At 35.2% G+C, this 60948-nt stretch overlaps 1 protein-coding gene across 1 annotated transcript; it reads left to right on the forward strand.

Moving 5' to 3' along the window:
* The first annotated feature begins 48731 nt into the window (after positions 1 to 48731).
* LOC105032002 (S-adenosylmethionine decarboxylase proenzyme) lies at positions 48732 to 60511 on the forward strand. Its single transcript, XM_010906317.4, has 3 exons — positions 48732 to 48869; positions 57842 to 57988; positions 58953 to 60511. Exon 3 carries the CDS (start codon positions 59096 to 59098, stop codon positions 60164 to 60166), a length of 1071 nt encoding a protein of 356 aa, XP_010904619.1. The 5' UTR covers positions 48732 to 48869; positions 57842 to 57988; positions 58953 to 59095; the 3' UTR covers positions 60167 to 60511.
* Positions 60512 to 60948: the final 437 nt, after the last annotated feature.

The raw sequence follows: 60948 nt of genomic DNA on the forward strand, positions 1-60948 counted from the left end.
CCTCATCTAACTAAAATGAAATTTTACATGGCTATAATCAACCTCTGCATGTCAATGGACAGCTACTATAAGATACTCACGGGAATTGGATCGTGTAAGTTACATACAATCATCAAAACAAAATTTTATTACTGCGATAGCTAGCTGATTTCCCAGCTCGGCTTGGTCAGCATGCTACATGGCGTAAAATGTTGGCAACCTACCTTCTTGTCGAAAAGTCAATCCCGTAATGTGGTCAACATTATTCATGGGTCAAGAGCAATCCTAACACTGTATTTAATTGGTCGTGGAGCTCCATCCATGGTACGAATTAACAAGGACTGGGTTCCCCAAGAAACAATTCAAGTCCAAGGCCTGAGTGCACTCAAGTTAGGAAGCCATAAATAGGAGGAAATACCAAGGGAATTAACATTATACGACATTTCCCAAAACGTCAACCGTGCATTACTTTAAGGTTGCATTTGGTAGCTGACAATCTATCCAAATTATTGATAATTTAATATGATAATCTGAATTACTATATTTAGTATATTTTTTGAATGGTAATTTAGATTATCTTGGCAATTCAGATTGCCTCATACGAGGTAATCTGGATTGCCTTGGAAAAGGATGACTATCTAGATTATCATTTCTTTAGCAACATTATTGTTAGGATTTAACGTCTCGAGATTCAGCCTACATTGAGCCCACAACAAGGTTCGCGGCAAAAAATGGAGTCCAACAAGACCAAGATCATCCGAAACGGAGCTCGGATGAAGGAGATACAAGCTTTGAAATTGGCACGAGATCCGAGGCAGCGAGGACCGCCGACGGTAGCGGCGCGGCCGTAGGCGGTGGCGTGCGGGACGTGCTACCCAGGCGGGCGGGCGGCCCAGTCGGGCCCGTGGCCCAGGCGGGCGCGCGGCCCAGCCGGGCGCACGGCCCCGGCGGGAGCGCGGCCCAGCCCATGCGCGGGCCCGCGCGCAGGTGCGGGCCGGCCCAAGCCCAGGCACCCTGTCTGGGCCCTGTTCTCTGGTCCACCGTGGATCGGGTGGTCCACGGGTGAGCCTGTGGACCGCGTGGGCGTTTCCCATGCGTTTCTCGCAGTCCACGGCACTATTCCGTAGATCGAAGCGCGATCGGAGGGCCCAGAGAGAGGCAGTGGTCCGATTTTTTGTAGAGCGCCGCACGAAACCCGAAGAGAAGAGAGAGAGAGGCAGAAGCACTGAGAGAGAAGGAGCAGGAGGCTCCTGGACAGCGATCGTCAGGCACTTCAGGGGTTCAGAGGGTCTTCCAAGAGAGAGAGAGCTTTTGTGAGGGGAACTTCTAGTGAGAGAGAATTGGGTGTACAAGGGTTGAGGGTGAGGTCTCCTCTTGTAAAATTTTTTTTTCTTAGTGAAGTTTGCATGCCCCGTGGAGGCGAGCCCTTTTGTGGTTGATCCATGTATTTTGATTGTTTTATTTTGTTTCTTCTTTCTTCCTGCTGCATCGCGTGGTACTGAAAAGGTCTTGGAAAGTGGTATCCAGGCCAGACATCCACCCAACAAGTGGTATCAGAGCAAGGCGGTACAAGGACGGAGATTGCAATGGTGGTGAGCAAGATTGAAAATGGAGAAGACAGGAACAATCAAAATGAAGATCAACAAGTTCAATGGTAAAAGCAACTTTTCCTTGTGGCAGGCAAGGGTGAAGGATGTGCTCATCCAACAGGGGTTGATCGATGCTCTCTTGTGCGATGAGAAGCCGACCACCATAGAGGTGCGGGATTAGAAATGGCTACAGATGCAGGCGGTAAGTACCATCCGCATGTACCTGACGGATGAGGTGGTGATCCATGTGCTGAGCGAGACTTTTCCGATGGTGCTGTGGTCAAAGCTCGAGGAGTTGTATATGGCGAAGTCTCTCACCAACACACTTTTTCTCTGGAGACAGTTTTACCAACTGCGGATGACTGAGGGACAGAGCATGCAGGAGCATTTGAGCCACTTCCAGAAGATCCTCACCAACCTCCTCAGCGTTGGCGAGAACGTTGAGGAGAAGACCAGGACACTGATTTTGTTGGCGTCACTTCCCCCTTCATACGAGTCCTTGGTGACTACTCTTCTAGTGGGGAAGAGCACTATCAAGATGGACGAGGTCACCGCGACGATACTCCAGAACGAGGTTCTCAGGAGGGAGAACCCAGCTTCGAGCTCAGGTGGCGGTAGCTTAGCTTTGGTAGCTTCTGGAGGAGCAGGAGGCGGTAGACAGAGTGACAGGAGATCGCAACGAGGGTGGTCCAAGTTCAAGAGAGACTTGAGAAAAATCAGGTGTTACCGATATGAAGAGTTGGGGCATCTAGCCAGAGATTGCTCTCAAGTCAAAAATCGGATGGTGGCTGCTGTAGCGATGGCCGGCAGCAATTCAGATGGAGATGTCCTAAAGATATCTGACATGTATCTACTTCTTCCCAGCAGTGGATATTAGATTCTGCATGCCCCTATCATGTATGTTGTAGAGAGGAGTAGTTTGACTCCCTAGAGAACTGTGAGGGCACTGTATATCTGCTGGATGGATCGAGCTATGTGATCAGGGGTATTGGGACGGTCAGCTGGAGGACACATGATGGTGCAATGAGGAGATTGGATGAGGTCCGATACATACCCGATTTCAGACGAAATCTTATCTCACTTAGCAGACTGGATTCGAGATGCTACAGGACGGTAGCTGGTGGAGGAATCCTGAGGGTGCTACGCGGCAATAGGATTGTGCTGGAGGAGAAGAAGGGGAGTAGAGGATATTATTACCTGACGGGGAGCCTAGTGCGAGGTGGAGCTTCGGGAGCCAGGTGGAGCCCAGAGTGAGGTGGAGCTCTAGGAGACGGATCGGGCACGAGACAGGAGACTCGGGAGGATGAGAGGCGACGTCGCAAGGTAAGATTTCTATTGCCGCAGGATGATGCCCCGAGCAGGTCTCAGGTCAGGAGAAGCACAGCATACGATGGAGATGGGATCGAGCAGCTTGGCTCGACTCCCATGTTTGCCCATCCATGATCAGCAGGCGATTGTCCCAGGACATGGGGACGAGGAGATCCAGAAGCTCTCGAAGTTTGGAGGAGGTCGAATATCCAGTCAAGGTGGAGATTGTTAGGATTTGATACCTTGAGATTCAGCCAACATTAAGCCCACAGCAAGGTTTACGGTAAAAAATAGAGTCCAACGAGACTAAGATCACCCGAAACGGAGCTCGGATGAAGGAGATACAAGCTTTTGAAGTCAGCACGAGATCCGAGGCGGCGGAGGACCGCCGGCGGCGGGCGGCAGCGGCAGCAGCACGGCCACAAGCGGCGGCATGCGGGATGCACTACCCAGGCGGGCGGGCGGCCCAGGCGGGCGGCGGCCCAGCCGGGCGTGCGGCCCAAGCGAGCACGCGGCCCAGCCCGTGCGCGGGCCCGCGCGCAGGCGTGGCCCAAGCCCGCGCGTGCGGGCGCGGGCCGGCCCAGGCCCAGGCGCCCTGCCTGGGCCCTGTTTTCTGGTCCACCGTGGATCGGGTGGTCCACGGGTGGGCCTGTGGACCGCATGGGCATTTCTCACGCGTTTCTCACGGTCCATGGCACTATTCCATGGATCGGAGCGCGATTGGTGGGCCCAGAGAGAGGCAGTCGTCTGGTTTTTTGCAGAGCGTCGCACGAAACTCGAAGAGAAGAGAGAAAGAGGTGGAAGCACTGAGAGAGAAGGAGCAGGAGGCTCCTGGACAGCGGTCGTCAGGCACTTCAGGGGTTCAGGGGGTCTTCCAAGAGAGAGAGAGCTTTTGTGAGGAAAACTTCTAGTGAGAGAGAATTGGGTGTACAAGGGTTGAGGGTGAGGTCTCCTCTTATAAAATTTCTTTTTCTTAGTGAAGTTTGCATGCCCCATGGAGGTGAGCCCTTTTGTGGCTGATCCACGTATTTTGATTGTTTTGTTTTGTTTCTTCTTTTTTTCTGCTGCATCGCGTGGTACTGAAAAGGTCTTGAAAGATGGTGTCCAGGCCAGACATCCATCCGACAGTTGTAATAAAAATTTTGGACAAAATTATTCTTCAAAACAATCATATAAAACCCATTGCCCAACCCTCTCCCTCCCCCCACCCCCCTCCGCAAGCGCCCCTAGCCCGTAGCTCCTTCATCTCCCTTTGCCTGTCGGTGACTCTTCCACCCTTGTCCCCCACCAACCCCTCGTGGCCTCTCCACATCCGTTCCCATAACCCCCATGGCTCCACACGTGCCTGCCCTCTCCCCACCCCCTCCAGTACATGCGGTTCCCCATATGCCTCGGTCCGCCACTTCTCCGTGCTACCACCACACTCACATTGCTCCCATCACAACAAGAAATAGGACTTTTGCTGATGCAAATTCCCCACACCCCTCGATCCACCACTTCTCTGTACTACCACCACACCCACATTGCTCCCGTCACTACAAAAAATAAAACTTTTGCCGACACAAAATTTACCTACGTAAAATTGTGTAGATGAAGAGGACAATTAACTACACAAAAAAGTAAACATCGGTAAAACTAGAATAATTAGCTACACTACTAAAATACGTCGTAAAAACTAATTATCGATGTACAACTAGCATCGAAAACTAACCTAATTACCTATGCAAATATGAAGCATAAGAAAATAAAATTATTGCCTACGCAATATTTATGTCAGCAAATATTTATCTAAAATAAAAAATTAAATAAAAAATCTTTTTCGACGTAAATTTTGCATAGGCAATAAGACTAATTACCTATGCTTTCTTTATGGATAGGTAATTAAGCTAATTGCTGATGCTAATTTTTCTTCGATAAATATTTTATAAAATTAAAAAATTTAATAAAAAGTAAAATCATTTTTTGACATAAAATTAGCATAAATAATTAACCTACTTACCTATGCTTGAACGAAACGTAGGCAATTAGAAACTATTGCCTATGCAAAATTCGCATCAATAAATATTATTTTAAAATAAAAAATTAATTAAAAAAAATTATCGATGCATATTTAGCATTGACAATTAACCTAATTACCTACGCTAGATAAAAATGTAGACAATTAGACATTATTGCCTACGTAAAATTAGCATCGGCAAATATTTTTCTAAAATAGAGAAATTAATTAAAAAAATAGTTGCCGATGCATAATTAGCATCGGTAATTAGCCTAATTGTCTGCTCTTCTAGATTACATAGATGATTATGTTAATTTTCGACGTAAATTTTATGTCAAAAAATATTTTTATTTTAATTAATTTTTTTATTCTAAAAAAATATTTTCTGACACAAAATTAGCATCAACAATTATATAATTACCTATGCAATCAGGGAGTATAGGCAATTAGCCTTATTTCCTATGCAAAATTAGCTTAGGAAATAATGTATAATTTTCTATGCTTATCTCTTTCGTAGCTAATTAGGTAACTGCCGATGGTAACTTTACGTCAATAAATATTTTTCTTTTAAATTAATTTTTGTATTTTAAAAAAATATTTATCGATGCTAATTTTGAGTAGGCAATAAAGTCTAATTGTCTACATTTTATTTTTGCATAGAAAATAAGGTTAATTTCCTTATTTTTGATGTAAAATTAGCATTAGCAAATATTTTTTTTAATTATTTTTTTATTTTGGGATAATATTTATCGATGCTAAATTCGCATCGATAATTGGCCTTATTACCTATGCAAATTTAAAGCGTTGGCAATTAGGCTTATTGCCTATGCAAAATAAACATCAACAAATATTTTTTCAAAATAAAAAAAAAATTAATAAAAAAATATTTGCTGATGTAAATTTAGCATAGACAATAACGCTAATTGCCTATACTTATCACATACATAGCTAATTATTTTTTAATTAATTCTTTTATAAATAATTTATTAGTATAATTTTAAATTTTAAAGTCTATCTTCACTATTCATTATCTAAATAATTATCACTAGAGTATCGTCATAAAAGACTACCTCGATCTGGTAGTCCTAGCTATATCGATCAATAAAATTTGATTTTGACGATCATGAACGACCGCACGATAATTTGATAGATAGAGAATACTGATAGATTCAAAAATTTACAATGATAATATCAGTGATATTTATAGCATACTATCAAAATTTTACTTCAATCGAATATCATTATCATGGTTAATTTAGCACGGGATGATTTCGATCATTAAATAAAAAATAAGTGATCAAAAGGCGAAACGGCATCCGATTAAGGTGATTTTTTCGATAAATGATCTTTGCTACTACTTTCATTATTTGTACGATGATAATCATAAAATTCAAACTGCACTTATATGAACAATTCAAAACTATATGTCTCTTGATACTTATTCTTAAAGTCCTTAAGTAATTATACTTATACTTTTGTAAGATCTACTTAACGTATATAGTTTATACATACAGTTTGGATTTTATGATCAGTACCATACAAAAGATGAAAGTAGTAGCAAAGATCATTTATCTAAAAAATTATCTTAATCAAATATCGTTTGACTTTTTGATCACTCTTTTTTTATTTAACGGTCGAAATAATTTCATGATAAATTAACCATGATAATGATGTCTGATTGAATTAAAATTTTGATAGTATGCTAGAAATATCACCAAGATCATCATTGCAAGTTTTTAAATTCATCAGTGGTCTCTATCTATCAAATCATCATGCGATCATTCATGACCGTCGAAATAGAATGTTATTGATCGACATAGCTAGGGCTATCGGATCGAGGCGATCTTTTGTGATGATACTCTAATAATAATTATTTAGATAATGAATGATAAAAATAGGCTTTAAACTCTAAAATTATATCGACTATTTAGATATCGATAAATTATTTATGAAAAATAAAAAAATTAAATAAAAAAAATATTTGTCGATGTATAGTCTGCATAGGAAATAAGAATAATTGCCTACACTTAAAACTTATGTAGATAATTAGTATAATTTCCTATGCTAAAATAGCATCCATAAAAATTTTTATTTTTTAATTAATCTTTTATTTTTGTAAAATATTTGCTGATGCTAATGTAGCATAGGTAAATATTGTATTTGCCGATGATATATTTTGTGTAGGTAATTATCATTATTTTCGATGTAAAATTTGCATCGGCAAATAGTTGCAAATATAAAATTCGGTGAACCCATTTCCCTCCATGAGTTTTTATCTCCTGCCCCCGCCCTCCTATTTCCACCAAACCATCTCCTTATCATGTTGAGATTTGATGCTTTCAGATTTGATCCATATTGAGCCTATAGCGAGGTTCAAGATGATGAACGGAGTCCAACGAGCCTAAGAACAGTCCAAATAGAGTCCAGACGATGAAGATACGCACAAAAAAAGATTGGAGAAAGTGGCATGGTGCATGAGGTGGCAGTGGGCCGACGGCAGTCGGCAGTGGTGCTGCCGGGCCCGACGGAGATGCGCGTGCAAGTAGGCGTGCGTGGCCCAGTGCACGGGCGAGCCGAGCGTAGGTGCATGTGTGGGCCGGCCCAACGCGCATGGGCACCCAGGCCCAACACCCTATGCGGTCTACCATGGACCGCGAGGTGCTGGGTGGTCCATGGGGCCGCATGGACTAAACATGCGGTCTAGGGGAGTTTTTGCACGATCCGACAGTTCAGATCGTAGTCGATCATGATCGGACGGCTAAAACTCAATTCGAACGTGATCAGGCATGATCAAAGGCTATTTTGCACAATCGAATGATTCTGGTGCAAGTCTGTCACGATCGGATGGCCACAGATGGTTCTAGATTTGATTGGGACTCTATATTCCTACTGAAATAGTATCTTTATGATTCTAAAGCATATATAGCTCCGATTGATGAGCCATTTGTTGCGTTAGAGAGCTGGTGACATCTTAGAGGTGCAAAAAGGCTTCAAGAAAAGTTTCAGAGAGCTTTTGTGAAGATTTTGGGCCTTCTTATTGAGAGACTCTTATACAAGGGTTGAGTGATAAGTTTCTCTTATATTGATTTTATTTTATTCTCTCAAAGTGAAGCTTGCATGCCTTATGGAGGTAGGCTTAAGGCTGATCCACATATTTGTATTGTATTTCTTATTTTGTTTCTTCTTTCTTCCTACTGCACTGTGTGATATCGGATCCTGCACAACATGCCGAACCCACTCTCATGTCCCTATTTCCCTCTCCCTCTCCCTCTCCCTCGGCCGTCACCGCTCTTGCTGTCAGTCGTCATTGCCATCGGTCATCATCGCCATCATCGGGCATGCTGTCGCCGCCACTACCGTCGACTTCAAAGGTAAACACTTTTTTTTTTATGGCTCTAGGGGAAGGGAGGAGTGGGTGGGGGGGTGTGGTGGGGGCAGGGGTTTGGGGCCAGGGGGGAGGGGACGGCTGTCGAGGCCGGTGGTGGAGGACTCGAGGGGGTTGTGTTCCCACAGATGACCATCGGGGCCCGAGGGGGAGGGGAGGGGGGGCTAGTCACGCAGAGGCTGGGGGTGGACCGTCGGAGCTCGAGGAGGGAAAGGATGGCCACCGGGACCTGGGGAAGGGGAGGGCGGCTAGTCGCACAGAGATCGGGAGTCGACTGCTGGGGCCCAAGGGGAGGGGACGGCCATCGGGGCCTAGGGGGAGGGGAGGAGGGGGCTAGTCGAGCGGAGGTCGAGGGTGGACCGTCGGGGCTCGGGGGGAGAGGACGGCTGTCGAGGCTAGGGGCGGATGACGGGGGGTATGTGTTCCCGCGGATGGCCACTGGGGTCGAGGGGGAAGGGAGGGGGGCTAGCTGGGCAAAGGCCGGGGGCGGACCGTCGGGGCCCGATGGGGGAAGGGACGACCATCGGGGCCAGGGGTGGACGGTTAGGGGTGGAGCGATCAGGTTTGGGGGGGTTGTCGCGTGCGGGGGAAGGAGGAGCGAAAAAATAAAAAAAATTTATTTTTAAAAATTATTTTTTAAAAATTAATAATTGATTAATAAAAATAATAATAAATAATAATAATAAGTATTAAAAATAATAATGATAAAGCTGTTAAAATAAAATATTTAAAAATAAATTATTTTTTATAATAAAAATAATTAAGTTTTTAAAATAATGATAAAATATTATTTTTAAAAAAATAATTTTGAAAAATGTGATGGGGGACTGACAGAGGGTGGAGTGTCGGAGCCCGGGGGGTTAGTCGCATGGAGGTCGGGGGTGGACCACCAGGGCTCGGGGTGAGGGGACGGTCATTGAGGTCAGAGGTGGAGGACCAATTGACACTGGTATCAGCCCACGACCAATTAGACGTGTCATTTCTCGACTGATACCCTCAAAAAGCAGTAGTAGAGCTGTCTTGAAAATACTCCATATCACTGCCTCGTTGAATGCTTGCATTATTAGCATTCACCAATGGGCTCGCTTTGGTAGTAGAAGGCCCCACCTGCAAAGTCCCACGGCCCCTCCTAAAACATCTAGCTTGATTCAAGTTATTGGTTTCATGGCCTAGATTATTGGTTGTACAACTTCATCATGAAAGAGATCAGTGAGAGGGAGAGGGGAGGGTGAGTTATATAGAAGAAGCAAACATACTGGTATATCTATGGTTGTCACGAACCCTCGTATTCATGCCATAACTTTTTTTCCACAATGTCTGCTTCTTTGGATTTTGGGTTTCAACCCAAAATTTGAACCCGATTTGCTTTATTAGTGTTGTCCAGCTATGCAACCCAAGAGGGGGGGGTGAATTGGGTTTTTGAAAATTTAAAATTAATCTAGAACCACAAGGATTAAGTAATAAAAGGCAAGTTAGTTGAAGTGAGTGATTTAAGCAAAGTGAAGATATTAGATGCAAGAGTGCAAGAAGGAAAAAAAAATAAGATAGAGAACAAGTAAGCACACCACAAACAACCAAGATTTATAGTGATTCGGTGCCAACCTTACACCTACATCTACTCCCCAAGCTCCTACTTGAAAATTCAAATCCACTAAACCGTATTCAACAAGAATACAACATCGGTACCTCCGACTCTAGCTATCCCAAGCTAGAACACTTGTTTCTCAGATACAAACCAACTCAATACAATCTGATTCAGGATTCGGATCAATCTTTCCATATTTTGAAATCCTTCTAAAACTAAAGATCAACTCAAAAATAGAGTATAATAGTTAATCACACGAAAATACAAATGTAGCTCCTTTAATGAGTAAATAAAGCTTTAAATACACTTTACACAACAATGAAGAAGCTTTTCTGATTCTCCTCAAGATTTTTGAAGACTTGAATGAGCTCTTGAGGGGTTGGTGAACTTGAAATGAAAGCTTCTTTAACTTCAAGAAGACTCTTTGCTTAGGGCTAAAATGAATGCTTGAAAAACCTTCTTTATTCTCTCCTTTAAGTGCCTTTTATAGATTCAAATGATGGTGGAGAGTGATCTAGGTAGTTTTAGAGCCGTTGAAGATCATTAAATGAGCATTAAATGCATCAAAACAAGCTGAAAAACTAATCGTTATGGAGTTTTTCTGTCGCAGGGGTCGACTCATAGGGTCGACTCATACACATGAGTCAACTCATGGGATCGACTTTTGTGGCATAGAATAGAAAATAATTATTCTATAATTTTGACGTGCACAGCAACAGAGATCGACTCATAAGGTCGACTCATGCACAAGGGTCAACTCATGAGATCGACTCAATTGGATGTGCCAGTCAAAAAATAGCATGCCGTTCATCCCCATTTGACATGAGTTGACTCATGGGGTCGATTCAATTTTATAAATATTATTTTTTTTTAAAATATATATCCAAAAATTATGAAATTTTCTCAAATAGTTCACAAATCTTCTGTTCTTACTCTTGAGACTTTTGAATTAGGACTTGATGAAATTACGATTTTGCTCCTGAAAAATAATAAATCTTTTTCCAAGCCAAAATCATTAGTAATCTCCTCAAATGCTTTGCAATCATCAAAATCAATTCAAGGAGCAACAATTAGGTTATGTTTAATCCCTATTGTTTCATGCACATTACTTTTACTTTTACTTATTATAATTTAATATTTTTGTTTATTTAGTCTCTGTATTTTATTGTGATTATGATTTAATGTTTTAACTAGGATTAGCCGAATTCTCCAGTAAATTTTTAATGCATATGAACTATTGCTATTAATGAATTTATATTTTATAATTATTTGTTAATTTAATTGATTAATTAGGTGTTTATTTTTATAAAGTTTGTATTGCATAAAATCATAGGTCTAAAATCTGGATCAGGATCCGATCCAGATCCAGGTCACTATCCGATCGTGATTTAATGCATGCATTGATATAACCTTAGACTCTCGTTCAAGAGTCGATCCTAGAATCCCCAAAACAAACTCCGTAAATGGCTCTTGAATGCCTTGATTTGGGCAGTTCAGAAATACATCAATTTTTTATTATTATCATGATGTTCTTTATTCTATTATGGAAAATTCCATCATAGTTATCTCGTTTGTTCTTCAGGTACATATTAGATATGGTTAAATATGATCCATCTATATCATGTACCTAGAGAACTGTAGGGAGATGCTGTCGGATTTTTTTTGGATATAAAACAAAAAATAAAGCTATGGCAACAATAAAAGTGATACATTTGTGAAAGAGATAGGACCACACCTATTAGAAAGGAGTTGGTGGAGTTAGTATTCATTAATCTTATTATTGTTATTAGAAATGGATAGGATCATACATTTTTAAAATCTTTTTTACAGCACATACTTTAATAATGTATATTTCTTGTAGATAGATAAAAAATATTGATAAATATTGGATGAATGCTCGCTCTATCATTTTATCTGAATACAGACAAGATGTTAGAAATTTTATAAGATTTGCACGAGAAAGAGTTGATGATTTTAATAGAATCAAATATCCTTATCGAAGATATCACAACAATTACTTCCAGCCTACAGATACAGCATTGGAGCACTTATTAAATTGGGGTATGAATCTAAAATATACTATTTGAGATTTGCATGGAGAATGTAGACCTACTAACATAAGAGACCAACATATGGATCAATAGCCTGAATCAATTGGCATCAATGAGATGTTAGATGATTTATATGAAGAGGCACATTTCGAAAACTCTCCTGACAGTATAATAATTAAATGATAAACATTTTGAAAAACTCACGAGAGATACCAAGGAGCCATTATATCCAAATTATAAGAAGTTCTCGAAGCTTGAGTATTTGATAAAGCTTCTCTATGATAAAATCATATTTGGTTGGAGTCAAAAGTTCTTTGACTTTATATTGAACTTAATCAAGAAGGCATTACCAGATGGTGAAAAACTTTCAACATCATATTCAAAGGCAAAAAAATATATGCATGAACTTGGACTGGATTATACACCGATACATGCATGTAAGAATGATTGTGTATTATTTTATAAAGAGCATCAACACTTGAATTGTTGCCCAGAATATGGTGAGTCAAGGTATACTGAAGATACTACAACAAAATAAGATATTAGCGACGAAAAAAATTCATCGCTAATAATCGATTTTCATCGCTAATAGTTATTAGCGATATAATTTTCGTCACTAATATTTAGTCACAAATAATGCTGTCGTTGATAATTTTTTATGATGAAAATTTTTTTTTATCGTAAATAATCAATATTATCGATGAAAAATTTTCAACATTAAAAATTATTTTTTTCGAAAACTATTTATGATAAAAAATTTTAGTCATAAAAAAAAGATAATTTATGATGAAATTAATTATTTGTGATAAATTTTATTCATCACTATTAATTTAATTAAAAAATTTTATAAAAATTAAATTTAAAAAAGTATTAGTGACGTAAATTTTTCATCATAAATATCATAATTTTTGACATAATTTTTTATCACTAATAAATATTAAATTAATAACGATGAAAATATTTTTATCGTTATTAATTTAATTAAAAAATTTTATGAAAATTAAATTTAGTAAAATATTAGCGATATAAATTTTTCATCATAAATATTATTATTTATGATAAAAATATTTTCATCGCTATTAATTTAATTAAATTTTTTTATGAAATCAAATTTAAAAAAATATTAGCGATGTAAATTTTATGTCGTAAATATTTCAATTTTTGACATAAATTTTCATCGATAATAAATTTTTAATTATTTATAATAAAAATATTTTCATCATTATTAATTTAATATAAAATTTTCATATTTTTAAATTTATTAAAAAAATTTATTTACAATCAATTTTTCATCACTAATATGTTTTTTTATGATCAATATTTTATCAGAAATAATTTTATTGCTAATAATTTAGAGATTTTTTTAAAAAATAATTTATAAATATATATATTTAATTTATATTTTTTATATTTTTTATAAATTAAAAATAAAAATAAAAAATTTATATAATAAATTTATAAGTAAATTTTATTATTTTATTATATTAAATTAAAATTATAAGAGGTCTAAAATAAAAATAAAAAGTAACATAAATAGGCCATCAAGTATCAGCATCTGTAGAAGAAGAACGGACTAGGAAAGGGAAGTGCTCGGATGAGCTCGAACCAATCTACTACTGCCTCATCAACGGTATCATCTGCTCCATCTACGCCATTCGCTACATCATCTGAATCTGAAGCTACTGGTACTCATCGATACGTGTAGTCAACTCATCAGCTCGCTGCTCAGCCTGTCTCTGCACCTATATCAGCCAAGCATGCAAGCAGCATGGATGTTAGCTCTGGACGAGCATGAGGATGAGGGAGCAGTAATCCCATGCCCTAGACTCCTAACATAACAGGATCTCATACCAAGTACTTGATTACAAATCTCGTCATCTGTGAGTGTGTTCAAGCCCTCAGGGGTAGGCTGATATACATATATACATATATATGTATATATATATATATGCATGTATATATATACACATACATATGTGTATATATATATATGTATGTATACATATATGTATATAAGTATACATATATATATATATGTATGTATACATATATATATGTATGTATACATATATATATATGTATGTATGTATATATATATATATATATATATATGTATATATATATATATGTATGTATGTATGTATATATATATATATATATATATATATATATATATATATATGTATGTATGTATATATATACACATATCTATGTATATATATATGTATATATATACATATATGTGTGTGTGTATGTGTGTATATATATGTATATATCCATATATATATACATACATACATATGTGTATATATCTATATATACACACACATACATACATGTGTGTGTGTGGTGTGTGTGTGTGTGTATGTATGTGTATGTATGTATATATATATATATGTATGTATGTATGCATGTATGTATATGTATGTATGTATGTATGTATGTATGTATGTATGTATGTATGTATATATATGTATGTATGTATACATATATATATATCTATATATATATATACATATATATATATATATCTGTGTGTGTGTGTGTGTACACACACACATGTATGCATGTGTGTATATATAGATATGTACACATATGTATGTATGTATGTATATATAGATACACACACACACATATATATACACACACACACATATATATGTGTGTGTGTGTGTGTGTTGTTAATGAAAAGAACATACAACAGAATTTACACAGGGTATACAATAACTTATCCAATTAATTATATATGACCAATATCATTGGTCAAAATGCATGCATAAGACAAATTATTTGAAAACTAAAAATTTTTATAAGTTAACTCAACAAATTAATATGTAATTTGTGTTGAATTTTTGAATTTTTACTCAAATTCAATGAGATTGAATTTGATCATATATACCCAAAGCAAATCAATTTATTTAACAACACGGTGTGGTGGGTTTACAATAATTTAGTTACAAAAAATCATTTGTAAGATACAAATTATTTTCTTGACAGAGAATATTGCTATCTTAACAACTAATGGACTAATTATTTTTTAATCCATTAGTGTTGATTTTATTTACTAGTCCAAAAGTTTATGATTTCTAACTATATTATTAACAATAACTTCATTTAAGTACAAATATATCAATGCCAAAATAACTTCTTTTATAATCTATTTTTTTCTAACATTAATAATAACACAGAATACACCATATAAAAGCAATATTAATCAATATATAAATTACCGGGCTTACCTGCTTCCATAATGGAGAGAGGCCTTTAAAAACATGTTAGAGAATGGATAAACCAAATATCTAACTGATACACAAAAATCTCTACTGCCCAATGGAACTGGCAACCATAATATATCCTTCCAACTTTGTCTTAGGTGAAGCAATGAAAATAAAAGTTGTAATTTTATTTCTTCTATAGAATATTTTCAATAACCCTAAAAAAGAATAGGATAACAAATGAAAACAGAAAATAATATGATCCAATCATTTAAATTTTATATTTCAATATCCATCAATATCTTATGTTTTGCTTAATTTTTGAATATCAATTGGCATACATTATTTCTAGGATTATAAGTTTATTGAAATGTTTATCAAACATCTAGTAGATCCTCATTTATAATGAAAAATTTATTGCAAGATTTATCTAGTATTAATTTGACAAGTCTATGCATGTGGTAGTAATGATTTATTTCATACTTGTTTTACTTATTATATAGAATTCACAGAAATCTCATGTATGCTTATTTTCTACATAGTGTTATATATTAGATTGCGGACAAAATAACTTGTAACTGTTTTTGAGTCAGACCACATGATTCTCATTAATTGTTTGATGGTGGACTCAATCAAATTTTTGATCTAAATGTGCTTCCTACAAGGGTAATGTGATATGGATGATTGAATCATTTATCCTTAAAAGCACAAATCTTGATTATTCTTTTAGCTTTTATATTACTGACCAACATTTTGTCAGGAAGATATAATTTATCAAAATGGTGGCAAGACATCTCACTTTTATTTATAAATTGTTAGAATTGAAAAGAAAAATTTTATCATTGTATTTCATTCACCAGAATGGCATTTATATACAAGTGTACAAGATCTAAGAAATCAGAATCTCATGATTTCAATATAAGAAATAAATAGAATCAGGATCCCCTGATTTTAGTGCACATGATACATATTGTAGAATCTCTCCAATACTCCCTAATATGGTATATTTGCTAAAAATCTTTCTTGATATTCTCTAATATTTTCTAATATTATCTAATATTGTATATTGGCTAGAAATCACTTTGATATTTTCTGATATTTCATGATATTTTCTAACATCTATTGTAAATCTTTCATGATATTTTCTGATATTCTCTAATACGCCCCATCAAGTTAGCATATGAAGATCATGAATGTCTAGCTTGCTTTTGAGAAAAGAAAACTAATCATTTGCCAATGATTTGGTAAATATCGGCAATTTGGTAATTGGTAGATATAGAAAAAAGGCGTATTTAACCTGGTTGTAGCTTCTCACGAATGACATGATGATCAATTTTTGTATGTTTTATTTATTCATGAAAAACTAGATTAGCAACAATATAAGGAGCAGCTTTGCTATTACAAAATAAGAAGTAGGCAACAATTGAGAGATACCAAGATTATGTAGGAGGAAATGTAGCCATATAATCTCACATATAGTCACGGCCATAGCTTAATACTCGGGCTTCAACTAATATATAAGAAACAGTAGATTGCTTCTTGCTCCTCCATGATATAGGAATCAAGCCAAGAAAAATACAAAAATTCATAGTGGAACAACGGGTCCAGGACCACTCATCCAATCAGAATCACAATAAGTATTGACCTTTAGATCACTCATAGATAAAAGAAAAATACCTTGGCCTGGCAACTTTTTCAAGTAACGAAGAAGATGGTGAGCTGCATCCATGTGAGGTTTATATATGAGGTTGATGCATGAATTGGCTCAAGATATTAGTAGAAAATATAATGGCATACTATATAATAGTGAGATAAATAAATCATCCCACAAGACGACGATAAGAAGAAGGATCGAGAAGAAGTTCACCATCGATGTTGGTAAGTTTTGAGATTTTGCTCCGTTGGATAATTTGCTATTGTAACTCCTATAAAGCTATAATCTTAGAGAAGATCTAGCACATATTTGTGTTGATCGAGATAAATGCTATGCTTGGATCAGACCACCTCAATTCTAAGAAAATATTTGAGATTACCAAGATCCTTAATCCGAAAGCACTGGTAAAGGAAAGCTTTGATATGTAGGATGGCATGGCTATCATTGCCAATAATGATAGTATCATCAACATACATAAGAGCGAAGATAGATAAATTCCCATGGTGAAGATAGATTAATAGATGATCGACTTGGGATTGAATAAAATTTGCATCTAAAAGAGTAGAGGTGAATTCAGCAAACCAATTTTGAGAAGCTTGTTTAAGACCATAAAGAAACTTGTGAAGATGACAAACAAGATTCTCTCCCCATCAAGGATATCCAGGAGGAAGAGAAAAAAAGTATTTTGAACATTCGGCTAATGAAGTGACCAATTCTTATAAATAGCTGCTATAGCAAGTAAGACTCGCACTATGACTATCTGAGAAATCGGAGTGAAAGTCTCATGGTCTATCTTCTATCTGAGTATAGCCCTTGGCCACTAAGTAGGTTTTGTATCATTCAATATTTTCATTAGAATTATGCTTGATGTTGAAGATCCATGTACATCTAATGAATTTCTTATAAGGAGATAAAGGAACCAAGGACAATGTACTATTATCTTCCAAAGCCTGGATCTTTGTATCCATTGCTTGTCTCCACTTAAAAAATCTTATAGCTTGGGAAAAGCTTTTAGGTTCAATAGTTGAAGTTAAGGAGCTAAAAAAGGAATTATAAGATGAAGAAAAACAATCATAGGATAAAAATTTTGCAAGTAGAAATGAAGTACCTATCATGGAAGAAGTAGATTGAACCTAAACATGAGAACAGCGATAATCTAGTAAATAAGTAAGAGGTTGATGAACTCTTTGTGAATGGCACAAAGGTGATACAACTGGATTCAATGGTAAAGATGTGTTGATTCTACTATAGAGGTCAATGATAGACAATAACTTTTCTCCGAACATAGCTTATAATTTTCATCGTACTATATTCTCAAAAGAGCAATTCTTCTCAAAATCTCAAAAGGTGCTGAGTTGAAATCCCATTCTAAGGATTCTTGTGGTTCCAAAAAATCTAACTATAGAAGAATTAGGAACGAAGAGCTCTCTCTCTTTTTCAGTCCAACTCTTTGGTCTTAAGAATACTGGTTTTAAGAATAAGTGATTATCCTTCTCTGATCCTTATTGCCCAATTAGAAAACCCCAATTTATTGCTTCCTCTCCACTAATAAGGCCCACTCTTTCAACTAATTCCAAAAAAGTGGGATTCTGTGCAATAAGTTTTTGATATTCAACAACTCCAGTTAAAGAATAATCACAGAAATTCAAATATTTATCTATCCAGCCATGAGGTAGATCAGCAGCTACTCCTCCGATATGAAAATAATTATGCATCATTTGCATACCTGTGGTGGCTTCGAATAGGTCATATAATAATTTTCTCTCTAAAAATATAAAAAAAAGATGTCTGTGCATCAATATCTGCCATAAAAAGTCCAACCCGTAACAAATGAGAAGCTATACACTCAGCTCTAGAATAATTACTCTGATATAATTGGCTCTCTGAGGTATTTGAATATTTTTCAATTGTTCTGGTGCATTTACCATTATTGTCCCAAATAAATTGGCTTATTCGATAAAAGCCTTCTTCTTTGAAAGATCTATCTCATATCTGATACTGCATGGTTCCACTCTACAAGAACTCTGAATCATTCTCTTGAAACTCTTCTACTTTATGATAAATGATCCACTTGCTCCGAAATGACCTACCCTAATAGGAAAATCCTAATTCAGTGGGCCTTTCGATACAATCAAATAGATTTCCACAAGAACACCATATTCTAGGAGCCCAAACTATGTGATTGAATAAATCCTGATTGAAAAGTAAATACATCTAGAGCTTGAGATATGTTAATAAATAAACAAGACCTTGATCAAAAATAGATAAAGGAAGAACTATGGTAGATCTGACAATAGAAGTAGATTGTATCCTAAAGAAAAAAATAGATTCAAAAAAAGTGACATCTCACCTTACTTAAATTTTTTAGAATGAAAATAAAAAATTTTGTCACCCTTTTGAGTGAAAGGATATCCAACAAAAATACCAAGTGAGGCAAGAGAATCAAAATTATATTGGATATTTGGATTATGCCCATAGTATAAACAACCAAAAATTTCAAAATGGTGACTGAAAGGAACATTTTTAAGTAATAATTCATAAGGAGTTTTACCTTGAAATACTTTATATGTGTTCGATTAATAAGATAGGTAGTAGTCAGAATGCAATTACTCTAAAATTTTAATAAAAGACAAATTTGCTTGAAAACAAAGTGCACGAGCAATATTTAGGAGATATTGGTGTTTCCATTCGACTACTCCATTCTATTGAGGAGTTAAAATATAACTATGTTGATGGATCACACCAAATGAGTTTAAAAAATTGATGATATCATGATTAAAAAATTTAAGACCATTATCACTATGAATTTTATGAATGGTGGTGTTGAATTATGTTTTGACCATTATAAAACAATTTTAATATGGACAAAAATTTTAGATTTATGTTTTATAAGATAAACCCAAGTACTATATAAAAATCATCAATAATAGTTAAGAAATAGCATGCACCACTAATCGATGGAGTATTATAAGGTCTCCAAACATCCATATGAATTAATTCAAAAGAAAAGGTTGATAAAATAGAACTTGAAGAAAATGGTAATCAATGTTGTTTAGCTAATGGGCACAAGGTGTTGGAGTTTTAGGTGATTAGTATGCAGATTTTTCATCTCATGAATATGCGCAGTGGAAAGGTAAGATTAAAATTTTTTAATCTAATCATGCTTGGATCTAATCCTACAATTACCTAGGGATCTTTTAAACATGCTATGAAATAAATATTTTAGATTTGAAAATAAAATCAGGAAAGCAAGAATGATTACCTTAATCGCTTTTCTTTCTTCTTACTCGGATCAGATCCAGTGGATGCCCAGGATTTCTATCAGAGCCATGCAAGCGCTCGACCTCTACTGGTATCCATATGAAGACAACCTGATCAAAGAATCGATGCCACCAGAGTACTAGTACCTTGCAGGCCTCGCTTCTTTACTTGGATCTGGCCCTTTCTACTAGAATTAGTTGAAAGAAAAAACCTGTTGCACGAACCCTTTACACTGATTAGCAAAAACCTTTCTAGAACATCAAGAAGAGAAAGAAGAACTCTTCTTCTTCTCTTCCCTCTCTTTAATCTCTCTTTCTCTAAAATCTGATCTAGAGAAAGTGGGGCATGGAGATCGAATAAGAAGGAAAGGGCGTTGAGATATGACTTGCAGCAAGAAGGAATTAGCGCAAGCCTTTAAAGCCTTCATGCCTAATGCCCTTTTATTGATTTTTGTTGCATAAAAACCAAGTTCCATGCCATAACAAACTCTTATCCTAATAAGATCCGATCCATAACTGATTTAAATTTGAATTAGAATCAAACTTTATTAAGAAAGAGTACTAAATAACCAAGGGGAGGCACCAACTTGTGCCTCCTCTTCTTTCACGCACATGCAAAAAAGAGGGGCAGCATTTATTGCACCCCCACACCTCTTGATCAGCCAAATAAGAGAGAGAAGCTCAGAAAACTTGGGCTTTGATGGTCTATTTTAATTGGATTCAATTTGAATCCAATTCGAGCTCGATTCAAATCTAATTCAAAAAGGCTGTCAATCTTGATCTAATCAGGATTGAAATCCAAGTCCTACTTGGATAATTAAACCTAATTAATATTAAATTAATTCAAACCTATTGCACAGGTATGGCTACCCAAGAGGGAGGCTAAATTATGTATTTCAAAAATTAAATGACTAATGTGCAGACTTGAATGATTTAAACTAAGTGATGTGCACACAATAAACAATATAATCTTGAATGTAAAAAATAATGAAAAGATAAAAGATGTAAAGAATAATAGTAGTAAGCACAAGCACAAACAGATAAATTTTATAGTGGTTCATTGTCAAATTCAGCACCTACATCCACTTTCCAGATAAACTACTTGAAAATTCAACTATAATTCACAACTAGAATTACAGTCCAATTGTTTTTTGGGTTTACAATCAAATCCAGTTGATTTTTTCTGACTCACCAACCAAAACTGTATAAGATTATTTTTTGGACTCTTAATTAATCCAGTTGATTTTTTCTGGATCACCAACCAAAACCTGACAAGTGATTGTTTTTCTCCATGGTAAAAATCAACCCTGATTGGTTTTCAAATAGGCTCACTAATCAAAACTTTTTTATCCAACTCAAGGCTTGGACCAACCTAAGTTTCTTCCCAAAGAAACTTGAAATAAATAAGCCCAAAAATGAATGCAAAAGATTAAGTTAAGAAAAATAAAACTCTTTGAAGAATCGAAAGAAGTCCGAATGATGATAATTGATCACTTGACTTCTTCTTGAATGCTTGAGTGATAGTGAGGCTCCTTGATTCTTAACTTGATTACTTCCTCACTTTAATTCACTCTTGTTCTCACTTGCTCGAGGATGATTTATAATGGAAGGATAAAGGATAACTCTAAAAATAACTCTTTTTCTTCTCTTTTCAGCTCACTCCTTTGACTTTCTCAACGGATACTCAATAAACTCTCCAAAAGCTCTTTTAACTCTTTCCCAAGGGTTTTCTTTTATATCCTTGAAGTTTTCCACCACTTTAAGTCACATGAAAAGATTTCATTTAGTGCTCTAGCTGTTAGAAGATATAAAATAGCCATTGAGAGTCATTATGGGTAAAAAGTTGAAGTTTTAAAAAACTAGCTGTTACAATCACTAGATCGACTCAATTTTTTTCGGAGTTGGCTCAGTCCTTCACTAGGTCGACTCAATAAAAATTAGATTGGCTTTTATTGGGTTGGCTCACTGAACACTGTCTGAAATTTTAGCTTTCCATATTTTGCTATCTTTTGAGATAGGATTGACTCAGACTTCCACTGAGTCAACTCTTCTGGCGTACCAAGTGTGCCATGGGTTCTTAGACAGTTTTTCTTCTCCAATTTGATTTTTAGGCTAGACTTTCCTTCTTAACTTGATTTAATCCTAATTAAAATTTTTTACAAGGTGTCTCTAGTCTAGAGTTTCTTTACTAAGATCTTGAGTGATGGTTCTTTTGTCTAAACCTTAGAAAATCTTAAATCTTTTATCCAGAGTGAGCACTAAGAACAATAAATCTATACATCCTCATAAACATAGTTAGACTTTATAACTTATACTCAAAACTCTTTGTCATCATCAAAATCAATCTTTGGATCAACAATCTCTTCCTTTTTTTATGATAATAAAACTTTTGAGTATATGCAAAATAATATATAATGAGTTTCTAAAAAATTACATATTTATAAAGTATGAAACCACTAAATAATAAAAACATACTTCATTCTAATTAAGCTCGAGCATATACTCAATAATAACTCTCCCCCTATTTGAGAGCATCAAAAAAGATAACTCAAAAGGAGGTGATCAATAAAATTAACAAAGTAAATTTTTCTTTAACAATCCAAAAACATTATGCTCCCTCTTAATATCATAATCAATTGAGTTCAATTTTTATTCAAAATTTACTCTCCCTTATTATATGCCAAATTTTTAGTTTCATTCCTTGCTTACTCTTGATACAACTAAATTAATTCTTGTCTTTATTGAATTTTGTATCTCATATCCAAATTGATATCACATTATGAAAAATATTACATCATGACAAGATTTCGATGTAATTTGATATGTCAAATTCATTTTCTCTGTTTATCAAATTTTCTCCCCCTTATTGTCATTATAAGTATGTACTATAATTCAAGATACTAATTGAATTTGAAAATATTTTTTCAAAAAATTCAGCTTATCAAACACAAATATATCATTGTTTCAAATTGTTCTTAAACTCTAATCATGAGAGTTCATAAATCAATTTTATTCAATATATCTTCAATCATAATCAATCATAATACTCAAACATCATCAAAATCAATTAGATAAAATATTAAATCATTTAACATGCAATTGGCTAATACTCAAATCATGCATCAATATTTTAGTATACCTTCTCATTGAATGATAGGAGTAATTATCAATTTATCGAGACCAACTTGTCTCCAAGAGTTTTAACTCCTCCATCTTCCATTTTATGCCTTGAGCATTCATAATTAAGATACCATTCTCTTTTGGATTAAAGGGATGTCAAGCACACCTACACTCACAAAGATCAAGTGTATTTTGGTACCCAAGCTAGATCCCTTGAGGTTAGTATCAATGGTTCCTTTTGGAACCCAAATTTGCTTGATCTTTTTATTCTTATATGTATTAGCCCAACAATCAAATGATTTATGTCCAGCTTTATTGCATTTAAAGCATGTAATAAATTTCTTATCAAAATGATATTTATCAATTAAAATTTTTAAAGACTTTAGTTTTGCAAAGGAGTTATAGTAGCTTTAGATGTCATATTTTGTTTATCCATTGACATATGCAAATTTTGTAAACTAATGAAGAATTTATCTACAATTGATTTCAGTTCATTTACTTTATTTTTCAAAGTTTTATTCTTTTCGAGCAAATCTTTTTGTTTAACTAGTAATTCATTCTTTTCATCCACTATGGATTTTAATCTATCTATTTCCTTTTTTAGACTTTCATTTTGTTTAATTAAGTCATCTTATTTAATTTGTAATTCTTTCTTATCTTCTTCTAATCTATCTTTATCTTTACTCAAATTTTGATTTTCTTTCTTAAGCTCTTTGTTCCTTTTAGATAGCTTTTTAAAATCATTAAATACTTCAGAGAATGCATTATGTAATTCATCAAAAGTAAAATCATTAGATTGAATTAAGCTTACCTCTTTATGTGAGCCATCAAGTATAGGTTTGTCTCTTCTTCACTTGAGGATGACTCTTCTTCAGAATTTGAGCTCTCACTACTACTCCAATTAGCCAATATAACTTTTCTTCTTAATTTCTTTGGGCTCTTTTTCAGTGGGGATAGTCCATTCGATATCTTCTGAATTGAATCTTTTCCTTTTCTTTGATTTTTTTCCTTCTTTTCCTCTTCTTAGTTCAAAACTTTTCTTCTTTCTCATGAATCTTATGAACCTTCTTGCAATCACCATCATTTCTTCATTATCTTCCAAATCCTCAGTAGAATCACTTGAATTTTCTTCAAAGGCCGATAACTTGAGTGCAAAGGTTCTCTTTTTATCTCTTCCTCCTCCATGCTTTGGTTCATATTAAGCTCATGTGTGATGAGCAATCTGATAAACCCTTCCAAAGCAAGCTTACTGAGGTCCTTGGCTTCTTGGATTGTTGTAACTTTTGCTTTTCAAGCCTTTGATAAGGATCTAAGAATTTTATATACAAGATCACTATTAGAATAGTCTTTTCCAAGACTCTTTAACTCATTTATAATTTCAATAAATCTTGTAAACATATCACTTATTGTCTCATGAGGTTCCACTTTAAACAACTCATATTTATGAACCAACATATTTATTTTAGATTCTTTGACTTGACTTATCCCCTCATGGGTCACTTCAAGTCTATCTCAATTTTTTTTGCAAATAAATATATTGATATTCTATTGAATTCATTATAATCTAATATACATTATAAAATATTTATAGCTTTAGTATTTAATTGAGCTAGCTTCTTATCTGGCTCATTCCAATCTTTTTCATATTTAGGCACACACATATTATTGACAATCATTGTGGGTGTGTGAGTACCATTGAGTATAACACTCCACATGTTGTAGTCTTGTGCTTGAATAAAAATTCTCATCTTAGCTTTTCAATAAGTATAATTTGTACCATTGAAAAAAGAAGGTCTAGTGGTTGAGTGTCCTTCACCCAACAAAGAACCAAATGGGTCAGCCATGAGATCTTTAACTCTAAAATTTTAAATCAAAAAATCAAAGTACTTACTCTGATACCAATTATTGTCCAAGTATGGCTACCTAAGAGAGGGGTGAATTGGGTATTTTAAAAATTAAATGACTAATGTGCAGATTTAAATGATTTAAACTAAGTGATGTGCACATAATAAATAATATAATCTTGAATGTAAAGAGCAATGGAAAGATAAAAGATGTAAAGAATAACAGCAGTAAGCACAAGCATAAATATATAAATTTTATAGTGGTTCAGTGCCAAACTCAATACCTACGTCCACTCTTCAGGTAAACCACTTAAGAATTCAACTATAATTCACAACTAGAATTATAGTCCGATTGTTTTTCGGACTCACAATCAAATCCAGTTGATTTTTTTAGCTCACTAACCAAAATCATATAAGATTATTTTTTGAGCTCACAATTAATCCAATTGGTTTTTTTTGGATCACCAACCAAAACCTCACAAGTGATTGTTTTTCTTCGTACTAACAATCAACCCTGATTGGTTTTTGAATAGGCTCACCAATCAAAACCTTTTTGTCCAACTCAAGGCTTGGACCAATCCAAGTTTCTTTCCAAAAAACTTGAAATACAATAAGCCCAAAAATGAATACAAAAGATTAAGTTAAAAAAATAAAACTCTTTGAAGAATTGGAAGAAGTCCGAATGATGATAGTTGATCGCTTGACTTCCTTTTGAATGCTTGAGTGATAGTGAGGCTCTTTGATTATTGACTTGATCACTTTCTCACTTCAATTCACTCTTGCTCTCACTAGCTCGAGGATGATTTATAATAAAAGATAAAAGGATAACTTTGAAAACAACTCCTTTTCTCTTTTTAACTCACTCCTTTGGCTTTTTTAATGGATACTCAATAAACTCTCCAAAAGCTCTCTTAACTCTTTCCCAAAGGTTCCTTTTTATATCCTTGAAGTTTTCCACCACTTTAAGTCATTTGGAAAGGTTGCATTTAGTGTTCTAGCCATTGAAAGACATAAAATAGCCATTGGGAGTCATTGTGGGCAAAAGGCTAAGTTCTAAAAAACTAGCCGTTACAGTCACTGGATCGACTCAATTTTTTTCTGAGTCGGCTTAGTCCTTCACTAAATTGACTTAATAAAAATTGGGTCAGCTCATTGAATACTATCTAAAATTTTAGCATTCTATCTTTTGCTATCTTTTGAGACTGGGTCGACTCAGCTGGCGTACCAAGTGTGTCATGGATTCTTAGATAGCCTTTCTTCTCCAATTTGATTTCTAGACTAGACTTGCCTTCTTAACTTGATTTAATTCTCATTAAAATTTTTTGCAAGATATGTCTAGTTTAGAGTTTCTTCACTAAATCTTGAGTGGTGGTTCTTTTATCTAAAAATTAAAAAATTTTGAATCTTTTATCTTGAGTGAGTACTAAAAATAATAAATCTATACATCTTCATAAACATAGTTAGATTAAATAACTTATACTCAAAACTCTTTATCATTATCAAAATTAATCTAAGTCTAATTAAATTAAATCTTATTTAAATTAATTATGACTTGATCCATAATTTAATCAGGTCCAATTGAATTGCAACACATGCAATTAAGTCTCTCATGCTAACAATTAGCAGTTATTAAATTTGTGACTCTTGCAAATTAATTCAAATCATCAATCCAATTGATAATTTGATTATGATCCAAGCCATTAATCAGGTCAAGCTCATTTTATGTGTGACCCTATAGGTTCTATTCTATTTGATAGTGAAATATATCGTGATCTACATCATAGTATCATCAAAACTCCTTTCGACAGGCTGGAACGATTCCAACTCAACCCAATGAGAATCGTTGATCCGAAAATAATCCTAGTAAGTTCTCACAATCCACCAGTGATGTCTAGCAGCATGTAGTAGTAACTCAGCAGAATAAAAAAAAAATTGAATCCTTAGGTGTAGTTACCGTGTGATCAAGTTCTTCTATCAAGAGTCCCAACAGGATGTAGGTCATGTAACCTCGTCAAACCCTAAGCATATGTCATATAGCAGACTTAATCAGCTTGAGTCCAATTGTGAACCTCATGGAAACTTCTTTCCATTATCACGCTACTATGGCCACAGACTTAAGGACTCAACCTCTTAAGTCGTATAGGACTACTCATCAACTACTAAGACCGATAGATCTCCTATAAGTGCACACCCTACTTCTACTGTAAATCTACTGCAGCCAACAAACATCGTAAGGCTCCGAATGGCTAGGGACCATATTTATATGTTGTCAAACTATAACAATCCCATTGTGAGTAGTCGAGGCACCATAGGTCAAAGAACTAATCATACAACTACAGCATCGAGATAGTCACTGACGAATGAGTAGATATCCAAGTGACTTCTCATTCTTGATCTTACTTAGTATAGTTGTTTTCTAACAACCATCTATACTTTCACTACAATATTCTCATATTATAGACTCGAGACTCATCTATTTAAAAGAGAAGCGATCCATACATCGATCTTAATAGATCGATCACCATCCCTGTGATGATCTAACAATCAAAAGTAATTTAGGAGTTAACTTATAATGATGCATATCTCAAATAATCAATTCTTAAGAATATGTGTCATTATCTATTAACTCCTTGGATGATTCACAGATACATTACACATGAATAGATAAAAAAAATATCTATTTTATTAATTTCAATAAATCAAGTATAAAAATATGTCCTAAAAAATATAATGTATCAGCCAACAATTGACTTTCAGGTCATATATCTAACAATCTCCCACTTGACCTAAAGCCAATTAGCCATATACCTAAGATCCATCTTCTCAAGATGGGTTTCAGTCTTCTACTGGCTCAACTACTTCGTCAGTGGGCCTGCCATATTGTCTACGGAGTCTACTCTTTACATCTCGATATACTTCTTCTTGAGATGGTCGCGTATAATGTAAAACTACCGCTCGATGTGCTTAGACTTCTGATGATACTTGGACTCCTTAATGGGGGCTATAGCACTATTGATATTGTAGTACAGGAGGATGGTATCTGATGGCATTACTTCGAGCTCTGTAATAAATTTTTTATACCAAAAGACTTCCTTTGCAGCTTTTGAGGCAGCGATATACTCAGCTTCCATAGTAGAATTAGCAATGATGGACTGCTTGGAACTCTTTTAGCTAGTTAAACCATCATTGCACAGAAATACACACCCTGATGTAGATCTTCTATCATTAGGATCAAACATAAAGTCTAAATCAGTATAACACTTAATCCATAACTCAGGATTTTTTCCAAAGATCAAGAATAAATTCTTAATACTTCTTAAATACTTAAAGATGTTCTTTACTGTGGTCCAATGCTCTTCATCTGAATTTAACTGATACTTGCTTATGACACTCACAGCAAGGGTTATATTAGGTTGAGTATACAATATGGCATACATGAGGCTCCCTATTGCTGAAGCATAAAGAATCTTACTCATTCGATGAATCTCCTCAGGTGTGCTAGGACATATCTTTTTGGAGAGACTAATGCCATGTCAAAGGGGTAGTAGTCTCTTTTTAGAGTTCTCTATGCTGAACCTCTTCAGCACTTCCTCTATGTACATCTTCTGTGAAAGGCCAAGCATCCTATTCAGTCTATCTCTATAGACCTTAATTCCTAGAAGATAAGATGCTTCCCCTAGGTCTTTCATAAAAAATTTCTTAGACAACCAACTCTTGACTGAGATCAGCATGGGAATATCATTCCTAACAAGAAGGATGTCATCCACGTATAATAGAGAAATGTGACAGCCCTCCCACTGACCTTCTCGTAGACACAAGGATACTCCTCATTTCTGATGAAATCAAATGATTTGCTCGCATTGTTAAAATGAGTGTTCCAACTTCGAGAAGCTTGCTTTAATCTATAAATAAATTTATGCAGCTTGAAGACTTTGTAATCTCCATCACTGAAAGTGAATCCAAAGACTGCTCCATATAGATATCTTCCTCAAGATATCTATTAAGGAACGTCATTTTTACATCCATCTGCCAAATCTCATAATCATGATATACTGCAATGGCAAGCAGTGTGCGGATAGATTTCAGCATGACTACAGGAGAAAAGGTATCCTAATAGTCAATGCTTTTGTGTTGACTATAATCCTTTACCACAAATCTAGCTTTATAAGTCTCTACCTTACCATCTGTACCTATCTTTTTTTTGTAGATTCATTTACACCCAATGAGTACAATACCTTTAGATGGATCTACTAAGATCTAGATCTGGTTCGAATGTATTAAGTCAATTTCTGATTTCATAGCATTCAACCATTTCTTAAAGTCGATGTCTGACATCGCTTCATCATAGATCTTAGGATCAATCATTTGATCTTTATCTTCCATGAGAAATACTTTCTCTACATCGTCTGCAAGCATACCCAAGTATCTTTCAAGAGGATGGAAGATCCTACTAGATCTACGAGGTGGTAGAACCACTACATCTACTGATTCAATGGGTTCAACCTGATCTATAGCTGGCTGCTCTTCAAAGACTTTCTCTTCGAACTCAATTAGTCTCCCACTACCTCCGTCATAGATAATTTTTTTTTCAAAAACATGGCATGCTGGCTCACAATCACATTGTGATCTTTTAGGAAGTAAAAGTAAATCCTATTGATTCTTTAGGATACCCAATAAAGCGAGCTTTCATAGATCTAGGCTCTAACTTGTTCACCATTAGTCTTTTAACATAGGCAAGACATCCCCAAATCATGAGATGGCCAAAATTTGATTTCTTACCTTACCATATCTCATATAGTATAGTAGGAACAGATTTAGAGGATATTCTATTTAAAATATAGATGGAGGTTAGTAGGACATGTCCCTAAAGAAACATAGGTAGGTCAGTAAAGCTCATCATGAACCAGATCATATCCAATAGGATCCTATTTCTCTTTTTCGATATCCTGTTGAGCTGAAGCATACCAGGAGGAGTCCACTGTGAGACTATACTGGTGTCCTTGAGATATTTCAAAAATTTTTCACTAAGGTATTCCTCTTCTCAATCTGATCGAAGAACCTTAAGAGATTTTTCTGTTTGTTTTTTCTACTTCATGTCTCAATTCTTTAAAGTTTTTAAAGGCTTTAGACTTATATCTTATAAGAAACACATACCCATATCGTAAGTAATCATTGGTAAAGGTAATGAAGTACTGATAACCATCCCTGGTCTGTACATCAAATGGTCCACATACGTCAGTATGTATCAGGACAAGTAATTCAGTGATCCTTTTTCTACTTCTTCGTAGGCTTTTTCTTCTTCCAACCACACTTTCTCTTGGAGGAAGATCCTTGCTCCATAGCGAGAATAGTATTGGTCCTTGAACTCTTCAAGATCCCCTCATTGCTCACCAGCATATTCATCACCTTAGGTAAAGTACAGTTCAATTTGTTCATATTGTAGTTCATAATAAATGAAGCAAATGAACTAGTATGGGACTAGAGGATCAAATCCATGCAGTATGGCTCTGCTCACTATGCAACTCTTGTAGGTGAGTAATCATAGCCCTAGTAGTAGCCATATCCTCATGTTGGCTCTGCAACTCATTTAACATCGAAGCCAACATGTAACACTTGATCTTGTTGTCATCCTCCATCCATTTTTTCTGTGCTGCCATCTGACGGGCACTTGGATGATCAGATAGAACGAGGGGGTCCTAATTGAGCACATAACCCAACTTCTTCGAACTTAAGACAATCTTAAGGTTTTTGAACCAGTCCTTGTACTTAAGGCCAATTAGTCAATTGGACTCTAGAATGCGGGCTAATGGGTTGGAGGCTGACATGGTTAACTGTGAGAGTAGAAGATTCAAGTTAGACAATTATACTCAATTTTAAAATTTATTTTGGAAATTTTAAGAAACAAATTAAACTCTCACTATTCTCACAGATCTCTCACACTGCTCCATGACTAAGGTTCCTAGTAGATACTATGGTTCCATCGATATGCATGCTCTTATCGTGTCCGATTATTGGACCACTCTATAATAATGAGTGGACAACTATTATCTTATGCCTCTCAAGCATGATGCAGCAATTGATCTCTAAGTTATGAAGCTTTAATGTGACCATTTATTGGCCCAATCTTTAGTTAAGTCTGACCAACTTTCAATACATAGATAAAGCCGTCATTGGATCCCTCTCCGTGCCCGTTTATTGAGCCCAACCCCATTAATACCTAGCAACATCACATGCTAATAGGGTGGCTGCATCTTTCTGATGCAATCGAACCACTGTAACCAGCCAAAAAAAATTAACACCAGTTGGACACCCGCATGCCTACAACAGTGGAAGACCTTAGGCTTAATATTTAGTAGAGATATTTGGGTTCAGATCTCATCTAAGTCAGCATAATCTGATGTCTGACTGATCAGATTTAGATCAGCACAATCGTATGTCTGACTAATCTAGTCGGTGTGGGTGAATATGAATGACTAAGCAATCTTGTTCAAGACTTAATCGATCAAGTTGGTCTGATAAGTGAGATCGATGGAAGGATCCATCGATGCCTGCCTGAGATACTATCGAAATAGATAGGTAAGCATGCTTTCAATTAAAAACTATCAGTCAAGACTTACCTTAGACACCAATTGGTTAATTAGAATTAAATAGGTCAACCTAGCTACTCAGGCTTGATCCATTGAGCTAAATTTAGTCTTGAGTCAATCAATTCACATCAAAATGTAAATCGATGTGACCAACTATAACTAAATTTGATATTGAGTCCCTTTGACCTAATCCTATCCAACCATTGATTAGGTTTGATCAGCTACCTAAAATTGATAATGTGTTCTAATCTGATCTAATCAATGATCCTTATTATAGTTCAATCACTAGACCTCATTGTTCAACCCATATCTTCATGAAAATTTAAAATTCAAATTCTAAAAATAATTTTTAGATTAGGTTTAAGTGCATGAATTAATGGCTTATGATCTCGAAATATTTTTAGATCTAAACCTAATGTTATACATCATATATATGATTGTTTTAGATCTAAAATCTATAAAATATATATCACATATATAATTTTTAGAGCTAAAACTAACATGGCACATAACTCATACATGAAAAATTAGATCTAAAAAGATGATTAAAACTTTTTGAAAATACTTTTCAACAATCATTCAACATCTTAATTTTAGATCTAATATTTTAGTTAACTTATTTTGAAAATAGTTTCCAAAACCACTGAACTTTTTATGGTTCTTCCTTTTGATTCATATAGGCACCCCTTCCACCATAGTCCTCTATAGTAGGATAGCCTTTACCATGGATCTCGAAGAGTACTAGGCTACTAGGTCATTAATCTACACTAACATATCACATATGCATATAAATTTCAGATCTATGTATCATATACATGAAATCAGATTTCAGATCTAATTTAAATCAAAATAAATAATCTAAATCTAAAACTAACTTTTAGATCTAAAAAGAAATCAAATTTGAATTTATTTCATACATGTTAAAAAGCCATGGCTCTCATACCCCTGTTGGAGTTCTAGGTGATTAGCATGCAGATTTTTCATCACATGAATATGCACAATGGAAAGGTAAGATTAAAATTTTTTAGTCTAATCATGCTTGGATCTAATCCTACAATCACCTAGGAATCTTTTAAACATGCTATGAAATAAATATTTTAGATCTAAAAATAAAATCAGGAAAGAAAGAATAATTACCTTAATCACTTTTCTTTCTTCTTACTCGGATCGGATCCGACGGATGCATGGGATTTCTGTCAGAGCCGCATAAGCACCCAGCCTTTACTGGTATCCATACAGAGACAATCTGATCAAAGCATCGATACCACCAGAGTACTAGCACCTTGCAAGCCTCACTCCTTTGCTTTGATCGGTCCTTTCTACTAGAACTAGTTGAAAGAAAAAGCTTGTTGCACGAACCCTTTGCGCTGATTAGTAGGAACATTTCTAAAACACCAAGAAGAGAAGAAAAATCCTTCTTCTTCTCTTCCTCTCTCTCTAATCTCTCTTTCTCTCAGATTTGATCTAGAGGAAGTGGGGTGTGGAGATGGAATAAGGAGGAAAGGGCATTGAGATATGACTTGTGGTAAGTAGGAATTAGTGCACACCTTTAAAGCCTTCACGCCTAATGCCCTTTTATTGATTTTTGTTACACAAAAACCAAGTTCCATGCCATAACTAACTCCTATCCTGATAGGGTCTAATCCATAACTGATTTAAATTTGAATTAAGATCAAACTTTATCAAGAAAGAGTCCTAACTAACCAAGGGGAGGCACCAACTTGCGCCTTCTTTTCTTTCACGCGCATGCAAAAGTGAGGGACGGCATTTCTTGCACCCCCACACCCCTTGGTCAGCCAAATAAGAGAGAGAAGCCTAGTAAACCTGAGCTTAGGAGGTTGATTTTAATTAGATTTAATTTAGATTCAATTCGAATCTAATTCAAGTCTGATTCAAATCAATTCTAAAAGGCTGTCAACCCTGATCTAATCAGGATTGAAATCCAAATCTTATTGGATAATTAAATCTAATTAGCCTTAGTTTAATTCAAGACCAATAAAATTAAAATTGATTCAAATTAATTAGAACTTGATCCAAAATTTAATCAAGCCCAATTGAATTGCAACACTTGTGATTAAGTCCCTCATGCTAATAATTAGCAGTTACTAAATTTGTAACTCTTACAAATTAATTCAAATCATCAATTCAATTGATAATTTGATTATGATCCAAGCCATTGATCAGGTCAAGCTTCTTTTGTATATGATCTTACAGGTTCTATTCTGTCTGATAGTGAGACATACTGTGATCTCCATCATAGTATCATCAAAACTCCTTTCGATAGGATGGAACGATTCCTACTCAACCCAACAAGGATCATTGATCCAGAAACAATCCTAATGAGATCTCATAATCTACCAGTGATGCCTAGTAGCATGTAGTAGTAACTTAGTAGAATAAAAGAATCTGAATCCCTAAGTATAGTTACCATATGATCAAGTTCTTTTATCGAGAGTCCCGACAGGATATAGGTCATGAAACCTCACCAAACCCTAAGCATCTGTCATATGTCAGACTTAATTAGCTTGAGTCCAATCATGAACCTCATGAAAAATTTTTTCTATTATCATGCTACTGTGGCTACAGACTTAAAAACTCAGCCTCTTAGATCGCACAGGATTACTCCTTAACTACTAAAGTCGATAGATCCTCTACAAATATACACCCTACTCCTACAGTGAACCTACTGCAACCAACGAACACCGCAAGGCTCCGAATGGCTAGGGATCATGTTTATGTATTGTCAAACTATAGTAATCTCACTGTGAGCAGTCGAGGTACCGCAGGTCAAAGAACTACTCATACAATTACAGCATCGAGATAGTCGCTGACGAGTGAGTAGACATTCAAGTGACTTCTCATTCTTGACACACTCAATACCATTATTCTCTAACAACCATCTACACTCTCACTCCAATATCTCCATACCATAAACTTGAGACTCGTCTATCCGAAAGAAAAGTATTCTATACATCGATCTTAATGGATTGATCACGTCCCCATGATGATCCAATGATCGGAAGCAATTCAGAAGTTAACCTATAATGATACATATCTCAAATTCTCAACTCTTGAGAATATATTTCATTGTTCATTAACTCCTTGAATAATTCACAAACACATTACACATGAATGGATAAAAAAATATCTATTTTATTAATTTCAATAAATCAAATATAAAAATATATCTTGAAAAATATAATGTGTCAGCCAGCAATTGACTTTTTAGGTCATACATCTAATAATCTCCCACTTGACCTAAAATCAATTGGCCATATAGCTAAGACCCATTTCCTCAAGGTGGGCTTCAATCTTCTACTAGCTTAATTGCTTCATCAGTGGGTCTATCATGTTGTCCGTGAAGTCTACTCTTCGCACCTTAATATATTTTTTCTCAAGATTTTCATGTATAATATGAAACCATTGCTCGATATGCTTAGATTTCTGATAAGACCTGAACTCTTTAACGAGAGCTATGGCTCCGTTGTTATCATAGTACAGAAGGATGGCATCACTCTAAGCTCTGCAATAAACTTTTTATACCAGAAGGCTTCCTTTGCAGCTTTCGAGACAGTGATATACTTAACTTTCATAGTAGAATTAGCAATGATGGGCTGCTTGAAACTCTTCCAGCTAGTCGAACCATCATTGCACAGAAACACACATTCTGATGTAGATCTTCTATCATCAGGATCAGATATAAAGTCTGAATTAGTATAACCCATAATCCATAACACAGGATTTTCTCCAAAGACCAAGAACAAATCCTTAATCCTTCTCAAGTACTTAAGGATGTTCTTCACAGTAGTCCCATATTCTTCATCTAGATTTGACTGATACTTGCTCGTGACACTTACACTAAGGGCTATAACAAGTCGTGTACACAACATGACATATATGAGGCTCCCTATTATTAAAGCGTAAGGGATCTTGCTCATCCACTGAATCTCCTCAGATATACTAGGGCATATCTTCTTGGAGAGACTAATGCCATATTTAAGGGAGAGTAGTCTCCTTTTAGAGTTCTCCATGCTGAACCTCTTCAATACTTCCTCTATGTACATCTTCTGTGAAAGGCTAAGCATCCTATTCGGTCTATCTCTATAAATCTTAATTCCTAGAATATAAGATGCTTCCCCTAGATCTTTCATGAAAAATTTTTTGGACAACCAACTCTTGATCGAAGTCAGCAATGGAATATCATTCTCAATAAGGAGAATGTCATCCACATACAATGCGAGGAATGTGATAGTCCTCCTACTGATCTTCTTATAAATACAAGGTTCCTCTTTATTCCTGATGAAATCAAATGATTTGATCACATCGGTGAGACAAGTGTTCCAACTCTAAAAAGTTTGTTTTAATCTATAAATAGATCTATGCAGCTTGCAGACTTTGTGATCTCCATCACTGAAAGTAAAATCCAAAGACTGCTCCATATAGATATCTTCCTCAAAATATCCATTAAGGAACGTCATTTTTAGATCCATCTATCAAATCTCATAATCATGATATGCTGCAATGGCAAGCAGTGTATGGATATATTTCAGCATGGCTATAGATGAAAAGGTATCCTGATAGTCAATGCCTTCGCGTTGACTATAATCTTTTATCACAAGCGTAGCTTTATAGGTCTCTATCTTACCATCTGCACCTATCTTCCTTTTGTAGATCCATTTATACCCAATGGATATAATACCTTCAGGTGGATCCATTAAGGTCCAGACTTGGTTCGAATGTATTGAGTCAATTTCTGACTTCATAACATTTTAACCATTTCTCAGAGTCGATGTCTGACATCACCTCATCATAGGTCTTAGGATCAACCACTTGATCCTTATCTCCCATGAGAAACACTTCTTCTACATCCTCTGTAAGTATTCCCAAGTATCTTTCAGGAGGATAGAAGATCCTACTAGATCTATGAGGTAGTGGAACCACTACATCTACTAGTTCAATGGTTCAACCTGATCTATAGCTGGATGCTCTTCAGAGACTTTCTCTTTGAACTCAATTAGTCTCCCACTACCTCCATCCTGGACAAATTATTTTTTCAAGAACGTGGCATGCTGACTCATAATCTCATTACAATCTTTTAGAAAGTAAAAGTAGTATTCTATTGATTCTTTAGGATATCCAATAAAGCAAGCTTTTATACATTTGGCCTCTAACTTGTCCGTCATTAGTCTTTTAACATAGGCAGGATATCTCCAAATCTTAAGATGGCCAAGCTTTAATTTTTTATCATGCTATATCTTATATAGTGTGGTAGGAATGGATTTAGAGAAAATTCTATTTATAATATAGATGGAAGTTAGTAGGGCACGTCTCCAAAGAAATATAGGTAGGTTAGTGAAGCTCATCATGGATCGGACCATATCCAATAGGATCCTATTTCTCCTTTTCGATATCCCGTTGAGATAAAATGTACTAAGAGGAGGCCATTATGAGACTATGCTGTTGTCCTTGAGATATCCCAAAAATTCTCCACTAAGATATTTTTCTCGATCTGATCGAAGAATCTTAAGAAATTTTTCTATTTATTTTTATACTTCATATCTAAATTCTTTAAACTTTTTAAAAGCTTCAGACTTATGTCTCATAAGAAACACATACCCATATCGTGAGTAATTATCGGTAAAGATAATGAAGTACTGATAACTACCCCTGACCTACACATCAAATGATCCACACACGTCAGTGTATACTAGGGCAAGTAATTCAGTGGCCCTTTTTCTACTTCTTCATAAGCTTTTTCTTCTTCCAACCAGACTTTTTCTTGGAGGAAGATCCCTGCTCCACAGTGAGAATAGTGCAAGTCCTTTAACTCTTCAAGGTCTCCTTATTGCTCACCAGCATATTCATCAACTCAGATAAAGTATAGTTCAATTTGTTCATATTGTAGTGCATAACAAATGAAGCAAATAAACTAGTAAGAGACTGGAGGATCAAATTCACTTGCAGTTCTCTATGAATTGAAATGCCCAGCTTCTCAAGCTGCTTTATACCCTTGATCAACATCAAACAATGATCGTAAACTAACTATCCTTCATGTATTTTAGTATTAAAAAGTCTTTTAGAGACTTGGAAGCGTGCAGTATGGCTCTACTCACCATACAACTCTTGTAGGTGAGTAATCATGGCCCTAACAGTAGGCATATCCTCATGCAAGCTCTGCAACTCATTTGACATCGAAGCCAACATATAACACTAGACCTTATTGTTGTCCTCCATCTATTTTTTCTGTACTATCATCTGACGGGCACTTGGATGGTTAGGTAGAATGGAGGGATCCTAATCGATCACATAATCCAACTTCTCCAAACTTAAGACAATCTTAAGATTTCTGAACCAGTCCTTGTAATTAAGGCCAATTAGTCTGTTGGACTCTAAAATACGGGCTAATGGGTTGGAGGCTGACATGGTTAACTGTGAGAGTAGAAGATTTAAGTTAGACAATTGTACTGGATTTTAAAATTTATTCTAAAGATTTTAAGAAACAAATTAGACTCTCACTATTCTCACGGATCTCTTACACTCCCCTGTGGAGATGCAAAAACTCCTACACGACTAGGGTTCCTAGTGGATTCTGCAGTCCCACTGATATATGCGCACCTCATTGTGCCTGATTATTGGGTCATGCTATATCGATGAGTGGACAACTATTATCCAATGTTTCTCAAGCATGATGTAGGGATTGGCCTCTAAGTCATGAAGCCTCAACGTATCCGTTTATTGGCCTAATCTTTAGTTAAGTTCGATCCACTGTTCAACTTATAGGTAAACATCATTGGGTCCCTCACTGTGCTTGATTATTGGGCCCAACCCCATCAATACCTAGCAACATCTTATGTTAATAAGGTGGTTGCATCTTTCTGGTGCAACTGAGCTATTATGATCAGTCAAAAACAATCAACACTAGTTGGACACCCACACGCCTACAATGGTAGAAGATCTTGGGCTTAATATTTAGTGAGAAGATTTGTGTTCATGTCTCATCTAAGTAAGCACAATCTGATGTCTGACTGATCAGGTTTGAATTAGCATAATCTCATGTCTGACTAACCTAGTCGGCATGGGTGAACATGAATGACTAAGCAACCTTGTTCAAGATTTAGTCGACCAAGTTGGCCAGATAAGTGAGATCAGTGGGAGGGTCCACCGATACTTATCTTAGACACCATCGAAATGATCAAATAAGCATGCTTTCAATTAAAAACCACCGGTCGAGACTTATTTTAGATATCAATTAGTCAATTAGAATTGAATAGGTCAGTCTAGCTACTCAGGCTCAATCTACTGAGCCAAATTCGATCTTGAGTCAATCAATTCACTTCAAAATATGAATCGATGCGATCAATTAACTACAACTAAATTCGATATTGAGCATCTTTGATCTGATCCTAACCAACTATTAATTAGGTTCGTTCAACTACTCAAAATCGACAATGGGTTCTAACCTGATCTAATCGATGACCCTTATTGTAGTTCAATTACTAGACCTAATTGTTCAACCCATACCCTTATGCAAACTTAAAATTCAGATTCTAAAAATAATTTTTAGATTAGATTTAAGTGCATAAATTAATAGCTTACGATTTTGAAATAATTTCAGATCTAAACCTAACATCATACATCATATATATGATTATTTTATATCTAAAATCTATGAAATATATATCATATATACAATTTTCAGATCTAAAACTAACATAACACATATCTCATACATGCAAAATTTGATCTAAAAAGATAGTTAAAAATATTTTTCAACAACTGTTTAACATCTTAATTTTAGATCTAATATTTTAATTAACTTGTTTTGAAAATAGTTTCCAAAATCGATGAACTTTTCACAGTTCTCTCTTTTGATCCATGCAGGCACTCCTTCCACCATAGTCCTCTATGATAGGACAACCTTTATCATGGATCTCAAAGAGTACTAGACTATTAGGTCATTAATCTACACTAACATATCACATATACATGTAAATTTTAGATCTACGTATTATATACATGAAATTAGATTTCAAATATAATTTAAATCAAAATAAATAATCTATATTTAAAATTAACTTTCAGATCTAAATTTTTTTCATACATGTTAAAAAGTCGTGGCTCTGATACCACTGTTGGAGTTCTAGGTGATTAGCATACAGATTTTTTATCTCATGAATATGCGCAGCGGAAAGGTAAGACTAAAATTTTTTAATCTAATCATACTTGGATCTAATCCTACAATCACCTAGGGATCTTTTAAACATGCTATGAAATAAATATTTGACATCTAAAAAAAACCAAGGAAGCAAGAATGATTATCTTAATCGCTTTCCTTTCTTCTTACTCGGATCGGATCCGACGGATGTCCAAAATTTTTGTCAGAGCCGTGCAAGCATCCGACCTCTGCTGGTATCTACACGGAGACAATCTCATCAAAGCACCAATACCACCAGAGTGTTAGCACCTTATAGGCCCACTTCTTTGCTTGGATCTAACCCTTTCTACTAGAACTAGTTGAAAGAAAAAGTCTGTTGCACGAACCCTTCATGCTGATTAGTAGGAATCTTTCTAGAACACCAAGAAAAGAAAGAAGAACCCTTCTTCTTCTCTTTCTCTCTCTCTAATCTCTCTTTCTCTCAAATCTGATCTAGAGGAAGTGGAGAGTGGAGATGGAATAAGGAGGAAAGGGCATTGAGATATGACTTGCGGCAAGAAGGAATTAGCGCACGCCTTTAAAGCCTTCACGCCTAACACCCTTTTATTGATTTTTGTCGCACAAAAACCAAGTTCCATGCCATAATTAACTCCTATCCTAATAAGATCTGATCCATAATTGATTTAAATTTGAATTAGGATCAATCTTTATTAAGAAAGAGTCCTAACTAACCAAGGGGAGGTGCCAACTTGCGTCTCCTCTTCTTTCATGCGCATGCAAAAAAAGAGGGGCAGCATTTCTTGCACCCCCACACCCTTTGGTCAGCCAAATAAAAGAGAGAATCTCAGTAAACCTGGGCTTAGATAGTCTATTTTAATTAGATTCAATTTGGATTCAATTTAAATCCAATTCGAGCCTAATTCGAATCTAATTCGAAAAAGCTATCAACCCTGATCTAATCAGGATTAAAATCTAAGTCCTACTTAGATAATTAAACTCAATTAATCTTAAAATAATTTAAATTAAATTAAATTTAATTTAATTTAAATTAATTAAGACTTGATCCATAATTTAATCAGGCCCAATTGAATTGCAACACTTACAATTAAATCTCTCATGCTAATAATTAGCAGTTACTAAATTTATAACTCTTATAAATTAATTTAAATCATCAATTCAATTGATAATTTGATTATGACCCAAGTCATTGATCTGGTCAAGCTCCTTTTATGTATGAACCTATAGGTTCTATTCTATCTGGTAGTGAGACATACCATAATTTTCATCACAGTATCATTGAAACTCCTTTCGATGGGCTGGAATAATTCCAACTCAACCCAACAAGAATCATTGATCCAAAAATAACCCTAGTGAGTTCTCACAATCCATCAGTGATGCTTAGCAGTATATAGTAGCAACCCAGTAGAATAAAAAAAATTAAACCTCTGGGTGTAGTTACTATATGATCAAGTTCTTCTATCAAGGGTCTCGATGGGATGCAGATCATGAAACCTTGTCAAATCCTAAACATCTGTCATATGCCAGACTTAATCAGCTTGAGTCCAATCTTGAACCTCATGAAAAAAATTTTTTATTATCATGCTGCTGTAGTCACAAACTTAAGGACTCAGTCTCTTAGGTCGTATAAGACTACTCCTCAAGTACTAAGGTCAATAGATCTCCTATAAGTACACACCTACTCCTACAGTGAACCTACTGTAGCCAAGGAACACCATAAGGTCCTAAATAGTTAGGGATTATATTTATGTATTGTCAAACTATAGCAACTCCACTATGAGTAGCTGAGGCATCGTAGATCAAAGAACTACTCATACACCTACAGCATCGAGATAGTCACTGATGAGTGAGTAGATATCCCAGTGATTTCTCATTTTTGATCAAGCTCAGTACTATTATTTCTAACAACTACCTGCACTCTTACTCCAGTATCTCCACATTGTAGACTCGAGACTCATCTATCTGAAAGAAAAGTGATCCATGCATCGATCTTAACAGATCGATCACTATCTCCATGATGATCCAATGATCGGGAGTAATTTAGGAGTTAACCTATAATGATATATGTCTCAAATTCTCAACTCTTGAGAATATGTATCATTATTTATTAACTTCTTGGATGATTCACATACACATTACATATGAATGGATAAGAAAAATATTTATTTTATTAATTTTAATAAATTAAGTATAAAAATATGTCCTAAAAAATATAATATGTCAGCCAACAATTGACTTTTCAGATCATACATCTAACACAAGGTGCAAATGTATTTATTTAAAAGGAAAATAGTAGAATCTAAAATAGAAAATTTTTTAGATAAATCAGAAGCTGGATGTCCTAAATGTCAATGCCATAGATTGACTTTATTTTGATGAATACGCATACAAGCAAAGGGGTTAGATTTAAGCCCCAAATAGTAAAGACCATCATGCTCTCTATCTAGTCCAAACTCCTTCTTCGTCTATAGGACTTAAAAAAATATAATACCTAGAGAAAAATGTAATAGAACAATAGAGTGTTTCGGTGATTTTACTGACAGATAACTAATTGAATTGAAAGCAAGAAACATGTAAAACTTCATTTAATGACAATTGTAGGGTAAGCTTAATAGAACCAATGTGCACAATTGAACCGAATCACCACTAGATATTTTGACTAGAGAACCAGAATGAATATGGGATGTATTCAAAAGATCAAGATCATAAGTCACACAATCAATGCATCCTGGGTCATGAATTATCCAAAGAAGAAAGACAAGAAGCAATACCTACAAGGTTGGCTAGAGGATCATTGAATGATGAGGGTTCATAGTCAAATGTGGTGGAGATGGAGGAAATCGAAGATATGATAGAGTTGGTGTTGGTGTCATCCATGGAGAAAAGCAAAAGGAAAAAGTAATTATGACTTGATGGAGGTTGTAGGATGCTATTGCTTTGATACGATGTTGGAATTGAGCAGAAAAAATTTGTTATTTAATTTTATTTACTAGAATAGCATATGTATACAAGTGTATAAAGATCTAGAAAATCAAAATTCCATGATTTCAATGCAAGAAAAAAATAGAATCAGGATCTCATGATTTTATTGCACATGATACATATTGCAAAATCTCTCTTATACTCCCTAATATGGTATATTAGCTACAAATCTTTCTTGATATTCTCTGATATTTTTTAATATTCTCTAATATGGTATATTGACTGAAAATCTCTTTGTGATATTTCATGATATTCTTTAATATTTACTGAAAATCTTTTATGATATTTTTTGATATCCTCTAATATAAATAAAATTACACGAATAAAGAATATTGCCCAGAAAGGTAGTAAACCAAGAGGGGAGTGAATTGGATTCTTTAAAAATTTTAACCAAATTAACAATCTAAATAATAATGTACTTCAAATTAAAGCTATCTTAAGTGATTGTGGGGTGTATGCAATGAGTTACAGTAGAATTAAGATATAAATGCAAGAATAAGAACAATGCAAAATAAGTATTAAAAGCAAGAAAGTAAATACAACAATGCACAATGCAAACACAATGAAATTTATAGTGATTCAGTGCAACCCCACACCTACGTCTACTCTCCAAGAGTTCCTTAAAAATTTTACTATAATCCTCTTGATTACAGTGTGTTTATTTTGCTTGGGCTCATAAATAAATCTAGTTGATCTTTTAAAATCACCAACCAAAATCTTACACCGATTATTTTTTGAGTTCACAATCAACCTAGTTAGTTTTATGGGCTCACCAATCAAAAGTTACAAAGTTCAATTTCGAGCTTAGATGAGCCTTTAACCCAAATTTTTTTCTCCAAAAAAATTTGTAAAGAAAATAAAATATAATAAAAAAAATTTAGTAAAAAAGAAAAATAGAAAATAAATTCTTTTAGGCACAAAGAAAGTCAATAAAGAGTTACTCTTTTGATGCTTGACTTCTCTTTTTTGATGTTTGAGATGATGTAAAAAATATTGGAGAAGATCAATCTGTAAAAGCTCTCAAATCTATGCACTAATTCTTTTTATTTCTTCTTTTTTCAATGGTATTCAATGTTCCTCATTCAAACTGAAAATTTTTCTTTTTAATCTTCTTAATCTCTCTTCTCAAATATTTCTCTAGCTTTTAATAGGTTTGGAAGAGACTTGAAAGTGAGTTTTGGCTATTGGAGAGCTTAAAGTAGCCATTGAATCAAAAAATTAGCTGTTAAAAAAGTACAGAAAACTAGTCATTACTACTGTCCCCGTGAAAGGAGTCGGCTCGATTTGCAAGCAAGTTGGCTTGATTTGCAGGTGAGTTAGCTCGGATTGAAATCAAGCTAGCTCGAGCAGGGATCCTGAAAATGTAGTTTTCTACCTTCTCTGAGAAAGTCGGCTGGGATTGAAATCGAGTAGACTCGAACTGTATCAGTTTTCTTCCAACATGCCAGAGTCGACTAAAAACTTTTCGAAATCAACTTCAAACATTCCAACAATATTTTTCTTCATATTTTAATCTCTCAAACTTTAATTTCTTAGCTTTAATACTTTCATATGATATTTATTTTATTTTCTTCATAATGAGCCATCTAAACTTGTGGGAACTTATTTTTTTAAGTACTTTGACTTAGCAACTTGAGAAGATTTTTTTTAAAGATGATTTCTTCATTATGAACACTTTAGAAATCCTACATCCAACTTTGAAATACATGATTAGTATCATAATTACTTAATATTTTGTTATCATCAAAATCAATCATAGGATCAATAAAGAATCAGAAAAAAAAATAGAAAATTAAAAAGAGAGAGAGTGAAGAGGAGAGAAGAAAGAAAAGAGATAGCAAAGCATTATCTCCAGCCCAAACATTTAGTCCCAAAGACAATTAAAACCAACCAACGACAGTTATTTTATTCCAAAACTTGGATCTGTTTTTGCCCAATCCAAGCCCATATATACATTCAAAGCCAATCTCTGTCCAAATTTTAGATTCAAAATTTAAACTTATCAATTAAAAACTTAAATTTCAAAATTTAAAAATCTATAATAGACTCTAATTTGCCAATTTTGCCTTGTGATGCGGATTGATAATTTTGGATGATCATATATACCTAGAAATTTTATGACTGGAATCGTTGCTATAAAGGAAAACCACTCTCTTATAGGATATATGCAGAAATAACTAAGCCACACCCTTTTGTACTTTTTATCATTTGTGACTATGATTTGACCATGTAGAGTGTACATGCATCCATATATAACATATGCACATGTACATATGTGTGTGTATATGCATTTATGTTGGCTAAGATATATAATTTGAAAAAATTGAATCATTAAATAAAATATTACTATTATACTAACTTCTCTCCATTTCCTCTCCTTTACATCTTCTCATCATCTTATATTTGAAACTATAGGATTCTATAGTTGTTAGAGCCAATTGGTCTTCCAATAAGCACTTTGGCCATTAAGTCTAACTTGTTTCCTTATAGACTTAAAATGAGCAATTGTGCATAAGATAAATATTCTACCTAGATTCCTACCTTGCAGAGTTTATAATTGTTACAACCAAGAGGGTCTACCAGTTATAAGCAGCTTTAGGTGATTGAGTCTCAATAGTTATCTCATGAATTTTCAATGAGCAACTGTATAGGGGAAATAAATCTTCTACCTAGGTTCTTACACAGACTTATATATAGTCATAAGATTAAGAGTTTTTAAGTGTATACTCTCCTAAATATATAAAATTACATGCATATCCTCACAAAGTTACTATTTATATATATACCCTCATAAAACAAATGCTTTGCATATACAACCTTCATTTTTCTCTCTCTTTGTTTTGCACGCACACACACACACACACAAATATATATATATACCATCTAACATCATTTAAGAAATGAGTGATTTAAAATTCAAATAATTGAAATATCGTTAATGGACAAATGTGTAATGAAAAATTTATAAGGCTATACATGCAAACAGTAACTTTGCTAGAATTTTTATGTAATTTCATATATTTAGGAGGTTACATACTAAAAACTCATTAAAAAATATCATAACTCATCTAAGACTTGCCAAGTCCTTCATATACCTTTTATTATATAGAGTATGCCATATTTTCATTCTTTTACCGTATTCATTATCTTATCACACATCTCCTATTGCCAATTAATTGATAGAGATCACATGCTACATCTCACCAATTCCTTATCATTTAGTAACTTTGGTATGGAATGAGAATCAGAAACTATGTTGTTTCATTTAGAAAATATTAAAAAGGTTGCTTATCAACTCAAGTAGGCATAAATTTTGCTATGATTGAGTGGAAATGTATTTCTTTTTTCTTTTTCTTTTTGAAATCTCCTACTCTTTCATTAAAAAAGCATTTTGGTGGGTATAAAGAAAATGATGAGCTTATAAAATTCTTTATCATAGGTGATCATATATTTCTAAATTGCAGTGAAAAGTTAGGAGGATCATGAAAACTCATGCAGGAGTAGGAGTATACTTAGTCCTACATTAGTTTTATTTTGAAAAAATCGTGGGTGCTTATATAAAGCTATGAAACTCAAATAATAACTTTAGATTAGTTTTTTAGCATAGGCCTTGAAGCATTACCAACATAAGAACCCAACACATGGCCATACATCATGGACTCTTTTAGGGTAGCTTACGAGTCAACCATAGTGTTTGAAATTGGATTTAGACGCAGAAATGCGACAGCATTTCCACCCATGGGGGTCATGTTTTTAGCCCCATATCCGTTGTGCAACATTGCATGACATCTGTGGTTATCATCTTAACAGGGGTTGGACCACATCTTGTTTTTCTTATCAAAATTCACCAGCTTTGTGGTAAGACCACCAAGTAAAAGCTAAAATCAAGTGCCTAGCACATGAGATTAGTTTTGTTCTATGTTGTAAGCTCATGACAAGATGAGATTTGAAAAGTAAAATGGTGGTAAGACAACAAAGTAAAAGACAGAAGCATGTGTTCAGGGCATGAGACTATTTTCGCCCTATGATTGTAAGCTCAAGAGGAGATAGAATTGAGAAGTAAAATGGTGTTGTTATTGGTAGTATCTTCAGCTCACATGACATAGGGATAAGAAGGAACCCCTGCATGTTTGGAGTTTAGCTCCTTTTTGGCCTTTATCTTCTTCTCTGTATTAATTAATGCTAATGCACTCCATCAACTATCTGATTTGATGTTTAATTAATCATCTAAACATTTGACTCCAACGATATGTTCTGTGGAGGGCTAAGATATGCATAATAATGTAGGTGTTTAGAAGTTGGTGAAGGTTTATCTTTCAATGATGGGGCATCCACATCCATAAATTTTGGCAGATGTTTGGTGGGTCTGACTCAGATACACATAATCCCAGTCTCAGTGACCTTCTGATGCTTCGCAGGGACTGGTTAGCATGAAAACATTCATGCCAACGTGTCAATGTATTATTAGATGGAGCTTAAATTGCAATTATAATAATCATGGTGGAGGACCGACCTAAAAGAGTTCTGGGAGGTCAGCAGAGTTGAACTCATGACCTCCTTTGAATGCCATTGAGATCTCCAAGCTAAGGCATGCTGTGATGGAATTAAATAATACGGAATGCGAGGCATGAACGTCTACGTAGATTGTGGTGGAGGTGGGTGTGGAGCAGCCTAATATATTCTAAGCCAAAAGAACAGAAGCGAATCTATAATTATTTTGCGGTGCTCCGAGGGTCCATCATATTGCTGAAAATAGCAAGGACACGTACACATGGTAGGAGGTTTGCTGTCGTCGGTGCATTTTATCAACAAAGCTGGACCACTTGCAACTTCTAGATCGAGCTCACACAGCAATTGGAACAGTAGAAAAGATCAAAATGGAACCAATGGAATGTTAGAGGATCCCATCTGATGGGGGCCCTCATGGAAGATAACTCATCACAATCATAGGAAGCCACAATTATAGGTTATTTCATGTGATGATGGGTTTGTTGTCAATTTTATAATGACGATAATTATGAAGAAACACGCAGAGACATAAATATAAAGAAAAAACAAAAATGTGAAGTAAAATAAGCAAGTTTTGTCGTATAACCACCATAATTCCTATAGAGGTCCTTGATCAATGCCCTTGTGAAGTAATTTTTCTTGCTGTTATTTGGAGTTATGCACAAGGAATGGTGATGCACATGTTTTAAATTGGTAATGTAAACAGACTAACTATTAAATTGATGAATTTGGTGCATATTTAATTAAGTAGTTCCAAGTAAACTAGAACGAATTTCCCTGATTGAGCAATTTTCTGAATTTGTGATGTAAATGGTTTTCACCTTCTGTCAAAAACCTAAATCTAAGACCAATTTGGCATAGGATATGGTCTCAAATAACTTCGAATTCATGTTTTTTTTTTTTTTTTTTTTGGTGAAATAAAGTGGAAAATCCCACCATACACATCAGCATAAATTAGGGAGAACGTAACATCATGAGAGAATAAAAATCTTCATTAGATTCCATTATAGCAAGTTTATCAGCCAGTTGATTTGCTTCTCTAAACACATAGATTACATGAAACAATGATAGTAATTGCTGAAAGCCATTCATGGATACACGAGACATCTCGGATACACAAAACTAATTTGGCAATAAATAACTGGAGTTGTTTATTAAGATTTTCCTGATTTTATAGCACGATACATGAGAGACATTATGGATCCTCATGATCTATCATTTGTTCCCTGAGTTACAGCCATCATGGCAACCTAAACCCATTCCAACTTATAAGTCCACAGGGATATTTGATGATCTAATCCATTGCAGCTCATCACACCAATAACGAATCCATAGCAAAAGGGTGATACCCCACGGAGATTCCAGAAACCCCATGGGTGGCATTTATGTGATTATGACCCATGTCAGTGTCGAAGTGCCTGGAGTGCATTATATGCGGTACTATAAATTGCGAGGGTACCCCCCGCTCTCCAAACACGAGTCGTCGAAGTAGAACCAAGTAGCCATCCTCCTCGTTTTAGGCCTTGGAGTAATCGTCGCTCCTCCGTTCTTCTTCTTCCTCCCAGGATTCTTGGGTTTCTGCCGAGCGTTGCTGCGACTCTAGGGCTCTGGTTTTCTCTCTCTTGCCCTCAGGTGATCTCTCGGCTTCGCTTTTTTCTTCTTGGAATCTCTTGATTCTTTTGAAGAATTCCTGATTTATAGTTTACTGAAAGCTTTGGCGATGATTTCCAGCATCTCGTTCTTTTGTTCTTTAATTTCTTGGAAACTTAGATCTTTTATGCTCGTCCTGGATAGAGATAGCATTTACATTGTCTGTCAATCTTTATAAATTTTGGAAATTTTTTAGCATACATGGGATATGATATAACTTATGATCCCGGTATTCCCCTTCTCATTTGTGTTTATTTTCTTTTATTATCTTTTTATGTATAATATGATGTAGCAGTTTTGAGCATATCAAATTTTCTTGTTTTCTGAGAAAAATCCTCTCTAGCAAAAAAAAAGAGTTTTCGTTATTGCTTGTAAGTGGAAAGACAGGTTGTTTGATGTTTGTCTCTTCCATGCAAGTTTGTTTGTATTTTTGTGAGGAACTATTTTAGTTCAGCTATTTGTTGAAAACATCGGTTATTTATATAAGACCAAAGAACCCAAATAATACCTTCTAACTAGGTTTTTTGGATGAGATCCAGAAAATGTTATATATGGTATTGGAGCAGAGACAGTCAATAGCTTATGTGGACTAAGGTATATTACAGCGCTGGCCTATTTGGGTCTAATCATGAGCTAAATTATGTGTGATTAGATTTAACTAGCTTTGGATCCTTATCTTGATGAGAATGCTGGGGCTTAAATAGTGTTGGTGTGTAAGTGATGGAATCTAATTAAATTTAGATCTTTAGCCTAGCAAGGATGTCAGGACTTACATAGGAGAAGTGTGTCAGGATCTGTGTGGGCATGTATTTAGTCCAGGACTGGCAATTCGTGTTCGCGGGTCGTAAATGGGTTGTGTCGACTTGAAGGTATAACATAGATTTTTTTCAACCCAAACATGACCCGTTTAATTAAATCGGTCGATCTGTGGAATACGAACACGACACGAATATACATGGATTGACACGATACGGTCCGTCTAACACGATTAATAATCATGTTGACGGATCAAACAGGTATATGACTCACCTAATGACCCATTTAACTATTTGACTTATTTACAAAATTTAACTAAAATGATAAAAATTTGATCAAAAAACTAAAATAATATAAAAATGATTTAATTATCTGCTATGCTAATTCACAGCTCTAAAACAAAGTTAAACAACTTTTGTCACGTCCCAAATTCGGGACATAACACGGCCATGCTACCGAGGAATGGAGCCCACGATAACACGAAGTCAATCCATCATAATCATCTAAAATCCATCAAATAAAAAGATTCAATTCCATTATTCATCAAATAATCGAACCAATATTGGTTTAGAGCATCTAAATCCAAAAGCAAGTACCAATCTGAATCTCAATATCTATAAATAACTACAAATTCGTGATTATAAAATAATTAAACTTCTGCTACCAAATTTTCAAGCTTGCTATGCAGATCTTCAAGCTTGGATTCCTTTTACCGATCCTAACCTTATTTCTCTGTTCAAACAAAAAGAAAATAAAAAGAATATGAGCTACACTAGCCCAGTAAGTAGAACTTGCACTTCATTATCGGATCAAACATAAGTTTTTCATGATAATGCAATATATAGAAAATAGCAGGTAATACAAAATAAAGCATTTCATAGAGCATATAACAAAATAAGTTATAAACTCATCATGCATGCATAAATCATATATATTTCACAATCATGAATCGTAAATCATTTTCATCATGTATTCATGTCATGTTTCAAAACATTGCTCACAGATATTCGTGCTAAGATCACTATTATACCTATGACAGGGCCATGTTTCTTAATCAACAGAGTTCTTAATTCATGTGCCAACTTTATACCCGCTGGCAGGGGCATGTTTCGTGTGGATGCTAGCTCCGGATATCGACATTCCCGAAGGGATTCATTCATAGCCATCTGAGAGACTTTAAAATCATTATATCTTTTTCTTAAAGCATACATATACATAGACAGAAAAACAATAAAATTCATACTTCATAATCATGCTATTTTCATAAGACATATTCATAAAATCAATGCTCATAATAAAACATGCTTTTTCATATCACATATGCCGATCCTTATTTTATAAAAAATTATGATTTCATCAATAGTAATTTTTTGCATAAAAATATAATCATTTAAAAATAAATAAGGAGCATAAGATCTACTTACCTCATTCATCTTAGATCTTCAGACTTCGTTAGAAAAATCAGCTAATCCTATTTAAAATATCAAATCATCATCAATTTCTATTCTATGAATATAATAAGATTAAATTATAAGGAAAAAGGACTATTGACCAGATATGTCGGACCATCCAGATACCAGGGTAATTCAGGATCTCTGATCTGAGGGTCAGATTCAAGTGACTTGATCAAAAAATTGTGAAGCACAGATTAGATCAAGATCAATCAATAGAGTTCATTAATAATGAATTTGAAAGATACTTGATATGATCAAATGAGGTTGACATACAGCACGGATATCAAAGCAACTTTGGATCATCTTGTTAGAGTCAATATGAACCCCTAAAAGATGAAGGCATGACTTGGTACAGGATTCATAGACCTTCTTAGAGAGAGAAAGTCAATCATGAGAGAGAGTATAGAGAGAAAGTGGAGAGAGAATCTTCGTATCCTTCAAAAGTAGCAATCATGATTGAGAGGATATATCAGGGTGACTTAATATGGATTAACTATGATCAATGTTATCAATTTCGAATAAAGATCGGATCGGAATCCAATTCTGCACGAATTTCAGAGCAATCTCAGATTATCATATTTTCATCTCAAGTTTATCCTAGGGTCTGTGATACAATCAGAGAGAGAGAATGATCCTAGAGAGATAAAATTCATAAAAAGAGATAAAAGGTCTAGAGAGAGAAAATAGAGAGAAAATCTAGAGAGAAAAAATGGAGAGAGAAGGTAGAGAGAGGAAAGAGAAAGACTTAAGAGAGAGAGATGAGAAAAACTTTCTCTCACATGTATTTTTTTTTATTATTATTATTATTATTATTATTTCTTTTCTTTTCTTTTCTTTTTCTTTTTCCTTTTTCTTTTCTTTTTCTTTTTCTTATTCCCGTGGCCTTCTTTGGCCGAAACAGGGGACCTAGAGGTCCCCGTGCCTTTGACCGGCTGATCATGGCCATTCCCCGCCCGGCGGTGGCCGGCAACAAGGGGCGACCCTCCCATGCTCGGAGGTCGAAGCTGACGGTCAGCGGTGACCGTCGGTGCCATAAAAAAATCAGGAAAAAGGAGAGAAGAACAGGGCTTTCTTCTCCGACGAAATCCGATGGCTCCTGTCGCCGACGGTCGTGTCCACAGGCATGGGAGAGAAGGGAGAGAAGAGAGGAAGAGGAGGAAGGACTTACCACGGCCTCCGATGACCCCCACCGGCGTGAAATCGCGGCGAGCACGAGTTGAGGGGCCACGGCTTTAATCAAAAAAATCAGAGAAGAACTCCGACGATCGTCGGTGACTATTGTGTCCTCTTTTAGAGGAGAGGAGGGGGGTTCTTATAGGGCTCGTCTTAGGGTCTTTTAATAGCCCTAGGACTCCGATTCCTGATCGGAACCGGGGAAGGGGAAGACTCCGATCAGGAGTCTTCTTTCCTGTTTTTTTTTTTTCTAGGTGGGCTTTGTGGCTTTAGGCCCAGTGGGCCGGGTTATCACATTCTATCCTCCTAAAAAAAATTTTATCCTCGAAATTTAACATACCTTCATTTTTAAATAAGTATGGATATCTCGTCTTCATATCATCTTCAAGCTCCCATGTGACTCTCTCTCTTCATGATTACTCTAATGAATCTTCACATATGGAATGATGCGTCGTCTTAGCACTTGCTCTTTTCGATCAACAATTCGGAGGGAAAGCTCTTCATAAGTCAAGTCTTCATGAACTTGCAATGGCTCATACTTTATCACATTATTTGAATCAGGTATGAATTTTCTTAGTGGTGAAACATGAAAGATATTGTGCACTTTAGATAAATCTGATGGTAAGGGGAGTTCGTAAGCAGCATCTCCTACTCGGCTCAAAATTTCAAAAGATCCAATATATCGCAGATTCAGCTTGCCATGTCTCCCAAACCTCATGACACTTTTTGTAGGTGATACTTTTAGAAAAATATGATCACCGAAGTGAAATTTCAATTCTCTTCTTTTTCTATCTGCCCAACTTTTCTGTCTATCCTGTACTGCTTTGAGTCTTTCCTTGATCAGATAGATTTTTTTCTCTAGCATCCTTTTTATTATCAGTAAAATCCTTCCTTATTTACAACTAACGTATTTCATAATATCTTTTGATTTAAAGGATTAATATTTTTAATCAATTTAAACCATCACGCTTTTGCTGCGCACTCTGATCTCAACTTACCAAATTATCTAAGTCTATCAAAAATAAAAATATCTTTCTATATTAAATCAATCGAAGATAGATCCAACTTTCAGATTTCATATAAAATTTAAGATAAAATTTAAGGTTTTCTTGTCATTACTATCTCTTAGGCATAGCACATCAAAATTAAATTTTCATCCACCTTCTATGTTTAAACTTATTACATAAGCTTCACCACTCCTCAAGAATCCAATATGTCTAGAAGTAATTTGAGTTAACCTTCAGTTTACCTTACCATCATTTAGACAACTTCCAAATCAGCCTTTCTTTGCAAAGAAATTAACATCAAAATCAACAAAGTTATCATGTCCTTTATCCATATAGATTTAGCATTCCAATGTCATCAAATATACCTACCATAATATATCAATACCTCCCACTTCATTCTAGGATCAACACTTCTCGTACTCATATCAACCTTGCTAATTGAAATTTAAGATATAACTCATCAATTCTATTATAGACATCATATGCCACTTATACATAAATTTCATCATAATACCTATTGATCAAATCCTTTCTTTTATATCTATCATATTCCTCATGATCTTAGCCTCAAGTTCAAATATCATTAAAGTCACAATCCCGAATAATGATAACCTTAAGCTCAAATACCACTTAAGTCATATTCTCGAGTGATCATAACCTAAACTTTATATCATTCTATCACGTCCTTAATGATCATAATCTTAAGCTCTAATATTAACCATTATACTCCACTCGGTTACATCCTATTGATCATACATAAAGTTTTGATATCACTTCATAATCTCAATGATCTTAAACCTAAGCTCTGATATTATTTTATCATATCCTAATCATTTATATCATAATCTCCAATGATCATAACCTAAGCTCTGATACCATAAAATGTCATGCTCCAAATTTGAGACATAACACGGCCATGCTACCGAGAGATGGAGCCCACGATAACACGAAGCCAATCCATCATAATCATCTAAAATCCATCAAATAAAAAGATTCAATTTCATTATTCATCAAATTATCGAACCAATATTGGTTTAAAGCATCTAAATCCAAAAGCAAGTACTAATCTGAATCTCAATATTTATAAATAAATACAAATCCGTGATTATAAAATAATTAAATTTCTGCTACCAAATTTTCAAGCTTGCTATGCAAATCTTCAAGCTTAGATTCCTTTTGTCGATCCTAATCTTATTTCTCTGTTCAAACAAAAAGAAAACAAAAAGAATATAAGCTACACTAGCCCAGTAAGTAGAACTTGCGCTTTCTTATCGGATCAAACATAAGTTTTTCATGATAATATAATATTTAGAAAATAGCAGGTAATACAAATAAAGCATTTCATAGAGCATATAACAAAACAAGTTATAAACTCATCATGCATGCATAAATCATGTATATTTCACAATCATGAATCATAAATCATTTTCATCATGTATTCATGTCATGTTTCAAAATATTGCTCACAGATATTCGTGCTAAGGTCACTATTATACCCGTAACAGGGTCATGTTTCTTAATCGATAGAGTTCTTAATTCATGTGCCAACTTTATACCCGCTGGCAAGGCTATGTTTCGTGTGGATGCTAGCTCCGGATGTCGACATTTCCGAAGGGATTTATTCATAGCCATCTGAGATCCTTTGAAATCATTATATCTTTTTCTTAAAGCATACATATACATAGACGGAAAAACAATAAAATTCATGCTTCATAATCATGCTATTTTCATAAGACATATTCATGAAATCAATGCTCATAATAAAACATGCTTTTTCATATCACATATGTCGATCCTTATTTTATGAAAAATTATGATTTCATCAATAGCAATTTTTTGCATAAAAATATGATCATTTAAAAATAAATAAAGAGCATAAGATCTACTTACCTCATTCATCTTAGATCTTCAGACTTCGTTAGAAGAATCAGCTAATCCTATTTAAAATATCAAATCATCGTCAATTTTTATTTCATGAATATAATAAGATTAAATTATAAGAAAAGAGGACTGTTGATCGGATGTGTCGGACCATCCAGATACCAGGATAATTCAGGATCTCTGATCTGACGGTCAGATTCAAGTGACTTGATCAAAAAATTGTGAAGCACAGATTAGATCAAGATTAATCAATAGAGTTCATTAATAATGAATTTGAAAGATACTTGATATGATCAAATGAGGTTGACATACAGCACGGATATCAAAGCAATTTTGGATCATCTTGTTAGAGTCAATATGAATCCCTAAAAGATGAATGCATGACTTGGTACAGGATTCATAGACCTTCTTAGAGAGAAAAAGTCAATCATGAGAGAGAAAGTAGAGAGAGAAAGTGGAGAGAGAATCTTCGTATCTTTCAAAAGTGGCAATCATGATTGAGATCATCAGAGGTTATATCAGAGTGACTTAATATGGATTAACCATGATCGATGTTATCAATTTCGAATAAGGATCGGATCGGGATCCAATTCTGCACGAATTTCGGAGCAGTCTCAGATTATCATATTTTCATCTCAAGTTTATCTTAGGGTCTGTGATACAATCAGAGAGAGAGAATGACTCTAAAGAGACAAAATCCATAAAAAGAGATAAAAGGTCTAGAGAAAATAGGGAGAAAATCTAGAGAGAAAAAATGGAGAGAGAAGGTAGAGAGAGGAGAGAGAAAGACTTAAGAGAGAGATATGAGAGAAACTTTCTCTCACATGTATTTATTATTATTATTATTATTTTCTTTTCTTTTCTTTTTCTTTTCTTTTTCTTTTTCCTTTTTCTTTTCTTTTTCTTTTTCTTGTTCCCGTGGCCTTCTTTGGCCGAAACAGGGGACCTAGAGGTCCCCGTGCCTTTGACCGGCTGATCACGGCCATTCCCCGCCCGACGGTGGCCGGCGGCAAGGGGCGACCCTTCCGTGCTCGGAGGCCGAAGCCGGCGGTCGGCGGTGACCATCGGTGCTATAAAAAAATCAAGAAAAGGGAGAGAAGAATAGGACTTTCTTCTCTGACGAAATCCGACGGCTCCTGTCGCTGGCGGTCGTGTCCACAGGCATGGAAAAGAAGGGAGAGAAGAGAGGAAGAGGAGGAAGGACTTACCACGGCCTCCGATGACCCCCACCGATGTGAAATCATGGCGAGCACGAGTCGAAGGGCCGCGGCTTTAATCGAAAAAATCGGAGAAGAACTCTGACGATCGTCGGTGATTATTGTGTCCTCTCTTAGAGGAGAGGAGGGGGGTTCTTATAGGGCTCGTCCTAGGGTCTTTTAATGGCCCTAGGACTCCGATTCCTGATCGGAACCGGGGAAGGGGAAGACTCCGATCGGGAGTCTTCTTCCCTGTTTTTTTTTTTTTTTCTGGGTGGGCTTTGTGGCTTTAGGCCCAGTGGGCCGGGTTATCACAACTTTAAAAAATTAATCTTATTTATAAGCACTCCTCATTTGCCCTCAAGTAATCTTAAAATAAACGTGTTAAATGTATTTAAATATGTCGTATAATCCGTTAATCTATTTTAACCCTTTTAGTTAAATGGATCGAAATGGGTTACATGAGTCAATCCACTTAACTCATGAATTTATCATGTCATAAATGGATCAATCTGTTTATGATCAGAACCCATTTATTTCAAATCCGAATCCATCTAAGTATATGTCGTGTCATATCCATGTCAACGGATCGTGTCAAAAATTACCAATCCTAGTTTAGTCCTATATCGACTGTTCATTAGAAGATCCTAGATGCTTATATAGGATCATGAATCCAAATAATACCTTTTGACTTGCTTTTTGATGCAAGATCTTAAATCATTACACTTCTATGAAATAGTTAATTTAACTAAAAAAGAAAAAAAAGCAAATGACCATTTGTTGTACAAGTATGTTGCATGGGAGAAATTTCTAATGAGGACATGTCAATGATAGCTTATTTTTCATGAGAGAAAAATGGCTGGTGATTTCGTCCCATATCAATGATTGCTCTTTGTTCATCCCATTAGTATTTATTTCTAATGTTATTTCTGGCTGTAACTAAAGTGACCATTCACCATTAAGATTCATTGTAAAGCTCTTCATTGTCATCACATATGAAATATTATGCATCCCTTGCTTTTTCTTGACATTCTTCAGTCTCTTCCTTAGTATCATGAGAATGTTGTTGCATATAAAGAGTTCATTTTTATTGATCATCAAAAAGCCAACAAAGAGGAAGATATTTTGGTAAGTCTAAAAATACTTCCTGTTTCCTAGTTGATAGCACAGCTAATTATATTGTAGCAGACTATGATTTAAAGAAGTTATGGGGATGATTTTTACTGTGGAAACCTATTTATATTTTGTAAAGTAGCATTTAATCACCTAAGTGCAGAAGAAGCATTCCTATTGCTGTGCTGCTCTGTCTTGCTCTTTGTCTCATGCTTTTCTTGCATTTGCCAATAGAAATATATGGTTGGGTTTTGGTTGGTTAATTCTGTAAATTCATTTGAAGCCTCTCTAACTTAATTTTTGATTCCTTGCCAATAGTTTCTATCATGAAATATTCTTTAATTTTTCAACTTTTTGGTTGATGACTTCTCCAGGCAAGACTTGATGTTTTAATGGAGGGAAAACGTGGCGACAAATTGAGTAATAAATATTTACACTATGAAGCTCCTCTAGGCTACAGCATTGAAGATGTTCGTCCTCACGGTGGCATCAAGAGGTTCAGATCTGATGCATATTCCATCGTAAGTTCAACTGTGTTCCTTTCTATTCCCTAAATGATAACCATTTTTAATGCTTATAGTTGTAATATATTATGTCGCAAACATTTTTTCAGTGATTATATGTCAATTATTGTAATCAAATGCATGTAGATAGCTATTATGTGACTTCCTGTTGACTGATAAATATGTTTTCCATTCCAGTTGAACTTCTTTAGGAAATACCAGATCATCTTCAAGTCCAGAGGTTACCAACTGCTAATACTATTCCTGTGGACCTAAGGTTTTCTTGGCAGTTACAAAAATTTTGCCTATGGTTTACTAAAAGTTTTAGTTAGAAATATTAAGTTGATTTTGATTTAAAACCATGTTTGAAAGTTGTCTCAGATGTCAATCTCCCGGGGCTTAGAAAATTTAGTGAATGAGGAGTAATATGGTAAAGTTGATGCTAAGTTAGGGTTGATACCTACTCGAACTTTTAAAGAATTGAGATCTCTAACAGTTGAGTTCTGTGAGATGCAAATGCATGCCCAGAAAGCTGATGGAAAAAATAACTCAATAGCAGTGATATGGCTGGACAAGAAATGAACATAATACAAAATAGATGATCACAAGAAACATAACAGGAGGCACGAGCCAACCTAGCCTTATCTCAGCTGGTTGGCTTTCGTCTCCATTTAGGAGAGGTCCAGCGTTCAAACACTAGTGGTGGTACGCCCAACATATTTCTCAGAATAAGAAATATTCCCCACCCATTGCTGATCTTCTCACTGCTGACATTTGGATGCCTTTTCTCACCGAATTTTGTTATCTAGAAATTACTTTTGGAAGTTAAATTTCCTTGACAAGAGCGTAATATCGTATTCTGTTGGACTTGGGGATTCAACTTCTGGCTGATTGAAATTTTGCATATTCATTTGGGCTAATCTACATAACTATAATCTTTTTCTCAACTGTAATGCTAGCTCCTTGTGCTTCATGTGTGCAGTGTGCTCGGAAGCCCTCCTGATAACCCTCCGTGCGCAGTCTCCCTCAGTGCCCAATAACTTATAGTTGCTCATAGTGTTCTTTTTCTCCCTTGGTCTTCCTTTAATTTCATACTGCCGCTAGTTGTTTCCTTAGTGGATTGAGATGGCCTTGCCCATCCCTGCAACAGGATTTGAGGGCTGTGAAAAGCGACTTGAAATCTCATTTTTCGAGCCATCAATCTTTACTGACTCGGGTGGAAATGGCCTTCAATCTCTCTCCAGAGCCAAAATTGATGGTATACTGAACCCAGCAGAATGCAGGATAGTGGCATCACTGTCCAACAAAATTGTTGACTCCTATGTTCTATCAGAGTCCAGTCTCTTCATATACTCTTACAAGATTATCATCAAGACCTGTGGTACCACAAAGCTGCTCCTGTCAATCCCTTCCATTCTTGAGCTGGCCAAAGAGTTATCGCTCTCAGTAAAATCTGTGAGATACACCCATGGGAGCTTCAAATTTCCACTAGCACAGCCATTCCCCCACCAAAGCTTCTCAGAAGAAGTCGCTATCCTCGACAACCATTTCAGGAACCTTGGTCTGGGCAGCAAGGCATATGTTATGAGCAGTCTGGTTAAGTCTCAGAAGTGGCATGTTTACTCTGCCTCAGCTAAATCAGCGGACGATCCACTCTATACTGTGGAAATGTGCATGACTGGATTGGACAAGAGACTTGCTTCGGTCTTCTACAAGAACCAGCACAACTCAGCATCCAAGATGACCATTGCTTCTGGTATTAGTAAGATACTCCCTGGCTCTGAGATATGTGATTTTCAGTTTGATCCTTGTGGTTACTCCATGAATGCCATTGAAGGACCTGCAATGTCTACGATTCACGTCACACCGGAAGATGGTTTCAGCTATGCAAGCTTTGAAGCAATGGGTTATGACCCTGAAGCAGTGAACATGAGCCAACTGATTGCAAGAGTTTTGGCATGTTTCCAACCAAGGGAATTCTCCATTGCGATTCATTCAGGCCTCCGTAGTGAGGTATATTTATTGGAATCTGGCTTTGATATAACAGGCTATGTCAGTGGGGCCAAAAGCTATCAGGAGCTTGGAAACGGGGGTAGCTTAGTTTTCCAGAGTTTCAGGATCACTGATTGTGGATCACCAAGATCAATTCTCAAGGGTTGCTGGGAAGAAGGGGAAGAGGAACTAGCAAACACTTGAACTGCATTGCATGTATATGGTGGCTTGCGTTTTGTTTGCCTTCGGTAAGTTTCCTTGTGGGAGTTAGCCTATGCAAGTAATCAATTAAATATTTTATGTCATGGAAATATTATTCCAGACAGTGTTTCCAGCATTTGAATTGATGAAGTGGTCCTAATTAGCTAGCTCATGTTTGGGTGGGACATGCTGTTTGTTGCTGCTATAGCTTCTTTCTTTTCATTGGTGATCATAGTGGATTCGTGTTGATAGTGTTTATCCTGTTGATGTTGTGTTTTATGGTACGGTGTTATGTTTTTTTTTCTTTTTTTGGTAAAAGTGGATCATTCATATAGATGTTGTATGAATACATCTAGGAAGATCAGAAAACAAAATGTTCTTAAATTATCTTGAGATTGCATCTGAACAAGTCTATGGCCAGTCGTCAATATGCTCCGCAATATATGTCGCTATCCAGTCTGCTGCAGAGTTGGCTTCTCTGTAAATATGCGATCTATACAGCCAGAAAGAAGAGTAAACATATCCTGCAAAAGGATGTTTTGTTCTTCATATCACAAAAAATTCAGCTAGTTAAGTTACAAGTTAGTAGAGGTCTATTATCTATATTATACAAATTTAGCTCATTCTAGTAGGACAAAGGATGAGAGCTACTCTTGATCCACATGGACGAACATGCATTAAAAAAGCATCATGGAAGAGGCAAGTGGAGGTTTTCAATGTCATATTCTCACTAGATTTTTTTTCTTTCCAGGTTAAATGACTCAAAACCTTTTTCTTTTTCCTTT

This window comes from Elaeis guineensis, chromosome 1 (assembly GCF_000442705.2).
Source record: "Elaeis guineensis isolate ETL-2024a chromosome 1, EG11, whole genome shotgun sequence".
NCBI lineage: Eukaryota > Viridiplantae > Streptophyta > Magnoliopsida > Arecales > Arecaceae > Elaeis > Elaeis guineensis.

Coding starts and splice junctions, on each gene's coding strand:
- LOC105032002 (XM_010906317.4), top strand. CDS start 59,096: ATGGCCTTGCCCATCCCTGCAACAGGATTTGAGGGCTGTGAAAAGCGA.